We start from the raw sequence: 69465 nt of genomic DNA on the forward strand, positions 1-69465 counted from the left end.
TGAAAGTTGGGCACACCCCCTAATCATGCCCAATGTGTTTTAGTATGCTTGATTAAGGAAATTGAACAACAAATGCTTCCCACATCCCCATTCAAGATTTTTCTACAATTCCGGAAAATTGAACTCTCAGCCATTTCACAGTTTAATGCTTTTTCATGTCAACATTATAACATTGTGCAAAAAACATGAGATGACAAAAAGTTAATGGAGAGTCCTACTTTTGAGTTAGTATTTCTCGTTTCTCTTTTACATGCTACTCAGAGTTTTATATGTGAGCGTAAACTTTCTTTTTGAATGTTTTAATAAAGGTTTTTTTAGTCAAAATGGTCCATGAGATTTGCATAACACATCACTTTGGTCCCTGAGATTGAAAATCAAAATGGTCCCTGAGATTGTCCACCATCCATTATTTTGGTCATTCCGTCAAAAACTCCGTTAAGTGTCCCGGAGCTTTTGACATAAAGTTTGGGCAATTTTCAAAGCATTGTAACTCAATCGTTTCTTAACCAAATTCGACCCATAATATAACAAAATGAAGATAAGAAATTGTAGAATAATATTATACCTATTTGGAAGCCCAATGGTTGCCGGAGATAGCTAGAAAATAGCTTGAAAGGTGACTGATCAGAGGGAAAACTGGAAAACTCGTCAGAAACTGGGTAAACTTTAAACGTTCATAACTTCTTCAATACTCAACGAAATCTAGTGATTCAAAAATTAAAATCATACTTCTCGATGAGAAAAAAAGAATGGTACCTTTCTTGACAGCTAAATCTCCGTGGTTTGGCTCGAAAGTGGTTGTCTTGGTCTCAAGTTAGCCACTTTCGAGCCGTTTTCGAGTCAAACCACGGTGAATTAGCCATCAAGAAAGGTACCATTCTCTTCGTATAGTTGAGAAGTATGATTTTCGTTTTTGAATCACTCGATATCGTTGAGTATTGAAGAAGTTATGAACGTTTAAAGTTTACCCAGTTTCCGGCGAGTTTTCTAGTTTTCCCGCGGACCAGTCACCTTTCAGGCTATTTTCCGGCCATCTCCGGCAACCATTGGGCTTCCAAATAGGTATAATCTTGTTTTACACTTTCCTATCTTCATTTTGGTATCTTATGGGTCGAATTTTGTTAAAAACGATTGAGTTACAAAGCTTTGAAAATTGCCCAAATTTTTGGCCAAGAGCTCCCCGGACACTTAATGGAGTTTTTAACGGAATGACCAAAATAATGGATGGTGAAAAATCTCAGGAACCATTTCTATTGATTTTCAATCTCAATGACCAAAATGATGTATTATGTAAATCTCAATGCTCATTTTGGCTAAAAAGCCTTTAATAAATTTACTCTTAAATGTGTTGTGATTTGTAAGTAAATGGTCAATCAATGTTCGCTTTCAACTGTCATTAGGCAATAAGAGGCAAATGGCCAAAATAGACAAGGAAGCAAGTGGATCCAGGCCAACTTCTTTATCACAATGATTGAAGCAGAAGCAAGTGAATATTCAAACAAAATAAGGGAGAGTGAAATCAAAAGCTAAAAAGCATATCTTCAAGGAAGCAACAAAAATGATTTGAGGATCCATACATATATGTCTGCCCATTTTTACATAAAACAAAATTTCCAACACAAGTCGGCAAAAGTTGATGAACCCTAAAACTCAAAGGCCACCCATCTCTTACCCTCAGTAATTTGCAGTAAATAATTACACGCCTTTGTTAATTGTTTGTCATTTATCTTCTTCAATTCATTCGTTTCGACAGTCGGAAATTGAGAGGGTACGTGACAAGTAAAAATGGGTGTGTGGATAACACTATTCTAATATTAAAATACTTGTCTTAATTGAAAAGCACTAATTCAATCTTCAATGGTAATCTCCATGCTTCCCACCATGTTTCTTCTTCATGAGTTGCTTAACAAACATCAAACAAACAACTAGAAACCCAAAAGCTGCCAACCCTCCCACTGCAATTGCCACTGTCCTCTGTGTATGGTGCCTAGACCCTGCAAGTTCATACACCAATTAAGCACATCATTCGTTTTAAAGCACTTTTATTCATAAGCGTTTTTACTAAAAATCATTCTATCAAACTTACGTCGAAACAGACCCTAAATGTCAAAAAAGAAAAAGATAAGGAAAGTGATGGCGTTACTCACAATAGAAGGAAACTTCATAAACAAGTCTAAAACACCATACAACCGTCTCTCTCTGTCTCTCTCTCATCCATCGTCATACCGATGTATTATCATCCCAACAGAAATTAAATAATTCAAAGATATCCCACATCAAATTTTGACTTGCATCACCAAAAAAATTAAATTAAGAAAAACCCCACCTATAAAAATCAAAGTGTGTCCGGCCAAAGACAACTTGGTATTAAATACTCGAACATATAAATCAAAGGTCCTAAAGTATAGCCCTTCTAGAGAATGACAAAGAAAAATTTAAAGGACAGTGATTTTCAATTTTTCACACCCTGTTTTTACTTCCGGCACTTATTTATTTGTTTTCGTCATTTTAATTTGTTCAATTCAATGGTTAGAAGAAAATAAAAACACATGAGAAAAAATGAGTAGTGCTGGAATCACTTTTCAAAATTTATACTTCAAAGAAAAGAAAAAGATATTTTTTGGTCTCAGACGTTACCTGATGAAGAAGTTATGCTTGTCACACCATTGGGGTAAAAGTTGTAGCTGATGTAGCACTTCTGAAGATAAATCTGCCCAGAAAATGAACCGTTGCAGTCACTTTTAGCTCTCTGATCAGCAATTTTCACACAATCCCCACAATCCCCACTTCCCAGATCCCCCTCGCACTGCCCCAAAATATACAGAGACTGATAAGTTCCAGTATAAAACCCAGCACTCCCATTTTTCACCCCATTTTCCACCATCCCAAAAGCCTTGTCCCTCTTGTCTGCAAACCCAGCACTCACCCCACTTGCCTGATTTTTCCTACAAATTTTAAACAAAAACTGTGTCCCTGGAACCTGTTGAAACCCAGCAACCTCATACCTCAGGTAACACCCATCCAGCTGGACTCTGGCTGCTACTACCTCCCCACATAGTTTATTGGCCAAAGCTGGAATCTTTTTCACGCAGAGGTTGCAATCGGATGTGCTGAGGTCTCCCCTGCATTGGTACGTCCCCACGATTGCGGTTTGGCCGTCGCCAAAGGTGGTGGAAAAGTAAGTCTTTTGCGACGATTGGGAGACCAGAGAATCGAACAAAGATTTGAGGTTTTTTTTGTAAGTTCCATTTGGGTCTTGGAAGTTTTGGTTTGCACAGCCTTTGTAGATCAAGTTTGTGAGATCAGTAGAAATGGTGGAAAATGGAAAGGAGGCGAGGAGGGTGAAGAAAAACAGAGCAGAGAAAATGGAAGGAGAGGGATTGGAAGTGTGAAAAACCATTTTTGGGATGTAGGGTTTGAAATTTGATCACACCTTGGAAGGTTTAAGAAGGGGTTTGGAGTTTTTTGGAGGGGAGATTTCGGCGATTTCTGGAGATTTGGGTTTAGTTGAAAACAAATAAGGAGCTTGGTTCTGCAATAAAGAGTCGCTGGATGTGTTTTTCGTTGGGTTTTTGGACTTTTCGGGCCGGTTGTGTGTTTTGTAGCCTTGCTAGCTTTTGTTACTCTTTGGAGAACAAAAGTTATACATGCTCCTTTGAACAATTTTTTTTTTTTAATTTCTAAAGAATGAAAGAGTAAGGGAGATCAAAGTCTAAAATATCGATATTATCCCGATATTTTCATTGAAATTTCTGTATTTTTAGATTACCGATATTTCTGATATCATCGATATTTTAGACCTTGATAGGAACTCTATGTGGTACTAAGTCACTCATGTATCTTACTATATAATGTATAAAGTGTAAAATATTGTAATACTTCATTATATATAAATGATTACGGTGTGTTTAAACTTATTTAATTAATTACTACATATTTTCTACACTCACAATGTTTGCTAGCTCGCTATATAATCAACTTAAATCAGTTAAATCCATCATGCAATGCATTTTCTTCTAATTTTTTGTGATAAATTAATAGATAATTAACTAAATAAACATCCTGCAAAGTTTCAATAAAAAATTTCAAGTTTTTCTTACAATTTCCATGGTTTTTATTCAATTTTTATCGATATCGAAAATATTTCGATATTTTTATCAAAATTTTCGTGTTTTTAAACTACCGATATTTTCGATATCCCTGATATTTTAGACCTTGGGAGAGATTAGTTATTCGGAAAGAGTAGAGTTCAAAGTGTTGAGTACCTTGTTTTTGACCGAAGTTCGATATCTCGTTAGTACGCATAGAGTAAGAGTAGACTTATTTAGGCATGCTTTTCTTGTTTTTTACCGGTCTTACCATGTTCGGACCTCTCTTAAGTATAAAAGACGTCTTGTCATGAACTTCGTTTGGTTAACATCGGTAACCTTAGCTCTTAATAATTCCTTGCTCATGCAGATTATCTCCTTTCGTCCCTCTTATATGCTAAAACTACATCCAACGTTTTAGTGGGTATTTGTGTCTTTCTCTTTTAGTTGTGAGTCACTTGCCAAATAATTCGTTTTGGTTCCATAATTGTGTTAGTAGTTAACAAGAAACGGTGGTACTAGCACTATAATACAATGATATTTTTTTATTTGTATGTCTCAAGTTCGATTTACATGATTTACGGATGACGAATTCGATAACTAATTATCAAGTATGACGCAATTTATGACTCAAGAAAGTTGAGATTTTTAAACCTAATCTAAACTATTTGATTGAGTTATAAACTTCCAAGCATTGACCTTCATCTCAACCTTCCTTCAAACTTATATATTTTCCCTTCTCTTGTTATGTCCGCCATGGTAAGTCATATTTTATCTTTTAAAATCCCAACTTACCATTTTGCTCTTCGTCGACCGAAAAATAAAATTTTCCATCTTGGACTTTTTCCGAAATAAAGGTTTTTTTTTTTGTTTGTTTGAACAAAGAAATAAAGTTGACCCTAAATAAAAAAACAAACACATCAGATCACATGGTTCTCACGTGTGATCCCTTCTCCCAAAACCTATATATAAGCACGACTTGAAGAAAGAAGAGGTGTTCAAGTAGAACCCAAAAGCTCGAGGTTGAAAACTAACCCAGTACAAGAAACCAAGAAGCACAAACTTACCACTCTCTCTACTTTCTCTCTCAAATTTTACATCAAGTTCAACAAGTCGCTAGAGGTACTGGTTTCCGAGCATATTGTGTTACTATTTGTCAATAAAGATTTGATTGTTCTTTACCAGAAGCAGTTTTTTTTTTTTTTTTTTTTGTTCTAGTTACATTGGCGGGAATTGAACCCTAGTCTTAATCTTAACTCAATACCTTGTTCTCTCTCGCCTGGCTTTGGTCAGAACAAGTTTCTGATTAAGTTATATGTTTGCATATGATTTGATCATTTAGACTAGGGTTTTTATACCCTTTTGTGTTTGTGCCCCATGAATTCTTTGAATTTTTATCTTTTCTTCCAATGATTGATGTTTGTTTTTGGTACTAGAACCCGAATGTTGTTGTTTGTTAATGGTAACTTGTTGGTGAAGATATTGACCTTTACTTGATTTTTTTGCCCTCTAGTTGCAGAACCTGTTGGTTTTTTTTTCCGTGGCTTGACGTCTTCCCTTCAATCCAAGATGCAAAATATGGTATGACAGCTCTCAATTTTAATTATTATATGTGCTTCTGTATTTATCAAGAAGTTGAAAGATTTAGTAACTCTGGACTCTCGAGTGTTGATATGTTTTGTTGTATGATGGCCTGCTATTTCACAGAAATATAACTGTGATGCTCAAGGACAACCTTATTTAGTTATCTCCTCGGATCCGGATGAGTCTTCTTCCGATGAAGAGATCGATGAGAAATCGGATAATGGGTTCCTACAACTACAAGAGGCAAATAACATCTGCCTTGCAGCTTACAGAGAGGTTATGACATTGGCTATCAACGCAAAAGCTTGGAAGATGGGCCTTCCACCACTCGGTTCAATCGAGGATATACAACAAATGTTCAAGACTCCGCCTTCACCCAGAATGAAAGTAGAATCCTCCGTTGAGCGCATCATTCTTCCTCTTTCTCCAAGGTTTTTGATAACTACTATGATTGACGTGGTGAGATTTTCTTAAACCTGTCATGTCATTAAAGTCCTATTTGAGATTGCTTCTAAAAGGGCTTAAAACGCTTTCTTCTAAGTTTGGCAAGAAAACTTAAATGTGCTTCTAGGTCATAGAAGCACTTTCTGATGTTAGGCACAAAAGCACTTATGAAGTAGTCCCAAACGGGAACTAATAATCCATCTATTAATCCATATGTATATATATAAAAAAGGTCGTACCCAGTGCACAAGGCTCCCGCTTTACGCAGTGTCTGGGAGAGATGAATGTCGGCTAGCCTTACCCCCATTTATGGAGAGGCTGCTCCCAAGTCTCGAACCCGAGCCTTACCTCCATATGTGTGTATATATATATATATATATATATATATATATTTGTTGGAGTATGTGGCCAAGTGGCCAAATAAGTCATTCACTTTCGGCTATTATAAAATTATAAAGGAAAGGAAAAAGGTGGACAACATCCTTCCTTGTTTTGGGGAGGAAAAAAGGGAAAAGGCAACTTTCTCTTCTACACCCGTGGGTTTTGGTCCTTTATGTTTTGGTGGTTGCCTTTGCAGCCTAATAATAGAGAAGAGAAAGAGATAGAAAGCTACGGAGGGTGAGTAGAAAGTGTGGAGCTCATTTTATGTTTTGAGCTGAATACAGAGAGAAGTGAGCAGCAGAAAAAGAGAGTTGCAGCTCCTCTATTTGGTTAGTAATCATCCATCAAAGTAGTTGTTGTTGTAATAGCTTTGAGTTATATGTGTAGAGAAGAAATTATTCATTATATTTCTTTCTCTATTTGTTTCTTTGGTGTGTGAGAGCTATTGGGTGTATTGGGCTTATGGGTTATGAGATTGTCAACACTTTGTAAACTCCCATTTGGTTGATAGTGGATTATTGGGTGAGCTCCTACTGCTCCGAGGACGTACTCCAGTTACACTGACTGTAGAGGAACCTCGTTAAAATCTTGGTGTTATTTTCTCTATATTGTTCTTGCATTTCATTTGATATATTTTCTGTGGGTTAGCTTAATTTGGTTCCGCGTGGTTTGGTGCTATCCTAGCACAACATATATGTTGCTTATGAAGTACAAAAATTTTGGTCCCTTTTTCATCACCTCCATTAATCCATATGTGTGTGTGTGTGTGTATATATATGTATGTTGCTTATGTTGTTTGCCCCTCTTTTTTTTCAGGACAAATGGGCTTCAACCTTTTCCCAAATTGTTCATCAAGGATCTGTACAAGACTCAACTAGTGTTTTTGGACGTCTATCGGCAATGCACAGAGGACAAGAATCTGGCAACTGTATCGATATGACAATTGTAATTATCCCGTTCCCTCGGCAAAAAACATGCCTATTCCTTCCATATAGGTTGAATGTGCTAATCTAATGCAAGAATTTAAATTATGCAGGTCAATGCTGAATTTCACTTGCCTACACCATTTGTGCAAAAACAAAAATACCGTTTTGTCAGATTTGTACGGAGTGTCATGGAAGATACATGGGCTGTAGTTGATCTATCAACTGATTATTTTCAGCAGCATTCATTTGATTCTGCTGCATCGAAAGTGAACTGTCTTCGGAGGCCATCTGGGGTCATTGTTAAGCGCCTCGGGTCGTATGAAAATTTATCCGAGGTTAGTACTAAATCAACTGCAACAAGATCTCTATCTAATTATTTTTCCACATATGGCATATGTAAGGTGATATATAAGAGAATGTAAAATGTAGGGGTTATGACAATTTATCTGTGTTCATGCAATGCAGGTTATATGGATTGAAAATATGGAAGTGAAAGATTGCAAAGTGGATGATGATGAGGACGACGACGATATGCAGTCAGGAACAATGAATTCAAACCTAGCATTCGACGCAAAGCACTGGGTTAATATTTTGTCATCGAATCACAGAAGAAGATGTGCCAACCCTAAAATTTCATCTATATCTGATCAAGGTAATAGATTTTCTTAATCTCAGGTTAAATGTCTAAACATGGCATTACTATTTTGTTAGTGTTTGATAGAGTTAATTCGAAGGAAGAAGAGAAGATGAAATTTCAGAAAAGGAAAAACAGGGAGAGAAGAACGTGGTTGTTTTCTTTCTTCTACTGAGACACAGAGGAATAATTTGTTTTCATTAATTGCCTCTCTCACTCGCACACAACGTGCAAAGAGAGATATATAGCTTTACAAAACTGAGCTGGATCAATACAATCAAAACAGATCTCAGCCACTCATTTAGCTAATAGCTAAGATCATCACACATGACACTCATGGCCTTTACATCTTTATATCTTCTCACTTAGTATTTAACATAAGTGCATACACATATTAACATCACAACTTATTTCTAATCAGTTATAGACTTATAATTCAACACTCCTAAGTCTAAAGCTGATATGACTCCTAGCTTGTCTTTGAGATAGTTAAACCTCTCTTTTGGTAAAGCTTTGGTAAAGATGTCTGCCACTTGCTCTTTGGTAGGACAATAGACCAAATCGACTATTCCTTGCTGCAGAGCATCTTTGATGAAATGGTACCTCTTATCGATGTGTTTTGTCCGCTGATGGAACACTTGATTCTTAGTGATTGAAATTGTAGATGTATTGTCACACTGCAAATGAGTTGCTTCTGTTTGTAGCTCTCCAAAATCCTCCAAGACAAATCTGAGCCAAATAGCCTGAGCTGTGGCTTCAGAGGCACTTATGTACTCTGCTTCTGCAGTGGAAAGAGCAACATAGCTTTGCTTCACAGAAGCCCATGAGAACACTCCACTTCCCAAAGAAAAAGCATAGCCTGAGGTGCTTTTGCTGTCTTCAATTGATCCTCCCCAATCACTATCACAAAATCCAACCAAAACTTCCTTTTTGCCTTTCTCATACTTCAAACCATAATCCAGTGTCCCTTTGACATATCTGAGCACTCTCTTAGCTGTTCCATAGTGCTTTTTTGTAGGATAATGCATATATCTAGCTAGTAAACTAGCTGCATACATCATATCCGGCCTTGTAGCAGTAAGATACAACAAACTCCCCACAATCTTCCTATATTGCTCTTCATTTGCTGCACCACTTCCATCATCTTTGCTTAACTTTTCAGTAGTAACAAGAGGCATGGAAACAAATTTGCACTCCTTCAAGCCAAATTTATCCAACAAAGAAGAAGCATACTTCCTTTGATGAATGAAAATGCTTGTATCAGCTTGTATCACTCCCATTCCTAGAAAATGGTGGAAGAGCCCGAGGTCTGTCATTTCATATTTCACCTTCATGTCTTCTTTGAATTCATTCAACATTTCCTTATTGCTTCCAGTATATATTATGTCATCAACATAGATAGAAACAATTAAGATATCTTCATCTCCCCTTATCTTATTATAAAGAGTTGTTTCACTCAAACTTTTTGTAAATCCACACTTAGTGAAGTAGTTGTCAATTTCCCAATACCAAGCTCTAGGTGCCTGCTTTAACCCATAAAGAGCCTTATGCAATTTGTAAACTTTGTCCTCCTTGCCATCAATTACAAATCCCTCAGGTTGTTCAACATATACTTCTTCCTGCAATTTTCCATTCATAAATGCAGATTTAACATCTAGTTGATATAACTTCCAGCTTCTTTGTGCAGCAAGAGCAATCAAAGTTTTGATTGTGTCGAATCTAGCAACTGGAGCAAAAGTTTCATTGTAATCGATTCCTGGTTTCTGCACATACCCCTTGGCAACCAGTCTTGCCTTGTTCTTTTGTACTGAGCCATCCAGATTCAACTTGGTTTTGAACACCCATTTCACTCCAATGACATGTTTATCACCTGGTTTATCTACAAGCTCCCAAGTTCTATTCTTCTCAATCATTGACAATTCTTCTTCCATTGCTTTTACCCAAGCTTTGTCTTGTGCAACTTCTTCATATTTCTCAGGTTCCACAATACAAAGGTTGCACTATGCTATAATGTCATTTATGCTTCTCCATTTCACTGGAGTATGATCATAAGACTGAGAGATTTTTACAGATTCATAATGTTGCTTTCTTGTTCTTCAATATGAGGTGGAATAAAGGAACTGGAGGCACTACCTTCAATCTCAACCAACTCATGTGAATTCTGAATGTAGGTCACAATAACAGAATTCTCTGAGTTTACCTTCCAATTCCAGGTCATAGTTTCATCAAACAACACATCTCTTCACAAAATTAACTTCTTAGTGCATGGATCAAACACTCTGTATCCCTTCTCACATGTAGCATATCCAACAAACACACATTTGACACTTTTAGCATCTAGCTTCTGTCTTATCTCAGATGGTATATGCACATAACAGATTGATCCAAACACTTTTAGATGACAAATTCCTGGTTTTTTGCCACTGTAGGCCTTAAATGGTGTTAGATTATCAAGTGCTTTTGTAGGTGATTTGTTTAGAATATACACTGTTGTGTGTACTGCCTCTGCCCACAGAAAGTATGACATGCTTTTATCATGAAGCATTGCCTTGGCCATTTCTACAACTGTCCTATTCTTCCTCTCCACTACTCCATTTTGTTGTGGAGTATAAGTCATAGACATTTGTCTTTGTATTCCTTCAGTTTCTAAAATTGGTACATTTGATACAAACTCACCTCCTTTGTCACTTCTTAAGCACTTTACTTTGAAACCACTTTGTAATTCTACCATTGCTCTAAACTTCTTGAAACAAGTTAGAGCCTCATATTTCTGTCTTAGGAAATAAACCTATGACATTCTTGTACAATCATCAACTAGAAGCATGAAGTACTTATTCCCAACAATTAATTCATTTTACATAGGACCACACAAATCAGTGTGTATAAGCTCCAGAGGACTACTTGCTCTCCAAGCTTTCTCTTTTGGAAACCAATCATGATGTTGTTTCCCAAACTAGCATCCGTCACATACACCATTAATCAAGATGTGGAAGACCATGCACCATTTCATTCTCTCTGAGTTGTTTAAGGCTCCTGAGATTTAGATGTCCTAATCTCTTGTGCCAAATCCAGGTAGAACTTGAATCAATGCTAGCTTTCTAAAAACAAGTTGATTGTTTTTCCACAGAGAAAGAGGATAACATATATTTTTCTTCTTCTTAACTTTGATAACAAGATTATCAAGGGAGGGTCCATCAAATATACTACATATGCCTTCTCCAAACAAAAGATAGTATCCATGCTCATCCGTTTGTCCCACACTGAGCAAATTTTCTTTCAATCCTGGCAAGTACATGACCTTCCTAATGTACTTCTTCCCTTTGTTAGTGTCAATTTCCAAAGAACCCATTCCAGCAACAATTACTAATGCACCAGTGGGCATTTGTACCTTTCCAGCAACATTTGTCCTTATATCAACAAGAAGATCAGCATTCCCTGTCATATGATTGTTACACCCACTGTCTATGTACCAGTTACCATTGACATTTGTCTCTGAAATTGCACTATCAGCATAGAACAAATTCCCTGTCACTTCCACCTGATTTACAGAATTTGCCTTTTACACAATCTTTCCTGTAGTGGATTCTCTAGCCCAATGACCAAACTTATCACAATTATAGCATTTGGGCTTCCCCTTATATCTACACTCACCAAAATGAAACTTAGAACATACTCTACACTGTGGTTTGGTACTCTCTTGACCCATTGACTGTGACTGGTATGAATTTGATGCAGGACTATTGAAAGGTTTCTGTTGAAACCGAGGCTTTGAATCCCATTTCTTCTCCTTAGAACTCCAATTCTTCTTGAATTTCGATGGACCAGATTGAGTCTCACCCCTATTTTATCCTTTTGGACTCACTGAGAATGATGTAAATGCCTTCTCAGTGGTATCAACATTATGTAAATCAAACCATTGTTTTTGACTCTTCAAGATTGCAACTACTTCCTGCAATTCTACAGTCTCTAGACACTTTGTGTTTTCTATAACCAAACAAATAGAATCATACGGTTTACTTAGACTAATTAGAACCTTCTGCACAAGTCTCTCATTAGAAAGAGATTCACCAAATGTTCTCATCTGATTAATTAGTTCATTCAGTCTTGTAAGATAACTAGATAGGGACTCATCATCTCGCATTCTAGCATACTCAAATTCTCATCTAAGATTCTGAAGTTTTACATATCTAACCTAATCACCACCATGATATTCGCCATACAAGTAATCTCATGCCTTCTTAGCTGAATCAGCATTAACAATCCGAGGGAAGATATGATCAGATACTGCATTTTGAATGATTCCTAGAGCCTTCGCATCCTTCATAAACACATTAGTCATTTCTTCATTGACTGCATCGTTCGATGACCATTCAGCTTCCTTCTTCTTCTTCGAGTCAGGGGTTGTAATCCCTTTCTCCACCAGATTCCAAAACCCAAGTGATTTGAAGATCGTTACCATCTTAATCCTCAAGAACTCGTAGTTCTCATCGGAGCAAATTGGAGTTCTCACCTTCGAGCTTCCAGATCCAGACATCTTGGTCCGACTGTTGATTTCTCTCCTTAAATGGAACTCCGGTGACCCTCACCGAGCTTTGACTTAACTCAGTGACTTCACAGCTTCACGCCCAGACTTAGTTGATCGTAACCGGCTCTGAGGCCATGTTATTGTTTGATAGAGTTAATTCGAAGGAAGAAGAGAAGATGAAATTTCAGAAAAGGAAAAACAGGGAGAGAAGAACGTGGTTGTTTTCTTTCTTCTACTGAGACACAGAGGAATAATTTGTTTTCATTAATTGCCTCTCGCACTAGCACACAACGTCCAAAAAAAGATATATATTACAAAACTGAGCTGGATCAATACAATCAAAACAGATCTCAGCCACTCATTTAGCTAATAGCTAAGATCATCACACATGACACTCATGGCCTTTACATCTATATATCTTCTCACTTAGTATTTAACATAAGTGCATACACATATTAACATCACAACTTATTTCTAATCAGCTATAGACTTATAATTCAACATATTTGGCCACAAATGCAATTTTGTGTGTTATTTTTAGAATTTGAAATGCAATTTTGGTTCTTATGAATTATTTTCTTCTTATCTTTCTACAGTGACTCAAAGGGATAAGAATGAACTGTCAATGGAAACCCTAATAAAAATTGACTAATTTTGGAATGAAGCTGATCATATATTCTGCAGTGAAAGTGCATGATACATGGCTGGTTTGATGCGAGGTTCCGACCAAAACACATACCGGAATGAACCGTACGCAGCCCTAGTTATGGACTTTCCCGTTTGTGGTTTTAAAGTTTTGAAGCTACAGTGGTGGTAGAACAAATATAGCTTATCAAGCAATAGTTGCTTCCTAGTTGCTTTGCAAGAGTGATCACTACTCTAGACCTGTATAATTGTTGTTTTCTTTTGTTGGAGCTATTGTTATGCCTGATTAAGGTTTTAAAAAGCGCTAGGAGCTAGTTGGGCGGTAGGTAAGAGCCTAGCGTCAAGGGACTTAGGTGGGTCCTACGTGGGTTTTCAAATTTTAATTAGGGTTTTTATCACAAATGGTCCTTGAAATTGACTCAGATCATCAAGATGGTCCCTGAAATTGAAAATCAATTAATGTAGTCCCTGAAATTGGGTGTCATAAATCAATGTGGTCCTTCCGTCATCATTCCGTCAAAAACTTTGTTAAGTGTTGACGTGGCACTTAAATGGGTTCCACAAATTTAATAAAATATTATTTTGTGAATTAAAAATATTTAAATAATAAAAATTATTATTTTTTATAATAAAAAACTTGAAAAAAAAACAAGAAGATGCTTCTTCTGTAACAACCATGGCGTCTCCTCATCTTCCCCCGCTTCTTTCAAGCCCAACCCCCGCTTCTTTCAAGCCCAACAAATCACTCACTTTCAAGTTCAGCACTTCCCGATGGGGTTGTGTTTGGCTGAGATTACATTCGTTGTTAGCTGGAATTTTATCTTGCCCTCCTCGTCCATCTTGGCCTACAGCCACACCCTGGGCCGTGTAGCCCATAACCCGTTTCGAATCAACCCGACTGAATCATCAACCATGACTCGTCACCGTCGCAAATGTAATTGTAGCTAAACACAACCCCATCATGAAGTGCTGAACTTGAAAGTGAGTGACTTGTTGGGCTTGAAAGAAGCGGGGGAGGAAGAGATGCCATGGTTGTTGCAGAGGAAGCATCTTTTTTTTTTTTTTTTTTGAAGTTTTTTATTATTTAAATAATTTTAATTCACAAAATAATATTTTATTAAATTTGTGGGACCCATTTAAGTGCCACATCAACACTTAACAAAGTTTTGACGGAATGGTGACGGAATGACCACATTGATTTATGACATCCAATTTCAGGGACTACATTAATCGATTTTCAATTTTAGGGACCATCTTGATGGGCTGAGTCAATTTCAGGGATCATTTGTGATAAAAACCCTTTTAATTAAGTTAAATTATAACAAAAAAAAACACAAAAAACATACAAATAAGTAGCTACAATATATTGAATACATAAAATGACACGTGTATTTAGAGTTACTTTACAAGAAAGAAAGTCCATCGTTATTTTATAAGAAAATTATTGTCCAACCCTTAACCTAAAAAAGTAAAAAATAAAAAAATTGAATTACCTAGAGCCCGCCTACACCACCTAATTGCCATTTAGAGGCTTCACCGATTTTCTAAACGCCTAAGCCTTAATCGAGATGTCGGCTTCCTCTTAGCGCCTAGATCACTTTTTAGAACAATGTGCTTAATAAGATGATTTCTAAAGTACTACAATCTAAATAAAATGGAATTCAAACTCGACTGCAAAGAGAGCAATAACACAACCTTGGTTTGCTGATAAAATGAACATATTTTCAATTAGAAAAAACGGACAAACATATATTTCCTTTAATTGCATTTCTTAATGTAACGAAGGCGGAAAATTGCATTATAAAGTGGGGATCATAGTTAACTTAAAAGATTAAAACGACTATATAGCACATAAATTTAGTGGCCATTTAAAAAAGGCTTTACACGTTCTTCTTTTGTGCTTCATCATGAGATGCAAATGAAATTGTAATCACACTAATGCAATCATCGACAAAACTCCCATTTGGAAAAATATTATTTCTAATAGGGCTAAAATATTTGATTTAGTTACCAAGTAATTACAAGTTTAACTTAATAGTTACCATCTAGCTTCTTGTTATGTGTGAATCAACCATCTAAGAAAGAGTTGCGACTTGTGTTTTGAAATTTTACCAAAGCCAAGTTACTATATAAATTATCAATTAAATATCTCAGACGTTAGTGTACTCGCCCTCAGGACATGACAAGTGTTCTTACAGTTACGCATCCGTTGAGAGCAAACCCAAGTAAATATGGGGTAAAACGGATCAAATTTGTAAAACCCTAATTCTAAACACTCTCACTCTCTCACTCCTCCCAATTTCTTCAAAAAATGCTGGTAAGCTCGCTACCCATATTTCAAATTTTTGTTTTTCGAAAACAATTTCGGTCCTCGGACCTCTCCGTTTTCCAATTTTGCGTTTGTTTTTGGGGTTTTTCGAAATGTTTTTCCTCTTCTGTACAGTGCGTTTGGGAAACGTTTTCAAGTTCTGGGTTCTTGGTTTTCATTTCCATGAATTTCTGGGTACATTGGTTTGGGGTTGTTTTTGTTTTTGGTTTTGAGAATATATTTCTGGAAATTCTGTTTGGTTACTGAGAAAATGTAGGTGAAAGAAAATATCGTGTGGTTTCTTACTCTTGTTTTTGGGTTGTTTTCAGGTTTTGGTAGCCTGAATCAAGCTCCAAAGAGGTTTTCTTGGTAAGCTTCTTGTTAGTGCTCTTTTTTGCATGCATGTAGATTTTATTGGTTCAAGTTTTGTTTTTGGGAGCTCTCTCTCTCTCTCTCTCTCTTCCCTGTGTGTGAGAGAGAGGAGGATAAAGGATAGAGGAGAGAGGAGAGAGAGGTTTCTGTGTTCATATAATATATCTGAACTAATGTTAGTCGTTTGGAACTTCTGATTGATGTGTATTTATGATTCGGTTTCATATCGTGTTGCTCTGATGCTTTTCTAGTATATACATGCTATTATTTTTGAAATCCGAAAGGGGCTGTTTCGTTTATGCTGGGCAGGCTGGGAAGTAAAAATGAAATTTGCATATATGCAAATAGGAAACTATCAGTTAAATCTGTTATCTTTCGTTAGGATTTTAACAACTGTTGTTTGTGTAGCTTTAAGGATATTGGAACATCCGACTGTTGAGTGATATGGTGAAACCTCTAATAATCTTACATCGATTGTATTTTAGTTACAAGGGTGAAGGGTTTGATGGTGGTAGCCTTTTGATTGTGTAATGAACTTGCATATCTATTTCTTTCAACTCCTATTTGGGCATTTTTCTCAGAAATGTTGGAAAATGTAGGTACATTTTGCATTGGGCGGCTCGTTGAAATAAGTGTGAGCGGACAGTGATGGCGCCAAATCCAAGGGTAAACGCAGCCTTTAAAGCAATGGCAGAGCTTGGTATTAATGAAAAACAGGTCAAGCCAGTTTTGAAAAATCTCTTGAGATTATTTGACAAAAACTGGGAACTGATTGAAGAAGAGAATTATAGAGTTCTTGTAGATGCTATATTTGATGCGGAGGATACTCAGGTGTATTTCTTTCCCTTTTGTCAGGCATTCTGTATTCCACTTCCATTCTCTCTCTCTCTCCTTACTTATGTCCGTTTGATTTTGATTTATTCTGTTAGGGGGTGGAAGAGAAGAAGGAGAAGAAGAAAAGCAAGAACTATGATGTATGTAATTGAAGTTACCTGGTATTTTGATTTTATTTCTTGTTTTTCTCATCCTTGTGGCTATAGTTTCTGACATATCTATGGTTACAATCCTGACATATTATGGCCTGTTACCTATCAGGAGGAAGATATGGAAGAAGAGCCTCAGCTGCGTCGTGAACCTGCTCGTCCCTCGAAAAGGATACATTCAAGTGGTGATGAGGGTTCATCACAGAAGAAGAAATCTACAAATACTGATGTATGTACACTTGGCTCCCTTGCTTGTGTCTCACATTCTCACCTGTTTACCTATATCTGCTAACTTGCCTTGTGGTCTATTATCTAGCCGGAGGATAATATTGGGGAAGAATTGCCACTGCCTCATCAACCTGAACGTCCCCTGAAAAGGTTGCGAAAAACCCATGGGGGTCAACTTTCACCATCCCCAAGTACCTGCAACCCTATGTTAGGTGGGCCTTTATTGATAAGGCCAAAAGTGGAGAAAGATGAGTTACTTACACGGTCACCTGACTCAAGGGCTGAATTGCATCAACCAGTTTCACCCCATCGTAGTAACAAAAATAAGGGCAAGCAACCTGTTGTGTCTAATCCCATACCACAGCATGGAAAGCGAATTATTGAGTCAGGCATTGTTCTTTTGCCGAAACATAGGGTTGACAATCATCAATTAATGAAGCCTAAAGATGAGCCCTTCACTGATGACATGGCACAAGATGAGGTTCCTATAGCAGTCATCCTTCCAGGTACTTTGTTCGCCTTATAGTATGCCATCATTGATATCTCATCTGATGGATAGTTGGAACCAGGAACCAAAATAAACTACTCTAACCATGAAATAAATATATCTGACTGCCAATTTAACATAAAAAATAATACATAGTGGAACAAACTTTTTTGGGTATTATAACACCGGCATAAAACTTCAATAATCTTCTTGTACAAAATTTTTTGTTTTGTTCTTTTGCAGATCCCTCAAGTAAAGAAAAACCTCCACTCCAAAATGGTGCAACTGGGGAACAAAATGATCAAGAACCTGTGGCATCCCAGGAGAGAGAAAGTTCAAGAAGTGATATTGTAGCTTCATCTAATGAGAGGAATACGAACTTTGAACTTGCAACCTTAGAAGAGGAATCTTCTAATTTAGAAGTTGCGTCTTCACCCTTAGGAGAGGTAAAGCTTTCATTCAATTGCAATTCAGCTATTAGACAACCAGATTTTCATATGCCTAATCTAGATGCTGTCATAAAATTGACGGAGGAAAAATATCTGCATTCATACAAAATCATTGACCCCTACTTTTCTCTAAAGAATCTGTTGGGGCATATGTGTGAGAGCTTCTTGGAACTGGGAACTAATTCCAATGGTGAATCGCAGGATGGATCTATAAGTGTATCACCAAATCTTGATGCATTGAAAAAAACTACTGCTTGGGATTCTGTGCATGGAACTAAGGAAACATTATGCATGCAGCCATGTTCTTTGAATGGGCCCGTTGCTGTTACTGCTCATGAAATTCCCAGACTACCCCTGTCTCTGAATAGTGTTGCTGAATGCAGACAAGCAGGTGAGAGGGCTGATTCTAATGGTTTTGCTGATGTTGATAAGGAAGGTGAACTGGAAGCCTCTCGTGGCCTGGTTGTTGTACAACATTGTGATCTACCTCCTGATGATTTAAGGAGTTATCATGACATTGATGACATAACCAAAGGGGAAGAAAGAGTCAAAATACCATGGGTAAATGAAAAAAACAATGAATATCCACCATCCTTCTTCTATATCTCCCGAAGCCTTGTTTTCCAAGATGCTGCTATTAACCTCCGTCTTTCTGGTATTGGGGATGCAAATTGCTGCCCAACTTGCTTTGGTGATTGCCTATCGGCGTCTGTACCTTGTGCTTGTGCATCTCAGACTGAGGGGGATTTTGCTTACACGCGAGAAGGCCTTCTAAAGGATGATTTCCTGGAAGAGTGTATCTCTATGATTCGCAACCCTCAACAGCACCGTCCTTTCTATTGTAAAAGCTGCCCACTTGAAAGAGTTAAGAATGATGATTGTTTAGAACCATGCAAGGGCCACTTAAGGAGGCAATTTATTAAAGAATGCTGGAGCAAGTGTGGCTGCCATAGACAGTGTGGAAATCGAGTGGTCCAGAGAGGCTTAAATTGCAAATTGCAGGTTGGAATCTGTTCAAAGCGATCTTTCTGTTTAACGTTAGTTGATGGAGTGGGGTACTTGTTTTCTTACTGATGTAAATCTTGTGGATAAATTGTTCATGAGTATTAGTAGTTATATTCTCAAAGATAAATGTCAATACAAAATTTTCTTGTATAATACTTTTTGTCGGAACACTTTGTTTGATTTGTGCTGTATTCCAGGTGTTTTTCACTTCTGAAGGAAAAGGATGGGGTCTCCGAACCTTGGAGGACCTGCCAAAAGGTGCCTTTGTGTGTGAGTATGTTGGAGAAGTTTTAACCAGCAAAGAGTTACATGAGAGGAACATTAAAAGCTCCAGAAGTGGCAAACGTCCCTATCCTGTGCGACTGGATGCAAATTGGGCTTCCAAAGCAGATTTGAGGGATAAAGAAGCTCTCTGTTTGGATGCTACAAACTACGGAAATGTTGCTAGGTTTATTAATCACAGGTAATGGCACTTCATTGTTTGCCTGTACTCTCAGTTTAGTCATGTCTTCCATTCATATGATACGTTATGCTTCTTTTACCAAGATATTTACTACTGTGGTGTCTGTTTTGCATATTATGCTAGATGTCTGGATGCAAACTTGGTTGAAATCCCAGTTGAAGTGGAGACCCCAGATCATTGCTACTATCATGTATGGAACCTTTGATCCTTAATTTATGTAGTTATAGCCATCTACTTTGTTGATGATTGCAGACATTATTCTTCAAGGTACCAAGTATAAATATTGTTATGTCGTCTTGTGCAGCTTGCCTTTTTCACAACAAGAAAAGTAGATGCCTTGGAAGAGCTAACCTGGGTAAGAAATTTTATCTTTATGAATCATTCTTTTGTCAACGTAAGCCCACTGTAATTCCATTTTAATCAAATGTTTTCATTTTAATTTCACCAAATTGATGAGTTGTACAAGTATTTTTCTGATTTTAGTTTCATAACTAATTTTGGTGATGGTGCTCGATTGGTTATGGGAATATGTACGTACAATGCTATATCTATAAGTGATCTTCATTACTACTTTTTAGTTCAATTGACTGCTCTAGTTCTTAGAAGTTGTACGGTTAATTGACTTTCGGCAGAACTGTTTATCTATTGACTGTCAAAGGCCTCATTCTCATTAAATTAAAAATGCATAAACGGGAACGGTTGATTGATATGATTTAGTTAAACATGCCTGATGCACGAGTACCTACTTCGAACCTACCACACAACAGATAGATATATCTGAATATGGTATGCTGACTTGTGCTTATCCCGAACACAACACTTAACTTCATCCTTTAAAAATGTTCAAGCACAAAATGATACCTTAATTCATGCAGATCAATTTCCTACTTAGACTGCATTATGTGATGTTATTGTATAATTTTGGTGACAGGGCCCTGGATATAGATATAGTATGTATACATGACTCTTTGGATTTATGTGCCCCTCTTAACTGCATTATTCGGGATGTTTTTGCAGGATTATGGCATTGACTTCGACGACCATGATCATCCTGTGAAGGTGTTCCAGTGCCAATGTGGCAGCAAATTCTGCAGGAACATGAAACGTTCAAATAGTAAGTGTATTTTCCATTTGTGTCCCTTGCACCAATATTTGCACCATCCCTTGTTTGTTGGTGACGATCATTTTCTTGCCTGGCTTATCTGTGTACATGTTTGATATGTATTAGTCCGAGTTGAAAGCTTCATCTGGTTTATTAGTCATTGGGGTACTCTTTGATTGTTCTTGTAATCACATGTTGCTTCTGATGCTAACCTTCATTTTCACTTCTACATGCAACAGGGTCTAGATCTGGATCAATTGCAAGGTGAACACCGGGAATGCTCGTTAAGTACTTTGTGTCAGGGATCAGCGTGTTGATGGTTGTTGTCTTTGGTCGAACATAAAGGATAGGTGCAAAATCAAGCCCAGGATAGATCTTTTGGATGTTTTTTGTACAGGGTTTTATACAGATATGGCCAATTTGGTGCCTTATTCCATTGATGATTTGATGGTACATTTTGGGTCAGACGCTGCCTGCGTGCTGTGTTTGCAGAGGCTAGTGGTACTGCTTAAATAACTGAAGTTCTATATGGCCGCTGATACGGCGATGCTATATAATGCGTTTTTCTTGGTTCTGTTTTGCTTTGCGTGAATACAAAATACACATCTGAACTGACTTGTATAGCTTAAGAAACATAAAGCGCCGTCGCACTTCTGTCAGCGAATCCCTGTTTTGAGGTCTCAGGAGGACTTCATGCTCGGACCCAGCAGGCATGACGGGTTGAATGCTGCCGGGATTTAGCGGACAAATGGTTTTGTAGTACCCTTCCATAATAGCTGTAAAATTGCAAGTTTCCGCAACCTCCGGAATCTGTAGAAAAACACCAATCTCTCTTCAGTAGCATGAAGGTTGGGATACTCGAGCAGCTTCTTCTTCGTGCATCTGAACAACACATTGTAGACGAGATTGAATCGGGTTAACGTGGTGAACAAGCAAACATCTGCATGTGTGAGTTCATCTCCACACAAGTATCTCCAACAGCTTAAATGATCTTCGATCGTGTCCAGTGTGTCGAACAACTCGTTCACCGCTGTATCGTATGCTTTTTGAGACTGAGCAAACCCACATCTGCAAAATGGGCAGAAAATATAGGATCAAAATTGGAATTATTGCTTAACGAAAAAGGATGCAATCACAAATAAATCTAGCTTCAAATTTCTAATAAAAAATAAAACTTAACCACACTAAACCTCTTATGACCGGTTCAATTCGTGCATATTCCCCTACTCATGGTTGAAATTAAATGCAGACTTGAATTAAGTGAATTTGTTAGATTAGAGGTTAGAGGAGTTTATAATATTGTATTGTGGAAACAACAAAGAATTAGAGGATTAATTAGTAACTAATTACCTATAAACTCCATTGTTGACATTGGGGTAGATTATGCTATTCCACTTCTCAATCTACACAAATCTTAAATCTAAAGAGGAAGCACTTACGTGTACAAGGGTACAGTATTTAATACTTACATGTGATGATATGAATCTCACATGACATCGTAAACTGGTTTAGTTTTATGGAGTTTTTAACGCTTGTTTCAAGTGTATGTCTTTCAGTTGCAGCACGCAATACTTGTACTGCAGGTCACCCTTGTTCAGACTTTACTTGAACGAAATTCAGATTCAATTTCGAGGAGATTTTTCGAAAATGAGGTTTTCGATTTTAACTCCTCTTCCTAGTGATAATATTTGCCAAGACGTCTAATTTTCCCGAGAAAATAATTCTGTTACAGTCAGAAATTCACATACATTTTGTTCTGCAGATGCTGCGACTGCGCTAATGATAAGAAGGAGCACAATGACTGCACTCCCCTTCCCCTTTTCTGTTAAAATTTAATGCTTACAAGGAAGTTTTAGAATTAACTCGTAACTTAATTCCAGGTGAACTTGCCGAGAGAATTGGGTGCCTTTACATTTTTCATATATACGGCTCTCATGTAGCCTGAAGTCGCCGATGGAGCTTGAACTGTTCTGAAACATTTGGTAAGTCATCTGTAAGAATATTTATCCTCCATGCAAATCTGAATAACTGCTACTTCGTTAGCCACTTATTGCTCTTTATATGAAGTGTTAGACAAATTAAGTCGAAGTAGGCTTAGATTTTATGGAACTAAATATATGTAAATCGAAATCTTATAAATCGGTTGAAGTTGGAACAAAAGAAAGTCTGAAAATGCATTAGTGTAGGTATATTTTGTTCAGATATATGCTTCGTAATCACAGTTGTGCTTAATTATTTTTTTCTTAAACGTATTGGTATCGAAGATCTACACGACACAATTTTGGGTGATCTTTGTGGGGCCTTTTATGATCAACCATGTGATGAAAACGACGTATGAAGTTCAAAGAAATTGATTACTCAGTTTACATTGTTCTTGTAGGTATGGTCGGTGTAAAACTTTAGGCACAAGAGTCGACCTCATTCCACTTATATGCTTCCAGGAAAGTTCGTCATCAAGCTTCCTTTGATTGAAACAGAAGCAAAAAAACAACAGATAAGAACAATCAACTTTTTTCAAAAGTGCTTTTCTCCCTTCGACTGACACAGCACTTGACGCAAGTTATCAATTCCTTCTCAAATCTGGGACCTATATGACCTGGAATAGTATCAAAGAAAAGTTTAATTGACTGTTGATTGTAACGTTTATCTGCGTCGACCAATGGCAATGTGACACGTCGTTGGTGATGCCTGCTAGTGGAAGTTGTTCCTTGAAAGTTTATCCGCGTCGACCAATGACAATGTGACATGACGATGATGATGCCTGCTAGTGGAATTGTTACTTGAAAGCTTAATCTGTGGCTCTGCCTGTTTTCTAGTTACACCATTCTTGCTGCTGCTTTTTGCTTTCACCCATACGATCTCTCTCTATAAAACAGCACAGCCAAAGCTGGAGGGGGAACCACAAATCAGTTTCTAGCATCTCTGGCTGTTGGAAAATCCAGTGTTCGAAGTCATTGAAGAGAATCGCAAGCGCCGGGTCTGAGGTCAAGCTTGTTGGCACTCAAAGAAGCACATCGTTGATGGGTTGTTGCCGCGGTTCATATCTTTTGAGGCAGTTGTTTTGGAAGTTGAAGTCACAATTGAAACAAGGTTTGGGACGGAAAAAGTGCTACAACCGGTTCAGCTATGATCTTCAGAGCTACTCTCTGAACTTCGACGACGGTTTTGATGACCATCGCTCATAGTTTCCGTCTTCTCGAAGGAGTAAATTTTACAGAAACCATTTGAGTATATGGACACTTTTGTCCTTTTAAGATATGTATTTACTCGAGTTTATATATTCATGCACTTAGATTTGCTATGAGAGTTGGCAAATAATAGCATGATTTTTGTTTCATTTTCGACCAATTTTGCTTCCGTGCAGCGAAATTAGTGTTGAGAAATGATTTTCGTACACTATAAAAATTGCTATTACCTTTTTTTTTATGAGTGGAGCAAATAGTATTCGTGTTGCCAACATCTTCTACTTTTGATTGTCAAAAAAGATAAAGTGGGATTCCACAAAGATGATTTTTGGGGTCCATTGTTCATTGCCATGTCCTTTTGTCTCGGATTCCGATGTTGCTACCATTAAAAAACTTGACCTAATTTGTTTTTGGATGTGATATTCACGTACCATTTTTTACTTCTCTCACATTTTTTTAATTTTCGGCTGTCGGATCAGATGAATTGAAGAAGATCAAATGACAGAAATTAACGAGAGGTGTGGGAGAAGTAAAAAATGTATGTGGATAGCATACCCCTTTATTTTTCCATTTGCAAGGATAAGTGACCTAAAATTGTGAGGTTCATTATTTCTTGAGAAATGCTAAAAAGAACTTTTTCAGAAGTACAACTTGTTATAGAATTGTTGTTACCACATTTTTTAGCATAATATTTTATAATGTTGACACGATAATTGACATTAAATTGCAGGATGATAGAGAGTTCCTGGAGAGTTGTAGTTTTAAGAGTGTCTACCATTTCTCTTATTTGTTTATCTACATTTTATTTTGCTAGATGTCTATCTATCAACAGTCCATGCTTTTAGCATCCGTTGATTTTATAGATGTCGAGTAACTAAGGGTGAGACATTAGGCCATCTACAACCGAAGGGTTTAGAGGGCCAGATAGCCGAAAATAGCTCGAAAACCGTCTCCAACCGAGGATTAGGCCAAATGGCTCGTGGGCCCCACGAGACAAAAAAGGACCAAAGGGCCGATCGGCTGGCCCAACCCAGCCAGCCAGCCACCCCCGAGCAGGGCCACAAATTTGAATGCAACGGTTAGCTGATGTCAGCTAGCCGTTATATTTGAATATTTGTTTTTTTTACCTTTTTTTTTTTTACAATTTTTTTTCCTATAACTTCCTAAGCCATTAAATAACATGGAACAACATTAAACAATATTAAACAACATTAAATAACATTAAACAACATAAAAATTATACAACATAAAAAAACATTCACCAACATGACACTTAAACAATATTTTTAAAAACATTTAACAACATAAAACTTAAACACCTACTCCATGCTTCTTTTGGCCCAAAGATGTGCAACAAGATCTTGTTGTAGGTACTTGTTTGTGGCACGGGAACATATCATCCTATAGCACCTCATGTACTCATTTAAAGAGATACTACCAGCTCTTGGATTCAAAGGCAAATTAGGCCCGTCAATTTAAAAAATATATATTAAAAATTCTCATTTTTTCCTATAAATTTAAGTTGTTATAGTTTTTAAATTTAATTTGTAGTTTTTAAATTTAAGTTGTAGTTTTTAAATTTAAATAATAAATTATGTTTGACCCTATGACATCTCCAACCGAAGGCTGGCCAGATGACTCGTTTTAGCCATCTGGTCCTCCAAGATATTAATATTTTAATGAATAGCACATGACCATATTTATCTCCATCTCCAACCAAGTCCCAAAGGGTAAAGGGGCCATAGGGCTCGTTTTAGCCCTGTGACAAAAAACTGCCTCCAACCTAGGGCTAAAGGGCCATAGGGCCAAACATAATTTATTATTTAACTTTAAAAACTACAACAACATAAATTTAAAAAGGGTGAAAATTATGTGAAAATGGTGTAGGAATGACTTAGGTATTTATAGAAAAAAGGGGAATTTAAAAAAAAATTAAAAATTTGGCCCAAAATAAAAAAAGAGAACAATATTGTTGGATATATCTGACATAAAATGTATTAATAATGAAAAATCCAGCCCAGCCCAGGGCTAGCTGGCTGGCTGGATTGGGCTAGCCGGTTGGCCCTTTGGCCCTTTGGCCTGGGGCTAGCTGGCTGACTCTCTAAACCATTTGGTTAGAGATGGCCTAAGAAGTATGGCCTTGCACTATTAAGTAAAATATTAATTTCTTAGAAGGCTATAGGGCTCAAACGAGCCCTCTGGCCCTCTTATAGGCCATCTCCAACCGATCCAGGGCCAGATGGTCGAAAATAACTCGAAATGACACGAAAAACGTCTCTAACTGAGGGTTAGGCCAAATGGCTCGTGGGCCCCACTGGACCAAAAAAGAAAAAACAGGCCAACTGGCTGGCCCAAATATTTGAAACCAATAGCTACCTGGCGTCAGCATGACCGTTGGATTTGAATTTTTTTTTTTTGGACAAATATTTTTTTTTTAAAATTCCCGTTTTTGCCTTATAAATACCTAAGCCATTCCTACACAATTTCTCACATAATTTTCACCCTTCCATACTATCTTACTTCATTCTATTTCAATTCTTCACATTCTATTTTCTTACCTCTTCCAATAATCTTTCCTTCAAAATTTTCAATAATTTTCAAATGACCACATCTGCAATGAAAGGTAGGGCTTGGACCCGAAAAGAAGAAGAAGCTCTTTGCAAAGCTTATAGATGGGTCTCAGAAGATAGTGTGAGGGAGAGTTCTCAAACAAGTAAAGGTGTTTGGACTCGTATGTCCAAAAAATACTATGAGTTCTACGAAGGCACCACTCCACTGAATACTCGAAACCAAGAGAGTTGTTCTTCAAGATGGAAGAAATATCTTCATCTAAGTTTGAATAAATGGCATCAAGCACTGTTAAAGGCCACAAGTATATTACTACGATGAAGTAAGTGTTTTCACAATTTATTTTAAATATTTAATTTCATAAACTAATTTCCTTTAATTTTTGTAATTATATTTTCTAGGTACGCCATTGGAGGAATTGTTTTTGGAGGACAACTCAAAACCCTTTAATCATCACGGTTGTTGGGAAATTTGTAAAGGGTAGGTGTTATTTGAAGATCCACCTGAACAAAGAGTAGGTCCTACGCCAGTGTTCGGAAATGCATCCTCAACTACAGATGGAGGTGAAGATGGATCTCCTCGCATTCAAGAAACAAGGGTAAAAAATCCGTCTCCGGGTGAAGGTTCCATACCTAGGGCTATGAGACGAAACAAGGCCAAAAAATTGAAGGAAAAAGGGAAAGCAAAGGATGATTACGCCTTTCAACAGGAAATGGCAGCCTCTTTGAGATTAATGGCTGAGAAAAATGCCATTGCCGTGGAAGAAGGGAACCGTAGGCATGAAGAATGGGCCAAACAAATACAAGAAGAGATGGATGATAGGAATATGCAAAGGAACAATTTGGATTACACTCCAATGAGTAAGCCTATTTTGATAGGAAAAAGAGGGATATTATGGCCCGACGAAAGTTGTTTACCTTCGACTATAATCCTACAATGGTGGATGATGATGCTGATGATTATAAACTTTAAATTTAAGTTATTGTAGTTTTTTAATTAAAATAATAAATTATGTTTGGCCCGATGACCCTTTGGTCCCCTTGGTTGAAGATGATTTTTTGTCACAAGGCTATGTTTGGCCTATGACCCTCTGGTCCCTCGGTTGAAGATGGTAAGAAATATGATCTAACTGTATTCATTAAAATATTAATTTCTTGGAAGGCTATATGGCTAAAACGAGCCCTCTGGTCCTCCTTTGGTTGGAGATGGCCTCAGCATTCGATCAAAATCTCAAAGCGACATTGGGAGAGATTCTACCCTACTATGCATGATTAGTAAGACACTCATATAGAAATATATCAATGAGAACTGAGCCATTGGATGTTTTGTTTTCCTTTTACATGGTCCCAAATTTGTAACTTTACCCTGGAGATTCATGAACTATGAGCCTCCTAACAAAGCCCATATATCAGTTAAATCGATGGCGGAGATTCGTTGATCAAACTAGAACTATGACGGGCATGCGTGAAATACTAATTTAGCCAAATTACTCGAACTAGTATTTATTTATTTTTATTATCCAAGTGGTATTATACTATTATGGGAGCTAGAAATTAAATTCGAGAGTTCACATCCAGCTATAAATGTTTTTAACCAACTGAATTACCTGTTTCTCTGCAAATTAGTAGATCACTGGGAACAAATTACATGAGTTGTAAAGCATAAATTTGCCTTTTTGTCCAGTTGTCTATTACGCGCATTCATAAATCTACAAATCATTTCAAACTTACTTGATTACACCATGTGATCTTGGAGTAAAAGGCCATGACAAATTGACAGCCAATGTCCCACACCCCATCCCATCCCACCCTAAATCATGTGCCCTTAATTCTTCACTTACCCTCCTCCCTGTCTGTTGCCCATCCATTCTTTCTCCATTTCCAACCCCTTGTCATCACACTGAAATGGCAAAACTCGTAGGATTTCTGGTTTTCTTCACAGCCTTCGTGGTTGCAGCAGCAGATTGGAACATTTTGAAAACCCGACAAACCGATAACGTTGAATTGGGAGATGAGTTGAAGAAGTACTGTGAGAGTTGGAGGATCAATGTTGAAGTGAACAACATTAGAGGGTTTGAGGTTGTACCCCAAGAATGTGTTTGGTACGTTAAGAAATATATGACATCGTCTCAGTACAAGGCTGACTCGCAGAAAGCCTTGGAGGAGGTCACTCTCTACTTGAGCAGCTGCTGCAAACTGGAGGGTGATGGCAAAGATGCTTGGATTTTTGACGTTGATGATACACTTCTCTCCACCATCCCTTACTTCAAGAAACACGGGTTCGGGTAAGTGATATTTTAACAACTATCGTTCTTGGGATTTGAACTTTGAGAACTCTTTTAACGAAGTGGAGACTGGAAACTGAATGTCACTAAACTCAAACTAGGGGAGAAAAGCTGAATGGGACTTGTTTGGAGGCATGGATGAGAGAAGGCAAGGCACCAGCTCTTGAGCACACACTGAAGCTCTTCCATGAGATTAAAGATAGAGGGATCAAGATCTTTTTAATCTCTTCAAGAAGGGAAGATTTGAGATCATCAAGTGTGGATAATCTCATTAGGGTTGGATACCATGGATGGACTGGTTTTATATTAAGGTATGGAATATCATCAAGGTTTCAAATCCATATTTTTCTTAGTTATTTTATTCTTATAGCTGGTTTCAATGGTGCAAAAGATCGATTCCAAAAGAGAAAAAAAGGGTGAATCCATAAGCACTTTTGCTCATAAGCGTTTATGTCAGAAGTGCATTTGTTATAATTAAATAGGTAGATCTGTGTAAAAGTGATTTTTAAAGAAGTACATAACAAATGCTTAGGTAAAAAAACGTTTTACGACCCAAAAGCGCTTTTACACCAAACATAGTTAGGAGCACTTTTGGTTGTCAAAAAACACTATTTGGAGCTTTAATAAGTAGTGCCTGACTTGAAAAGAAAGATTTGATTTCAATTTTCATATACTTAATTATGTGCAATGAAGGGGTCTTGAAGATGAGTTCAAGGAAGTGCAGAAATACAAGTCCGATGCAAGGCGTAGACTGATTGATGAAGGTTACCGCATTTGGGGAATTATTGGAGACCAGTGGAGCAGTTTTGAGGGGCTTCCCATGGCAAAAAGGACATTCAAATTACCCAATTCCATGTACTATATCTAGCATGAAAAATTTCAGTCCACAGATGCAGACCTAAATAAGCACTCCTAGTCCTAAGTCATTTCGGAACACCCATTTTCTCGTTCTAGAAACCTCTTTTATTTTCTGTTTTTTGAATTGCTTTTGATTTATTCAATCCGAAAAGTCAAAAAAAAAAAAAAAATGATGAAAGAGAAAAATGATGTGCGGAATAACAATTTCTTTATTGGCCAAAGCATATGCTTCTCTGTCCTATTCATAAAAGACTAGTAATTTCAATGAAATCTGTCACTCTACACAAGTAGTTCTCCGGTACTTGTGGCTTGAGTGCTTAAGAACAATTGGAAATCTACGTTCGAATCCTCCTCTCTCAATATTATTTGAATGGAAAATAAAGACATATTCTTCCTTTGGGAATCATTGTTAATTTATTCTGTAACTACGTGTGTTGGGTTTCATTATTATTTGCATATGGTCTAATATCCTAGTGGACAGAGTATTAGGTTTTTTTTTCATGCGTCTTGGGTTCGAAACTCCTCATCCCCTAAATTATGGTAATAGTTACTCCCTCCTCAGCCTTAAATTATTGTAATAGTTTCAAACTATTTCCCCTCCTCATCATAATAATAAATTTAAAAAAAAAAGTGTGCTAAAGCTCTCTTTTTTATTCCCAAAACAAAATAAGTTTTCCTTAGCATTATGGTATTATTACTTGTTGGAAATGGACTCATGGAGTGGGATCAAGTGAGGCTTGAATATCTATGCTTTTGTAAGAGGCGTTTTATGAATTTCAGACGTAGTTGGACATTGATATTCAATTTTTTTCTTGAGAAAAGCACCCTGAGTACAAAAACACAATAATCGTCTCTATATTTTGCTCAAAATTATATTTTGGTCTGTGTGTTTCAAATTTGATCTATTTAGTCTTTGTATTTTGTCCCTTTAGCAGTCCATTTGACGTTAGTCTGCTTCAATGTTGCAAGAGCTACGTGTACACATTAATGTTTAAACTAAACATGAATACCAAATGATTATAAGGTGAAAACACATGAATCAAATTAATCAACTTGCAAATTTGAGTCAATTGGTAGTGAGCCCCTTCTCTATTACACCCAAGTTTGAATTCTACTGTCCCGTAAATCACAGTTGATTAAAATTACTTTGTCAAATCAATCAAGTGGAGAACAAAAATAAATGAAAATTTGGAGCATGACTAAGGTGCATTGAAGTATTGAATATAATCGCAGATATCACTTTACCATAACGACGAAAAACAATTACGCTTATGTATTTTGATGTGAGTTCGATCTCTCATCCTCCTAACAACTAACAATTAAACCCATTTACTTAAATGTCGTCTCTTTTTTGCCATATTTGGGCTTTTGGGCAACTCCAAAGAACATTTTTTCTTTTCCAAACCTCATTACACAATATCCCTACGCTGAAAGAGTTGCTCATTTGCAGCTCACCAGATATTTTCACCAATCGCAGTCCTCCCTAACGTGGGCCCCGCAAATATGCCCTGGAGCCGTCCCTAAACGCACCACTGAGGCGCGTGGAGTAATCGTACTGTTCCTCGAAACGCAGAGAGCCCCAAAAAATCAAGGGAGAAAAAAGGGGGCACATAAACAAAGCGCACTCGCGTGACTCGTCACCGTTCACTTCCCTTTCCCCTTCGTTCTTTCGCTCGCAGAGCCGGTGACTGAATTTTAAAACACCCGCCTGTTGTTTTAGACTTGTCTCCGTCATCATCCTCCAAATTCCTCTTTCGATTCGATTCTGCGTGAATTGGGGCTCGCTATCGAGGTTTAGGTGCGTATTCGATATACCCTTTTAATAATTTTGTTCAATTTTGGGGTTTTGGGTTGGAATACGGGGATTTATTGCTCTTTGTGGATGCCCATTTGGAGGTTTGATTCAATTTTTGCGTATGTTTTTCGAATTGTTATTGTTGGGTGGAAATTGAATTGGGGTTTCGATGGATATTGTGGTTTGCTGTTCTTCAATTTTGGTGCATCTGTCGGTTTGGATAATTGGATGTATGGCAATTTTTCTTTTTTGCATGGTGGGGGTGTAATGTTGTAGCTGTGGTTTTTTTTTTTTAATTTTTTTTAATTTTTTATAATTATTTTTACTTCAATGAATTGCATGTTTTGATGAAATTTGATTGCTTGAGCTTGTAATCATTTGCTTTGTGATTTTGTTTTCGCGGTTTTGCGTGGAGGGGATTTGGTAGAATATAGGAATATAGTTGAAGAATGGTTCTAAGATGTAAAAAATTAAGTGTGAAGTTTTAATCGGTAACTTAAGGATGTTCGTAGATTTTTGTTTGGTTGACATAAGTTGGATTATTCTCCGGGCCGGTTCAAAGTCAGACAAATGAGTGTTTAGTGCTGTCCAAATGTGAACTTTTGATTGTGTTATGTAGCATTACAACCACCTGATCAACTGCCTCTTTGAAAATGACCATTAGGTAAGCTTTTTGGATAAATTCGTTTGGATAGTAGGGTTCTTCAACTCATAGTTTTAAGGGGCTCATTTAGTCAGGGCTTGGAGTGGCATCCATTCAGCGTACTGTGATGTAATTGCACACTCGTTCCTGCAGGTTCATTTTGTGAAAATATTTTCATGGTTCAGGTAGAGTTTTATCATCTTCATGTTAACAAATGCTTTCGTTTCATGATGGTTGGTTTTAATCGTATCTTGCATTTATTCTTATGTTCACAGGCGAAAATTGATGACCCCTTTCAGTGGTTTTGCTGTCAATAACAAGCAAAAGGTGTGCTGTCAGTAGGATTTTTGGCAAGTATCATCACTATCACAAGCTAAGCTAATAGCTCATGACTAAATTACTGATGCTCCCACTTTTCTGATTTTAGGAATATAGATGGAGGCACGCCCTGCTATGTCCATCCGGACATCAGCTGCAAAGCAGCTTACTCATATGGGGGTCTCTGCAGCAATGTCTTCATCCTTACCAGTCCTTCCAACCTCTTTGGAAGAGACATATCCCAAGTTGCCAGACTCCCAACAGGTTTCCAGGGAAAGAGAACTTATGACAAGGCCTGTTGGGCATGCTGGTCACTTAACCTCCAACAGTGGAGTAGTCGGTCACATATTTTCATCATCATCAGGATTCTCAACAGATCTTCACTACTCAGCTCTTTCACCTCATGAAAAACAGTCAAAAAACTCTCCTTTCATTTCTCAGAGTTCTGCAGCTTTGCCATTACCTCATTCTCCTCATTCAGGATTTCTTCAGTCAACAGAATCTTGCCCTTATCCCAAAGAAAACAGTGGTTCCTGGTGTACAGATTCACTGCCAGGTTTCCTTCATTTTCCTGTCAATAGCCATGTCGAGAATAGTCAAATAGAGAGCAGTAGTTGCAGTGGGATAATGGCTGCTGATGAATTTGTTAAGCGACATGATTGGCAGGATTGGGCAGATCAGCTGATTACTGATGATGATGCTTTAACTTCTAACTGGAATGAGCTTCTTGATGACAATAGCGTAACAGATCTGGAACAAAAGGTTGAGATATTTTCATATAGTTGGTCCATGATATACATTTACAAGTTTGATGAAAATTATCCGTCATTATTATCAAAATAGAAAAACCAATTGGGTTCTTATTATGTTGTTTCAGATGAAATACCAGGCTCCCCAACCGTCTTCAACTTTTTCGGCTGAGCAGTCCCAAGTTCATCAGCAACAACCTGCTTCATCTGGGGAAATCATTCCTGCTCCATCTAGGGAAATCATTTCTGTTCCTGCTACTTCCTCAGCTAATAGTGCCCCTGCCAAGGCGCGCATGCGTTGGACTCCTGAACTTCATGAGGCCTTTGTGGAGGCTGTTAACCAACTTGGTGGTAGTGAAAGTGTGTAACTCGGAATTCCTCTGGCTTTACTGAATTCTTTGCCTAAGATTCAAACTTCTAACTCAATTAAACTTTTACTTCTCACAGGAGCAACTCCTAAGGGTGTGCTAAAGCTCATGAAAGTTGAAGGGTTGACTATCTATCATGTGAAAAGTCACTTGCAGGTACACAAGTTCCTTTCACCAATAAATAGTTTCCCATAGAAACTCTGTGTGAGAGAGAGAGAGAATTTTCTTTTGATTGGAGATCATTTTGAATTGCAGAAATATAGGACTGCTAGATACAGACCAGAGTCATCCGAAGGTATATAACTAATGCTTCCATGTATATACATGCGTACCTGTATATGTGTATGCAACTATGTATTAACAACATAATTTTCTGTTCTTCGGTGCTGGAGGTAGTGTTATGAGAAAATAATTGTGATTTTTGGTGGTGTTACTCTTTTTTTTTTTTTTTTAATTTTTTAATTTATAAATTCTGCGTTTCTTGTTTTTGATGCTGTCAAATGAGAATTATTCCTTCTTCTTTTTATAGTTTATACCCAGCTGCGACTCGCACTATTTCAAAATTTCCACTATATATAAACTGATTTTCCAAGTCTCAACTTTTTACCTAGCATTTGTGAAGGCTATGTTTTGGTGAATATTTGAATTTCTCATTATTCTTTTATGTTTTCATACTAGTTATCTAAGTATTTTTATTAGTCTATTCATTAGTACCGTACATATCATCCTATGAGGTATTTTTGTGCTGAAATGCTTGTTTTAATCTCCTTGAGTTTCATGCTCTATCCTTGAGACTTTGAAGTTGGCATGGATATGCTTACCTCATTTGTTTTTTATACCTTAAGTAATTAGTTAATGTGATGTATTAATGCACATTCTTTTGTAGGTGCCTCGGAGAAGAAATTGACTTCAATTGAAGAAATGACGTCTCTTGACTTGAAAACGTAGGTCAATTATTCTTTATACCTATTGGTCCGATGCTTGTAAAGTAGCATTAATCATGTGGTACTTGTTTTACATAATCATTGCAAGGTTGCAACATCTGATGATACACCTTGCGGTTATCCAGTTACTGCTGATAACTTATGATATTTCCATAGATAGGGTCATTAGACTCTGTACTTTGTGGATTTTGAAAGAATGCTGCTTGATGTGGATAGGAGGATAACAACTCTTTCTCAGAAAAATAAAAAAACATATGAGACTTTACTGGAATTTGGTTGACCCCAAAGTTTCTTACACCTTGCTGCTCTGATGGGCATTTGGAACTCAAATGTGCTGTTGTAGCATCAATAGCTTTGCCGCGGATGCTCCAATGTATACTAGCCACTAGCCAGTCATTGCTGTTTAGCGGTCTTAGGTTCACATAAACAGAATGTCTACTCGTATTCTACTGCAACTTTAGTGTTTATTGCTGGAGTTAACTTGAGAGTTCCAAGTTGAAGATTATTGCCATTTAAGTGCCTTCCTGTCCACTTCTCAACAAGTTTCATAAGGTTGTTTCTCTGTTTAACCTCATGGAGGTGGGATGATCAAATAAAACAAAGAACCTTAATTGCTTAACTTTTATCATATGGAAGACGTAAACTATTGTTTATTTTTTTTCAATATTTGATAGGACCTACATACTGTTAACTATTTGTCCTTTTGATAGGACCAAGGTTATGATAACATTAGCACTTGGAAGATACCTGTTAACTCGTTAACTAGTTGAATGCGATAAGCCCAGAGTGGGTCTAACAGATTGCCCAAGGGTCAAATGAGTCAACCTTCTATTTATAGATGTGTTCACTATTATCTCATTGTGTATTGTGTTACCATTTTATATTTTTCTGAACCTTTCTGCTCTTTTGATTTGGGAAACAGCGGTATCGAGATCACTGAAGCTCTGCGACTGCAGATGGAAGTTCAGAAGCGACTGCACGAACAGCTTGAGGTATGAATTTGTCCATTGGAAAAGGATTTTTTTTCTTTCTAATTGATCAATGGGTTGAGTAATCCTCGTAAAATCTCTTCTGAAGGTTTTGTTTAACTTTACCTGTCACCACTGTGAAGTTTGTGAACACACATTTATAGCACTGCACTTTTTTGGCTGTGGTCAAATTTCGAACCTCAAATTTGTGTTTTTGAATACATGCCCGGGTTCTATTCATCTGTTTTTTCTTATGTTGGTTTAATCCTCTTGGGTTTCTCTTTTGCAATTTTCTGTGTAACACATGCGACTTTCCTCTATGTGCAGATCCAAAGAAATCTGCAGTTACGAATAGAAGAACAAGGGAAGTATCTTCAAATGATGTTTGAGAAGCAATGCAAGTCGGGTATTGACACGCTGAAGCGATCATCATCCAATTTGGACGACCCCTCCGCTCAGCCTTCAGATGAAATGCAAGTTTGTCCCGACAAAAGTGAACTGGATTCCTCCAAGTTGGACCAAGGCGAGACTGAAACTGATCCGGTTAAAGCCAACCCCACATCATCAGGTGGTTCACAGGAACCGGAAGGGAAGCAGAAGTCGCCTGAAGCGGAAGCACTTCCTGAGAATCTGGAGCCAGATGGTGGTGTCTCCAGTCCCCAACCTCCAAAGCGTGCCAAAATCAAAGAATAGGTCACGTATCATCTGTTAAATCTCCATTAGACCTTTTGAAAGAGCTTCTGTGATTATAAGATTGGGCACTGAATATTGTGAATGCAGTTTTTTTTTTTTTTTTTTAGTGTAGTTGATAATTTGTAGCTAATTATTAGCCAAGTTTTGATACTAATTATTCTCAAAACTTCAATCTCAACTTTTAAATTTGCTGTTAATAATAATAATTTCTTATTCGGACAAATTTCCGAGCCTTTAGAAAAGTGCTTTTTTTCCCCCCCGAAATTTCTCAATAATATTACTGTAGGTGCCCATTTTTGAAGAAGAAAATTCCACGACTCAATTGTTGTTGTACTCGACTATAATTTCACTACAATGAAGTTATTGTGATGGCACTCTAACCCGACAGAGTTCCATCATGGTTTGCATAAAAAACGTAAAAACCTGGAGTAATATGAATAAGGAATACCATCATGGAATAATGAATTGTTTGTAACTTTAGCAAGGAATTTTATTTTTTATTTTTTAGTGTTTTTATTTGAAAAAAAGGATATATATTATCCCTTTCTAACGGCCCAATTACGTTTTTCATCTTCAAGTTTAGGGTGACTTAAGATGGGCAATAGAGTTTTAATATTTCCTTTTGCACCATAAGGTATTGAAACTGTATCAATTTATGTCTTTTCTCGGATTGATTGTGCAACCCTTGTACAAGAACGTTTAAGTCACATTTGCACCATATTGACATAAAAACTCAACAATTTGAAAAAGAGTTGGACGTTCAAAGAACCTCATGACCCATTTTGAAAACCACCTCAAACCTGAATTGTGTAAAATATAATTTACCTTGTTCTAAACCACTCTAACCTACAAGACTACAAATGCGAACTTCGTGATGTGAAGAGGCTGACACATTGCCTTAACTCACATCCATCTCCTTGAATTTAGTTAGAACTTAGTTAGCTTGATGAGTTTTAAGAGGGGGTGGGTACGTGCAATTTTTGTTGTCTATAAATGAAAAATGTTTTGAGTTGAAGCATTTTCCATACGAAGAAAAAAAGCAGAAGCCAAACATTTTCTCCTCAAAAACACTACAGACTCAAACATACGACTTCACAACCCACAGTAGGTACTCAACAAACTCTCATACTTCCTCTTTACACCCCAACATTTCATTATAATACCCCTCCTTCCCTCCTCTCCCTCTCACCATCTTTGGCATCCCAAACATCTCCACTGTCATGGCCTCGAACACCATGGCCATGGCCGCCAGCTTGTTCAATGGTTCTCACACCATAGTTGTGCATGGCACTCAAGAGGTATGGATAATGTACAGTTTTTTATATCTTTTTTCTTATACTGCAACTTTGGTCCATGAGATTTGACCTCACTCTTGTACTGCCACTAAGACCATATGGTCGGTCATTGACAATGTATAACTTAATTAAAATGTTGATGACTTGTTACAATTAGTATTAGGTTAAGTAGTTAAGTAAGCAATGTGGAAACTGGTAGTACTACCTGCCTCCGAGAAGGCAGTCAGTGTCTCCAACAAGTGTCTAGTGTAAGAGAACGATAGGTTTCATATTTCAAAAGTGACTGATATTGGTGAGTTTGTTTTTGCAGGACAATGGAGATCGTGAAAGGCAATGGCATCACAAGGATCAAACCTTCTCTGTTGGAGGAAGTGGTAAGGATCTAATTCAATTCGTTTTATATTATTACAGGGAAAAGGAACTCGTTTCTTTTTAGGAATTACATGTATTAATTTATTTCTCTTTGGTTTCTATAGTTGGCGGTAACGATTTCGAAGGCGATAAAAATGTTTTGAGTAATGTAGAGTGGAAAGAAAGAGTGTACAAATGTAAATTCAGGCAAGAAAAGAGCGATTTGGTGAGAAAAGACGGTGGAAATGATGATCAACGCTTGGAAGATGATTTGCTGTAAGTTGGTTTTGAGCTTAATCTGTTTTTTTTTCCTTCTCAAATGATGAAGCAATGTCACACTTCATTCGAATCTGGACTTTTCGCAGTTTTGTCGAATCCCAGGAACCACTGGCGAAATGTACCCATCTCATAAGCAAACTCATCCCTTACCGCTTGGTCATTGTCCTCTGGCTTGTATTTCTAGCCTTCTTCTTCCGTTTTAGAATCCTAACTCCGGCGTATGATGCTTATGTCTTGTGGATAACATCTGTAATTTGTGAGGTATGGTTTGCGTTTTCTTGGATGCTTGAACAGTTCGCCAAATGGAACCCCATTAACCGCGAAACCTACTTGGAACGCCTGTCCATAAGGTTCGACCGCGAGGGTGAACCTAACATGCTGTCCCCGGTTGATGTCTATGTGACGACAGTGGACACTGTCAAGGAGCCTCCACTCATTACAGAAAACACAGTTCTCTCTATCTTAGCTGTTGACTACCCTGTTGACAAGATTTGCTGTTATGTCTCGGATGATGGTGCTTCAATGCTCCTTTTCGATGTGCTGTCAGAGACTGCCGAGTTTGCAAGAAGATGGGTGCCATTTTGCAAAAAGAAAAACATTGAGCCTAGGGCCCCGGAGTTCTATTTCTCCAAGAAGATTGATTACTTGAAGGACAAGGTACATCCGAACTTCGTAAAGGAGCGCAGCGGAATGAAGGTAAGCTCAAAGATAATACGATAAATTTGCATTAATTTATGGCTTCTTTAAATTCTGATGCAAACACTCTGAAAACAATGATCCAGGTTTAGCGTTAATATTATCCCTCCCTATTCGCCTTCTAACTGAGTTTTAGGCTCTATTAGTTTCTGAAAGATAAAAGAGGGTAAGTCACTGTTTGCACGGTCTGCTGTGACATTTTGGTTGATTTGGGAAGTGGTACTGGTGCACGAGATGTTGACTGCGAGGAGCTGCCTCGTCTTGTGTATGTCTCGCGTGAGAAACGTCCTGGCTATGAACATCAAAAGAAAGCTGGTGCGATGAATACTTTGGTGAGCAAATGTTGATTTAATTTGTGTTCTTAAGTCGAAGATAAATTCTCGCATTCAGCAGTGTTTATTACTTACAAATGTTGGTATGGGATCAACAGGTTCGAGTGTCTGCGGTGCTTACTAATGCACCTTTCATGTTGAATCTGGATTGTGAGCACTACATCAACAACAGCAAGGCTGTAAGAGAAGCTATGTGCTTCCTAATGGATCCGCAGCTTGGAAAAGAGCTCTGCTATGTCCAATTTCCTCAAAGTTTCGATGGCATTGATCATCACGATAGATATGCTAATCGAAATTTTGTGTTCTTTGATGTAAGTTCAACTATATCTTTAACTTTGTATACTCTTAAAACGCCGCTGGGCTTAGCCTAGTAGTGAGGGTGGGCAGGGTGATGGGAAGGAGTAGGTTAGGTCCAGGTTCGAAACGCTTCAATGTAACAAACAAAAAAAATAGCACGCTCTCGAAAATACAGAATTCTATGCCTGTAAAACTTTTGCTCAATTTCTAGCATTATTATTTTTTTGTTATAGATCAACATGAGAGGCCTAGATGGAATCCAAGGACCTTTATATGTTGGAACCGGATGTGTCTTCAATAGGCAAGCAGTATATGGATACGATCCTCCAGGGTCTGAGAAGCGCCTTAAGATGACATGCGACTGCTGGCCTTCCTGGCGCTTCTGTGGCTGTCGTCATGGTTCGAAGAAGTCTAAGAAGCATGGGGTGAGAAGTCTTCTCGGGGAACTTTACCCCAAGAAGAAGAAAATGATGGAAAGGAACCACATAAGGAACGGAAGCACACCGATGTCTGATTTTTCAGAAGTTGAAGAAGGGTTTGAATGCTATGATGAGCTGGAGAAATCATCATTCAAGTCACAGAAAAATTTCGAGAAACGTTTTGGACAATCTCTATTTTTTATGGCTTCCACTCTCTTGGAATATGGTGGGCTTCCTGAAGGGACTAACAGCCAAAAGCTCGTTAGGGAGGCCATAGATGTTATTAGCTGTGTCTATGGAGAAAAAACTGAATGGGGAAAGGACGTGAGTACGTAGCATTATGATGAACTACTGCATATATGATGATTTAAGGTTCATAAATCCAGCGTAACTATTTGATTTGTAGGAAATATGCACAAATGAAACCGGTTATAAACTTTCAAATAAAAATAGAACTGGCCACACTAAACAGGTTATAATTAGTGGTATATAAACCACGATGCGTGCTATTTGTGCATATAACCTTGATCCTTTTGGATATGTTAGGTCTTGATATCAAGATGACCAAATCCGAAGGTGCTGAAATGGTTGGTTTTTGCATTGCAGATTGGGTGGATTTATGGATCAGTTACAGAAGATACTCTGACTGGCTTGAAAATGCATTCTAGAGGATGGAAGTCGGTGTATTGTATGCCAGAGAAGCCTGCTTTCAAGGGGTTTGCTCCTATAAATTTGTCCGATCGGTTGCACCAAGTTCTGAGGTGGGCTCTTGGCTCTGTCGAAATCTTCCTTAGCCGTCACTGCCCGTTGTGGTATGCCTATGGAGGAAAATTGAAATGGATGGAGAGGCTTGCTTACATAAACACCATTGTCTACCCTTCCACTTCAATCCCCTAGGTTGCCTACTGCACTGTGCCAACTGTGTGTCCTTTAACTGGGAAATTCATCGTCCCCACTGTAAGTACTTTTTAACTTTTGTAAATATGCAGGAACATGACTGGTTACCAACTTTAATAAAAACTTATAACCGGAGACTGGTTTTGTACTCCATGTACGACTTATTGTATGTTTAGTGTCCTGTCAGTCTATTTTTCGATTAAAAGTTTGTTTCGTTTAGTGTTTAATGACCTAATAATAATTTCATATCCTGTGCAGCTGAATACCTATGCTAGCATTTGGGTCATGGGTCTTTTCCTCTCCATCATTACAACCGCCATTGTCGAGCTCAGATGGAGCAATGTCAACATCAAGGATTGGTGGCGAAACGAGCAGTTTTGGGTAATTGGCGGAGTGTCAGCACATCTTTTCGCTGTATTCCAAGGCCTCCTCAAAGTCCTGGCCGGAGTTGACACCACCTTCAGAGTGACATCAAAAGCGGCAAAGGATGCCGAGTTTCGCGAACTCTACCTCTTCAAATGGACTTCTCTTCTCATACCACCAACCACCCTCATTATCTTGAACATGGTGGGAGTTGTGGCTGGAGTCTCTGGTGCCATTTAAGCTGGTTACCACTCTTGGGGTCCTTTGAGTGGCAAGCTGTTTTTCTCCTGGGTCATTGTTCATCTGTACCCTTTCCTCAAGGGTTTGATGGGAAAGTTATGCAAATTTCTTTTGAAACAAGTACGATATTCATTAACATAACGCTTAATTCGTACAAACTGAGGGTAGTGTGCTAAGTGGGCCTCGATAAAAACTTTGCCGGGGCTTTTAACCTGGTCTAAGGAAAAGAGCGTCCCACACAAACAAAGAGCTACCCTCAAAAGTACAATAGAAATTGAAATTACATGCCTTCCTCAAACAAAAGATCGTGGATCAAATCCGAAGGTTCCTCAAACCACATTACATCATGGAAACAATTGGTGCCCATCCGTGTAAGGCGATGCGCAACTGAATTTCCTTCCCTCTGAATATAACCACACTCCACATAAGGCAGCTTCAAAAAGAAATACCTCAAGTCATTTATAATCGTTCCCAAACCGGAATCATCGTCCTCTTTTCCTGCCATAGCAGCAACCACAACTGATGAATCCCCTTCAAATATGACCTTGACTGCAGGTGACCAAAACCTCTTAAAGTACTCCACTGCATGACGAGTAGCAATTAGCTCTGAATGCAGAGCCGACGTCGACCCTTAACAGGTCCCGCGGTAGCTCCCAAGAATCCTCCCATATGATCTCTAACCACTACACCATAACACCCCCCCCCAAGAACCACCTTTACTCCATGCACCATCAAAATTACATTTGATCCATCCCATCCTAGGTTTCTTCTAATTTTGAAACACCCGAGCCGCCCCCAGGGTAAGGGGTTTGTGCCATCTATGAAATTCTTACAACCAACCTTCAGTCCTCAAAACTATTTCCTGCGTGGCAAACTAGTCCCCGTCCACAACACCTCATTTCTATGCTTCCAAATTGCCTAAATCAGCATCAACCAAAGCTCAAAACCCACCACGGAAAGGTTTTATGCACAAAACTCCATCCACTGCATGAAAGGCATTCGGTCCCACCTACTATCCACCCTCAACCCCAAACTTCGAAACCACACAGCTCTCGCCAAGTTACAATTACAAAGAACATGCTCAACTGATTCTACTGTTACCCCACAGACCACACACGCCACTTCCCCTAGTACTTTCCTTTTACTCAGATTCAGACGTGTGGGTAATGAATCCAAGCAAGCACACCAAACACAAATTTTCACTTTCCCTGGGACATTGGCATTCCAAATCTTCTTCCAGGACTTCTCCCCCAAACCACCAAAAGAAGATGAAGTACCCACAACACTAGGGCCATTATTATCAATTATACTCCGAGCCACCTGATAGGCACTTCTTACTGAGAACTTCCCATTCCTTTCGTAATGCCATATACGCCTGTCTTCAACATCCTGAACGCTAAGTGGAATACTTCGGATTAGTTTCGCTTCCTCTGATGACAAAAGACCACTCAACAACTAGATATTCCATTGCTTCGGTGCTCCACACAATTGTTCTTCCACCTCGGCCTCCATGTCCCAGTGCCTCGGTGGTGGTGTTAAAATTCGGAAAAAGGAGTCCCGTGGGATCCAATTGTCCTTCCAAATTCTGATGTTTTACTCGTTGCCCACTCGCCATCAATGACCTTTATCAATGATCTGTCTCGACGCTGCGATACTCTTCCACACATACGAACTATTAGGAGTCACAGTTGCATCCATAAATGCGGACCTAGGAAAGTATCGAGCTTTAAAGACCTTAAAAACAAGAGCCTCCGGTTGTTGAAGAAACCTCCAAGCTTGTTTAGCCAACAATGCCAAATTAAAAGCATAGAGATCTCGAAAGCCTAATCCCCCTCAAATTAAAAGCAAAAATTAGATTAACAAAATTCAAAGAAATTAGATCTCAAATTTTATTGCTCGCTGGTCTACGAACCAAAAAAAGTATAAGAAGCGAGTACATTTTATAAACCTTATGATGCAGAGCATATGTATGTTGGTGTTAGGCCTACTTGGGATCCTACCTAAGTGGGTTCATAGTGGGTACGTTGTTATGGGCTAATACAAGTCTATAAGTATTTATGTTCTGGATTAATGTGTTCGCTTGATTCTTGAATCTTATGATAATTAATGTTGGTGTGTCTTGGATTTATAAGGTTTGTAATCTTTACGATAAACGTTTCTCTTGACTCTCACAAAGTGGAGATCCTTGTTGATTTGGTGTCTTTGTAATATTTATGATTGAGACATGAACGAATGTATAAAGAATTTTTAGCGAGCTTTTACTTCTTTTTAGGTTCGTGTGATGCAACCTAACCCTAGATGTGGTGCCTTATTGGTCAAAACCCCTACATGCTAACTATCTATGGCTAGGCTAGTTAATCATTTAAAAATTCCATTAGGTTCAACGTAAATCAATAAGCACATCTCACAAAACCTAATTACATATGGATAAAAACTTGAAAATAACATGAAGGAAAGGTCTTAAGTAAGTCTCTTCATTTATATAATGATATATGAAGGAGGTGTCCGTATTCTCAATACACTAAAAAATTTAAAATCCTCTCATTTAATTCATACAATTTCCACACAACTTTCAATATATAACACGTATAAAATTTAGGTATTTTTAACATACTATTTGAAAGAAAGAAAAAACTAAATAAACAAATAAATTTTAAAATTTTAATTAAGTTTGAATCTCAGGTGAATTCGATACCAAATTATTATTATTATTATTATTTTTAAAGGAGGACAATTGGTGGCTAACCATGGTTGTCTACCCATTCTGGGGACCGGGAAGACTCACAAAGACATTTCAGTCTCCTCATAGCCACAAGTGCTTCCACACCAGCAATGGGTTTCGAATATGAGACCTCCAATTTTAAGTTTTAAGGAAGTCTTGTAATCCGTCCTTTACCATTGGACCATCAGCTCGTGGTTGAATTTGATACCAAATTAAATTGTCTATTGTGTGATTTAATCCAACTTCCTCACCAGTAAAATATAACTTCGCACTAATATATATTTTTTCAGCATTATTTTACTATAACTATTATATATATATATCTAGAGGAATCCTTTAACAAGAGAGATTATCATTTTTCTAAAAAAATAGAGACACTTTCTTGACCGTTAGATTTCGTTTTAATGAAATTGTGTGGCCTGTGATTTAATCTCAACTACACAATTTCTTTAAAGCCAATCCAACGGTCAAGAAGGTGTCCTCATTTTTTTTTGAAAAATGAAGATCCCCTTGTTAAAGATATATATATATATATATATATATATATATATGTACGTGACACCTGGAAAAAGAATGCAATTGTGTTGTTTATTTATAAAATAAGTTTGGCGTCAGCCACATAGAGTGCCTTTGAGTTGAAGCAAGCCATTAAACATTTGCCAGACCAAGCAAAAACCAAACTCTTTCTTCTCCTACCTATCGCTCGGTCAAGTAACGTCTCTTCGACTCTAACCTACGACTTCCCAACTCATAGTAGGTACACACCAACCCTCTGATCCATCACACTTTCTCTTTACACCCCGACATTTCATTATAATACCCCCCTTTTCCCCTCCTCTTCCCTCTCATCATCTTTGGCATCCCAAACATCTCACTGCCATGGCCTCCAACACCATGGCCGGCTTTTTCACTGGTTCTCACGCCCGCGACGAACTCAATGTTGTGCATGCCTCTGAAGAGGTACGCATAATGCATAGCTTATATCTTCTTCGTTTTTTGAATCCCACAATTGTCGTCCATGATATTGAACTCATTCTCGAGTGCCACCAAACCAAAATGGTCACTTGCAATGTGTACCTTAATTGAAATGTTGATTATTTGTTGCACTTAGTGTTAATTAATTAACTGATTAGTGTGGTAATTGGATGCAGGACCGGCCTCCTACGAGGCAGTCAGCGTCTTCAACAAAAGTGTGTAGGGTTTGTGGAGATGAGATTGGATACAAAGAAGATGGGGAGTTGTTTGTGGCATGTCATGTGTGCGGCTTCCCAGTTTGCCGGCCTTGCTATGACTACGAAAGGAGTGAAGGCAACCAGTGCTGCCCTCAGTGCAACACTCGTTACAAGCGTCACAAAGGTGACATTTTCGATCAGTTGTATGATCTCACTAATTAATGTGGCATATGCATATGTTCTATGTGGAATAAGCCTTAAATATATATGTGACGCGTTACATTTTTGTAACCTGTAGGTTGTCCTAGAGTCGCTGGAGACGAAGATGACTTCGATGCAGATGATTTTGATGATGAGTTTCAGATCAAGATTGATCACCATGATGATCCTGCAGAACAAAATCATGTCATTGCTCGTTCGGTACTAACTTCGTCTAGTTTGTTTAAGATTATATGTTGTTCTTGATCTGAGAATCGTAGTAACCTTAAGGCACTCAAGTAGTAAAGTGATTGATATTGGTGAGTCTTTTGCAGGAAAATGGAGACCACAATCAACAGCAATGGCATCGAAACGATCAACCTTTCTCTGTTGGAGGAAGTGGTGAGGATTTAATTTAATTTAATTTAATTTAATTCAATTTATATTACTAAATGTAAAGGGAACTTGTTTATTAAACACGCACGCTTTGTCCGTGATATCGGCAAGTGTCAGACCACAAAGGGAACCTTTTTATTTTTCAGAATTGCATTTATTTGATTTACGCTATATTTGGTTTCTGTAGTTGCTGGTAAGGATTTTGAAGGGGAGAAAGATGTATTGAGCACTGCAGAGTGGAAAGACAGAGTAGAGAAATGGAAAGTGAGGCAAGAAAAGAAAGGTTTGGTGAGCAAAGACGGCGGAAATGATGAACAAGGCTTGGAAGATGACTTCCTGTAAGTTGGATTTATGCTTAATCTGTTTACCAAATTTAGTTTTTGTCAAGTGATGCCACGGTGTTTCATTATTCGAATCTTTTTGCAGTTTGGCTGAAGCCCGCCAACCACTGTGGCGAAAAGTACCCATCTCATCAAGCAAAATCAGCCCTTACCGCATAGTCATTGTCCTCCGGCTTGTGATTCTAGCCTTTTTCTTCCGTTTCCGCATCTTAACTCCAGCGTACGATGCTTATCCCTTGTGGCTCATATCTGTAATTTGTGAGATATGGTTTGCATTTTCTTGGATACTTGATCAGTTCCCCAAATGGAACCCCATCAACCGCGAAACTTACTTAGACCGCCTGTCCATAAGGTTCGAGCGTGAGGGTGAGCCTAACACATTATCCCCAGTTGATGTCTATGTGAGTACAGTGGACCCTCTCAAGGAGCCTCCAATCATTACAGCAAACACAGTTCTCTCGATCTTGGCTGTTGACTACCCTGTTGACAAGATCTGCTGCTATGTATCGGATGACGGTGCTTCAATGCTCCTTTTCGACGCGCTATCAGAGACTGCAGAGTTTGCAAGAAGATGGGTTCCATTTTGCAAAAAACATACCATTGAGCCTAGGGCCCCCGAGTTCTATTTCTCTCAGAAGATCGATTACTTGAAGGACAAGGTACATCCGAACTTTGTGAAGGAGCGCAGAGCCATGAAGGTAAGTGAAAACAAATTAGTTTATATTGCAGACACTTCGACAACAATGAAATGATGTTTAAAGGATTTTTTTGTGTGGTACTGCAGAGAGAGTACGAAGAATTCAAGGTGAGGATTAACGCATTGGTGTCGAAGGCTCTGAAGAAACCAGAAGAAGGATGGGTGATGCAGGATGGCACTCCATGGCCCGGTAACAATACTCGTGATCATCCCGGAATGATCCAGGTTAACATTAATTTTATCTTATATTCCTCTATTAATTGAGTTTTGGCTTTATTAGATTCTCAAATATAAAGAGATTAAAAAGTAACGAAAATGGATACGAGATGGCTTCTTTTCACTTGATTTGCAGGTTTATTTGGGAAGTGAGGGTGCACTAGATGTAGATGGTAAGGAACTGCCGCGTCTTGTATATGTTTCCCGTGAGAAACGTCCTGGCTATCAACATCATAAGAAAGCTGGAGCCATGAATGCTTTGGTGAGCAAATGTTGATTTAATTTGTGTACTTAAGTCAAAGATAGATTCGCGCATTCAGCAATGTTTGTAACTTGGACATGTTGTGTGATCAATAGGTTCGAGTTTCTGCGGTGCTTACTAATGCACCATTCATGTTGAATCTGGATTGTGACCACTACATCAACAACAGCAAGGCTGTAAGAGAAGCTATGTGCTTCCTAATGGATCCACAGCTCGGTAAAAAGCTGTGCTATGTCCAATTCCCTCAAAGGTTCGATGGAATTGATCGTCACGACAGATATGCTAATCGAAATGTTGTCTTCTTTGATGTAAGTGCCACGCGATCTTTAAACTACTCCATCTCTTGCAGTACAAAATTCTTTGCCTCTAAAACTTGGCTCAATGTCTTGGGCTGTTTTTTGTTATAGATCAACATGAGAGGCCTAGACGGGATCCAAGGACCGGTATATGTTGGGACTGGATGTGTCTTCAATAGGCAAGCATTGTATGGTTATGATCCGCCGGTTTCTGAAAAGCGACCTAAGATGACATGTGACTGCTGGCCTTCATGGTGCTTCTGTGGCTGTTGTCGCGGTAAGAAGAAATCTAAATCTAAGAAGCATGGGGTGAAAAGTCTTCTCGGGGGACTTTATTCCAAGAAGAAGAAAATGATGGGGAAGAACTACGTTAGAAAAGGGAGTGCGACAATGTTTGAACTTGAAGAGATTGAAGAAGGGTTTGAAGGTTATGATGAGTTGGAGAAATCATCACTCATGTCACAGAAAAATTTTGAGAAACGATTTGGACAATCTCCTGTTTTCATTGCTTCCACGCTTATGGAAAATGGTGGCCTTCCCGAAGGGACTAATAGCCAAACACTCGTTAAGGAGGCCATTCATGTGATAAGCATTGGCTATGAAGAAAAAACTGAATGGGGCAAAGAGGTGAGTAGCATTATGATGAACTTCCGCTCTATCTATATAAAGATTTAAGATTCTTAATTTCGGTTGAACTATTTGATCTCTAGGATATATGCACAAATTGCACCAGTTACAAACTTATAATAAAAATTAGGTGTGATGGAGACTAGACCGATGCTAAGCCGTATATAAATTCAATGATGTAGGTCTAGTTATGCATATTAACCTATATCTTTGGATATGTTAGGCTTTGATAGGAAGTTAATAAAACCCAAAAGTAATGAAATATTTGGTTTTTTTCGTTGCAGATTGGGTGGATTTATGGTTCAGTTACAGAAGATATTTTGACAGGCTTCAAGATGCATTGTAGAGGATGGAGGTCAGTGTACTGCATGCCAAAGAGGCCAGCTTTCAAGGGATCTGCTCCAATAAATTTGTCCGATCGTTTGCACCAGGTTCTGAGGTGGGCTCTTGGCTCTGTTGAAATCTTCCTTAGTCGTCATTGCCCGTTGTGGTACGCCTATGGAGGAAAACTAAAATGGCTGGAGAGGCTTGCTTATACCAACACCATTGTCTATCCTTTCACTTCCATCCCCTTACTTGCCTACTGTATCGTTCCAGCCGTCTGTCTTTTGACTGGAAAATTCATCATCCCCACCGTAAGTACTTACTTCAGGAGATAAGAACTGATTACAAACTTTTGATAAAACAAATAACTGGAGTGACAATAACCGTGGTTTATTCATTATATACGGCTTCTATGTTCCGTGTCCCCTCAATTCCGTTTTATATCATAGGACATGTGCCAATGAAGTTTTTGATTTTCAAAGCACTATCATTTTTTCATGAATCATATTATCTAATAAGAATCTCAAATTTCGTGTAGTTGAATAACTTTGCTAGCATATGGTTCATGGCTCTTTTCCTCTCCATCATTGTAACCGGCATCTTAGAGCTCCGATGGAGCAATGTGAGCATTGAGGACTGGTGGCGTAATGAGCAGTTTTGGGTGATTGGTGGAGTGTCTGCACATCTTTTTGCCGTCTTCCAAGGCCTCCTCAAAGTCTTGTTCGGAGTTGACACCAATTTCACGGTCACTTCAAAAGCGGCAGACGATGCTGAGTTTGGAGAACTCTACCTCTTCAAATGGACTACTCTTCTCATACCACCAACCACACTCATTATCTTAAACATGGTGGGAGTTGTAGCTGGAGTTTCTGATGCCATTAACAATGGCTATGGTTCATGGGGTCCGTTGTTTGGCAAGCTGTTCTTCTCCTTTTGGGTCATTGTTCATCTCTACCCCTTCCTCAAAGGTTTGATGGGAAGGCAAAACAGGACTCCTACCATTGTGGTACTTTGGTCAGTTCTTCTTGCTTCCATATTCTCATTGATTTGGGTGCGAATCGATCCCTTCCTGCCCAAGCAAACTGGACCAATTCTTAAACAATGTGGTGTGGAATGCTAGACTTGTTTCTCTAGAAAAACTCGGGTGTATATTGGGATTCACGTGATGTGAGAGATACAGAATAGGGGATAAATCCTCGGTTACACGCTAGAATCCCCCATGCTTCAGGGATCTTTTGCCTTTTCTTCCCTTCATTGATTGTCTTTATAGTTATACAACTTTTGCTTGTTTGTCTTCAAATTTTCTCAAGTTTCCAGATAGGGTGATTTGTATACACACTATACATATATCCATTAAAAGAGATATTGACAGTAAGGTCCCAAACCCACTAGTGTTTCTCACTTTGTCCTTAAATTTGTTTTTTCAGGAAATGATTTTCCTACATCTTTTTCTTCCACAATAATTTTATTTTTCTAATATTTGAATTGAATAATTCAAAATAATAAGAGGATATAAAAAGGGAATGAGTGCAAAAAGAAAGTGTGAAAAATGGACAAATGATTTAATTGACTGATATTTTGCAAAATTAACCATAAAGCAATGAATTTGTAGCTCAAGTGCTTAAAAGCGTTTATGTGTATACACGAGGTCATGTTTGAATCCTCCTGGAAAAACGCGGTGTTGCAGAAAATGTTGACGCATATATTTTTGGCAGGTGAAATTTGGAAACATTGAAAACTTTGGCTTGCATGTAAAGCTCTGGTATATAGTACAAGTACACCTCTTGTGTGTTCAAGACTGCCCGTACAGGTCTCGTACCCTATCGGTTATGAGAAAAACTCCGGGATATATTGCGGTTACATGTAAGAATCTACCGAGCATCTAGAAACAAGGCTTATTGACTATAGGCACAATGCATATACATACAAAATACAACTACACCAAGAAATGGCTATATCCATTATTTTTTATGCCTGGTTAATTTATTGATGGTTAATGCACCAAATGGTTTGGAGAGGTAAGGCAGGGTCTAAGCCGATAGCTCTTGTGCCACATAACGCATTGTGGGTCGCAACTCAGGACGTGGACGAGCGCAGGCCAAAGCTAAGGTGACAACAAACGCCACTGCCTCCGCCAATTCACCGGTTGGAGGCTCCAGCCTTTGGTCTAACACATCTTTTAAAAGCAGCTCTGCATTTCCCTTCAATGTTTTTGATGCTTCTAATAAGGACTCGAGCATTTCCCCCGGGTGTCTTCCCATCACGATTTCCAGTGCCACCATTCCAAAGCTAAACACATCGCTCTTATCCGTGACGCGCATAGTGAATGCAAGCTCTGCACATCAAGAACAACAAAAATGAACGACCTTAAACATACCTTAGTCACTAAAAGGATCAGCCAAAAATGAACACATTATAATGTTAGGTTACCTGGTGCCATGTAGCCATAAGAACCAGCAACATTGGTCCAACTGGTTGAATCCGAGCTCAAGAGTTTTGCTGTTCCGAAATCTGATAGCTGAGGCTCAAAATCCGACTCGAGCAATACATTGTTGACAGAAATATCCCGGTGCACAACGGGTGGAGAACAATCATTGTGCAAGTAAGAAATTGCATGAGCTAGTCCTTGCACAATTTTCACCCTTGTACCCCAGTCAAGCTCACCACCTCTGTCCTCGCCATACAAGGCTTTTCCGAGGCTGCCTCTATCTAAATACTCATAAACCAAGAACATGGAACCCCGCCTTAAACAGAACCCGAAAAGCCTAATGATGTTGCGGTGCCTGACATGAGTCAAAGTTTTGATTTCGTTCTCAAAGCTCTGCCGATTTATTGCTGGAATGTCGCTAGAATCAGATATGTTAAGCCTCTTAACTGCAACAATTTGGCCCGATAGCAACTCTGCCTTGTACACCCTTCCGTATCCTCCTTTTCCAATGCAGTATTTCTCGGCAAAGTCCTCCGTGGCCTTCACGATTTCTCCAAATGTAAATTTCACTTCTCTTCCCCATATGTTAGACTCAAAGCTTTCAGATTCGGAACTTTTGGTTTCCACATAAAGCAGCTTAGGCTTCTTTCGGAATACGAGAATCAGAGCAACGGCAGCTGCAATCAATAATAAACCACAAACAGGTACAAAGACACCAATCAGAATTTTGTTGGTGTTCATGTTGGACTTTTTGCCCGAACTGCATGCAGTTAGTCCTTCTGAAGCTCCACACATGCCAGAGTTTCCGGCAAAGGCATTTGCTGGTGCCTTTCGGAAAATGCCTCTGGTTGGGACTGCACCTGTCAAGTTGTTGTGAGAAAAATCATAGCTGATTAGACTACCCATGTCGGAAAATGCAGATGGGATCGCCCCCGAGAGATGGTTGTTTGAGACATTGAGAACCTCCAACTGTGTGAGCTTGGCCAAGTCTGAAGGTATTTGTCCTGAGAGAGAATTGCTGCTAATATCCAATAAGAACTTCAACTTTAAGTTGCCAATTTCCTCTGGGATATTACCTGATAACTTGTTGTGGCTCAAGTTCAAGGTCGTTAATTTGTCGAATGTGCCAGGATCAATAGGTATTTCTCCCATGAAACTGTTATCGGACAAATCAAGATGCTCGAGCTTACTCAATGTGCCTAGACTCTTGGGAATTGATCCCGTCAAGTGGTTCCTGCTAAGATTGAGCATGAATAGCAAGCTTAGATTTCCTATTCCGTTAGGAAACTGCCCAGTGAATTCATTAGACTCTAAGCTCAGATATTGCAGCTGTGTCAACTGCGCAAGCTCAGGCGGGATTTGACCCGAAATTTTATTTCTACCCATACGCATATCCTTGATGTTTATGCATTTTCCCCACTGTGGTGAGAGTGTACCAACAAACTGGTTGTCGGTAAGAGCAATGAATTCAAGACTGGGATGAACACCAAATGCATTTGTAATGTTCCCGGTAAATTGGTTCCCATCAAACCGGACTCTGGACAATGCCGAACAATTCCTCAAGCACTCGGGCAAAGACCCTGTGAGATTGTTAATGTTCACTGTGAGAGCTTGCAAAGCGAATCCGCTGCACAACGCTGGTGGCAACTCTCCAGAGAAGCTGTTGTTTGAAAAGCTAACATTTGTAAGACCAGGACTGTACTTCCCAAAATTGCTTGGAATGCCACCCGATAACTTATTTGTGAAAACAGAAAAGCTCTGCAGGCTTGTGAGGAGAGAGATGTTCTTCGGCAACTCCCCCTCCAGTTCGTTCGTGTTGATGTCGAAGGTAGCCAGTGACACCATGTTACCAATCTCCTCGGGGATTGTTCCGCTAAGATTGTTGGAGAAAAGTTGCAAGCTTTGAAGATTGGTGAGACTCCACATTGTCATAGGAATTGGCCCGGATAGCTGGTTCTCGGAAAGATCAAAATCCACCATGTCTTTCAAGTTTCCAATCTCCGAGGGAATTAAGGAAGTGAACTTGTTTTGGTATAAGTACAGGACATGGAGTTTCGTCAACAGCCCCATTTCCGGTGGAATGTTGCCACTGAAGCTATTGTTTTGGAGTTGCAAAGAGACCATCTCAGTCCAACTGGAGAGCAGAGAAGGCGGGATTGGACCGGATAACAAATTCCCGGATAAACCCAATTCAACAATGTTAGTCAGACCAGACAAGGATAGAGGCAGTTCCCCAGTGAGGAAATTGGAAGCCAATGCCAAGTATGTGAGATTAGTACAAAAACCGAGCTTGAAAGGGATCGAAGAGTTCAATGAATTGTTTCTAAGATCAAGGTATTGGAGCTCTCTAAGTTGTCCTATGGAAGATGGGACTTCTCCTTCAAGTGAATTAGTAAGCAAATCAATTCTCTGCAGCCCAGAAACCAACCCAATACCCTTAGGAATGGGACCGTTGAACCGGTTCTGGGCCAAACGAAGATGCTTAAGCTTTAGAAAGCTTGTTGGCAATGGCCCTTGGAATTGGTTATTAGAAAGATTGAGATACTGAAGCTTGCCCAGATTGGTAAAGGCACTTTCTGGGATTTCACCAGTCAATGAATTTTGAGATAAATCCAGAAAAGTTAAGTTTTTGCAACCAGATACAAATTTATGTGGGAATTCAGAATCTAGACTGTTGAGAAAAATGTCAAGGTATTGCAAAAGGGGCATGCTTTTAAATTTAGACCAGTCAGGGGTTTTTAAATAATTTCCACCCAGAAGCAAAAACTGTACCTTTTGGAGGTTGGTAAGCTGGTAAGGGATTGCACCAGAGAGGCTGTTGTTGAAGAAGCTGAGATAGTCAACGTTGGTCAACTTCCCTATTTCCTCAGGGATTTCTTGGGCGAAAAGGTTGTTTCCCAGGTCCAAAGTTTTGAGCTTTGAGAGGGTTCCAATGGCGGATGGGATCGGCCCACTGAAATTGTTGGCATTGAGGTTGAAGTGGGTGAGGTTGGAAAATGGGGTGTAGTTGAACTGTGTTAGGGTTGCTGAGATGTTGAGGTTCGAGAGGTCAATTTGGGAAACTGTTTTGGTAATGGGGTTGCAAGAAATGGCTGTCCAGTTGCAGAGGTTTTTGAGGTTTGTGTGTGCCCATGAATCCAGAGAAGGTGGTGGTCGGGAGGAAAAGCTGTTTTTCCAGGCTATAAGTGCTTCTGCTTGTGCTGCTGGTGAAGTGGTTGCCTTCAATGGAAGAAAGGAGAGGAAAAGAATGTGGAGGAGCAGGGGGAGGAGAAAAGGAGGAGAAAGCTTGGGAAGTGCTTTCATGGTGTTTAACGAACTTGACATTGTTGTTTGATTCTAAGGTTTTGGTTGTAAGTTTATATAGAGGAAGAGGGGGTCCGCTTTCGGACTTGATTAACAGGAAACTTATGAATGCATAGTGGTTACTAGGTTAAAGTCGGATAACCACCGAACCTTTTTCAATTCAAAAGATACTGTTTAAGGTTAGGACTTAGGGCGCTTATGTATATTTCAATTCAAAATTATTATTCAGCCATATGCTTACTCTTTAATGTTGAATACTTGGCTTAATTAGATTTAAACACCTAAAATTAAAATAAAAATAAAAATTTATCATACTTCTGTGCCTTTTAAGATTTTGATTAAGGCGCTTAAGTACAATAGGCTACATCAACATTTCCCTATTTATCAAATTAAAAATTGTTATTGTAATTTTTGAAATTAAAATTTTATATGTTAATTTCTTAATTTGTCCTTTAAATAGTTGAACGATTTTTTTTAAAAGTATTTTAGAAGTTGCGGACTCTTGCCATTCAATACTACGGTCTGGTGATATTCCTCTTCACTTGTAAGTGAAATGTCTTAGGTTAAAATCTCGTAGATGGCAAATTCTATACCAAATTAGGTTGCTCATTGTATGGCTTAACCGAACTTCCACTCCCCTTAGTGTAACAAAAATGGTGGATGTTTATATTTTTTTGAAATTATTATGTATACATTTTATTGAGATAATTGTTTTGTATACATTACTGATACATTTATTATTGGTTTTCATACGTTGATTTTGTACATGTTATCAATTGCTATGTTTATTTTAATTTTTGGTACATTCTATCTTGTACATATCATTGATTATTACGTTTAGTTTTAGTGTTTGATATGTTTAATTTTAGTTTTTGGTACGTTGATTTTAGTTTTTAGTTTTGGTATGTTTAATTTTAATTTGTGGCACATAACATTACTAAGGAGCTCCCAATTTCTCCATGAACCTTAATTTTAGCTGATACCTCTGAACTTTTATAATTGGTCAACTTACTGCTTGGCCTTAGATTTTGAAAATTTTCTAAAAATTTCTATCCACATCTTGGTAGCTACATTGCACATAAGGATAATTGGTTAAAATTAAAATTTAGAAGAAAATTTGTCAATTATAAATGTTCAGGAGGGTAAAGGATGCTTCAACAGTTCAACTCCTTTAGGTCCTTTGAAACAACTGGAAATGTTGGACATCTACTTTTTGATTCCTAGGCAATTTAAAGAACGCATTAATTAAGGTAGACTAGCAGCAGAAGACCACAGCTTCAAAGGTGGATTGCCGACAGAAGGCCTTCATATTCTCAAGTTGGAAGAAGACCACAGCTTCAAAGGTGGAATGCAAACAGAAGACCTCCATAGTCTCAAGTTGGAAATCTTATGCATGACACACAATGATGCATGTAACAACCCGTCCCGATTTTATCAGAACGAAAGGGGTATTTTCGTGAAATTGTACCTTGGGCTAGATCTTTTTCTTTTAAAATTATTTTTGGGTCTTAATGGGTGTGCCAAGGGGTCCACCGCTGAATTTTGTCCCCCAGGCCCAAGTTGCTCTCTCCCTCACCTCTCTCGTGTGTGTCTCTCTCTCTCTTAGCTACCTCTTTTCTTTTCTTCGAACAAAGATTGTGGCATCACCCTCGACACATAGGCTGGTTATGAAACACTACCTAACCTCATCTCTCTCACTTTGGACCTCCTCATTTCTCCCTTCCTCCTTAGCAAGAAGCAAGATGGTGCAGTGGTGAAATCCGGCAATTCTCCACCATTTCTGTTTGGGTGAGTCTCGAAGCCCCTTCATCTTGGTCTCAAATGAGTGTTGTTTCGATTTCTAAGGTTGTATACTTGTTTTTAGGGAAGATTCGACTTGAAAACACCTCTGGGATACTTCCCAGATTCTGACGAGGACCCGACGGCTTGTAGGCCATTTTGCAGCCACGACTGGCCCTGTGATAGGTATATTATTCTTCCCCTCCTCTGTAGCTTCATTTTGGTACATTGGTTGATGAGTTTAGTTAAGTTGTGGGTTGACCGGAGCTTGGAGGCTTCGACTTTCTTCTTCGGCGAGACCGTCATACCCGATTTCCGTAAATCGGCCTTGGAACCTAGCCCATTTTGGCAGCCCAACCCAATGACCCTCTAGACCAAAAACCCAGATGAGAACCTGGGCCTAGGCCAGTTACCTAAATCCTTGGACTATGTTTTCGACCCAATCCATTATCAATAACCAAAAACCCTAATAACCCAGGCTTAAACCTTTAGGTCTGACAGCCCATTAGCTTAGGCTCTAACCTCTACCCAAGCCCAGAACCCAAATGATAGGACCGGCCCTTGACCCAAGCCTAACCCGATGGAATATTCTGATGAATATTCTTTGGAATATTCTCATGTTGACTTTTTGTTGACTTTTTTGAAATTTACCCAAGACCATTCTTAGGGTAATTCAACATCCTGAATCCGTTATTGACGTCCATTTTTCCAAATTCAATCGTTTGAATAGAGTTTTATTAATTGGACTCTTTATGTGCTTAGGTACATTTATTTTGGCGTTTCCATCTACGCTAGTTTGCATGGCTTTTCAACGGCGGAGTATCTGTGAGTGGACCCCTTCTAAAATGCATGTTTTAATAGTAAAATGCATACATGAAAAGCATGATTTAATGGTTATGTTATATGAAACGTTCTATGAGTATATATCATGCTTTACTGTGAATATTTTGAAATACCATATTTTATCAAACTTATGTTCTTTGTAGTATATATGATAGATGACTATATACTACTTATGAACATGTTTTCTTTACATTTCTTTATAGTATATAGGATGGATGACTATATGCTATGAAGATGTTTTTTAGATATATGTACCTATGTTTGGAAAAAGTATATTCAATGTTTTGTGCTCATCTGGTGGTTACTATTCTGCCTACGGGCGAGAGATATGGTTGTTGGCTTTGGGTCGGAAGAAATAATCTTTGGCTTCGAGCCGAGAGACATAGTTGTTGGCTTCGGGCCGGGAGAAATAATTATTGAACACCACGGGTGACTAGGATACCACTATTTAGCACCTTATACGATATATGTTTCATGAAAGGTTTTATCGCATGCTAGGGTTTTCGGAAAAACCTACTACATATTATACTATTGAGTTTTCATAAAACTTTGGAGGTTAGTATGTTGATAACTGTTTTAGTATTATTTATATATCAACTTGGTGCACTCACCTTTTTTGTTTTGCTCCCTCTCAAGACATAGAATTGAGGCGTACAATCTCAGCGTCAAGGCACTCCTACATCGGCATATTCGAGTCCTCTCAGTGTAGGACCTATTCTTTTTCTCATTCAATTTTTATAATATTCCTTTTTAGTGTCCTAGTTTAGTTGTATGCTCTGAACACGTTCCTCAATTGCATAAACATTGTATTTAAATTTATAACTTTTAATTATGTTCGTTACTTCTCTTGCATGTTAGTATGGCTCCATCACCTTCGGGTGTCGGCCAGCACGTGCCTACCCGGGTATTCAATGGATATCGGGGTCAGGCATGTCAGTTTGGTATTAGAGTGTGGTTTGTTCAGAGCATACTTAAGATCTTTTGTTACTGTAGTAGTTTGTTGGTCATGACATCATTTGGATGTCACGACTTCTGAATTTGTTGTCTTTCGACACGTTATGCAATCATCATCCTGCTTTGTAGAGCTACATCCTATTGAAAAATAAGAAATTTTGTGTTGGGATTGTGCCTCACTAGTGACGTGATGGATTGTTGGACGGCTTTCAACATTGGACCGATACTTTGCAACATGCGTTCCCTAGGAATTACGGGCAGAGCCGGTTTTACATTGAAGTGACGTGAATTAGAAACCTTAGTTTAAGGAAGCCTGGTTAAAACCAACTAAAGATCCGAAATGGCGATGCCACTCTGCTACATGCGTTCCTTAGGAATTGTGGGTTGAGTCGGATCTACATAGGAGTTTTGGGAAACGGAAAAATCTTAATGGTATAAGTTGGTTAAGACCAACTGGAGACCCAAGACGGTGATGTTACTATGCGATATGCGTTCCCTAGGAATGGCGGGCATAGTCGTATCTTTCTGAAAATTACTCGAAACTTTTGAAGTGCATGTTGGAGAAAGCGAGTAAGGGCTAGTGTTTATGAAGTTTAGTAAGTGGCAGTTTGGTGGGATCGAATCAATGTCCTCAGACTCATTCTTGCTGAGGAAATTCGTGGTGGATTTTTAGAACTAGTCCTCGATGATTGTTCTATCAATTACCTTCTTGCTTACTCCAACAACGAAGTCAAGTTCCCTAACCATTGACCGTCAGCTTCACATCAAATTCTTCGAGCGTTGACTTCGTCTACATTAAATACTTTCTTGGGAGACTCTTCGGTAACAGACGCTATTCTCATCAATTTCCAAAAAGGTTGCAACCGTTGGAAATTGAAAATCTTCACAAGGTGTTATGAAATGCGAAGTATCCTTGGTCTTGTACTCTAGTTTTGATGGACTTGTTTTGACCCTCAAATTCTTAAGTGTTCTTATAGCCTTCTCGACATGGGTTTTAGCTCAACCGGTAAGGAATTCACGATCGATTGATTCGGCGGAAGTATGCGCCCAATTCATATCGATTTTGACAGGAATGTTAGGTGCATAACCTTTTCACAAGCTTACCAGTTTTATCAGGAAGAGTCCCACGTGGGTGTGAGGTTTGAGCCGTCTTTGAGTAAAAGTTGATGAAGGTTGTGATGCGAATTTTACTTAACACACAAATTAAACCCTCTTGTATCAATTGTAGTAAAGAATGTAAGTAAGGATTGTTCTGGACCGAGGATTAGGAGGGCTTGCTAATAACCTCTAAATTGACTCAAAAACATAAAATTAAGTTTAAAACACCAAACTAGACTCAAAGGATGCAATACAAACTAAAAAAACTCAAAACTAGTTTAAAAGACTCAAAACAACTTAAAACAATGAATTAGACACTAAATTGACTCTAGGGATGGTTTTGGACGAAATTAGGTTCTAACTTGACTCAAGACACTTAAAAACACAAATCAAAACAGATTTTGACTAATAAAACACTTTAAAGTAAAGGGGGATTTGATTTTGACGAATTTGAAAACAAAACAAACAAATTGTAAACTAAAACAGATTTTGGACGAATTTGGGTAAACTATGGATGATGGGCTAGCTAGAGGGTTCTTCTCCACACATGACACACTTGCACATAAACCAATTTTCAATTGTTCTTTCGATAAATCATGAAACTCAACACCCCAGGTTAATTAAGTCCGCTTAAATTAACCTTCAAGTTCTCCTTAAATTATTGAATTGGATGGGAAAACGCATACAATAATTCAAGCATTCTTCAAAAGTTCTTTACGTGAACAGCACAATAAAGATACAATCAAAGATCATTAAGCATTATGAAAACTATAAGTATTGACGAGGCATTCGTTACTATGATGAGCATGAAACTCCTGCCAAGAATTCATTTAACGCGATCGTTTATAAGCGACCTCCACTACTTATGAATATAAGTTTGTAACTATTAGGTGAAACTCCCTTATACTCTAGCATCATATTCATGCATGCAAACTAAGTGTGCACTCTTAATAAACATACACGAATAAGTTATTAATCAAGCAGTTAAACAAATTGAATTCATAACTTATGAAATCACAACTGAAGGTAATCAATTCATATTGCAAGTATGTTCATGGCTTTGAATTCCCCCTAGCTAAGGGGGGTTTAGTTCCTCATACTCACAAAGCAAAGATAAACAAATTTAGACATTGAAAACAAAAGAATGAAAACACCTAAAAACGTTCCAACAATCCAACTTGAATGGCAAGCACGTCCAAGGGTCCTCATTCTTCTCTTTGTTGCGGCACAAGGTGTGGTTTGATGGATGCATATGGATATATGGAAGGGAATGGCTAAATGTGTTTAGGTTGGATGGAGGTCACGGCAAGGAAAGGAAATGAAGGTGCATGGAATTGTGTTTTTGTTGTGGGAATGTGTAGAATGGTTAAGAAGAAAAGACTCTGCTTTGCAGCAGAATGTGTCTTCCTCCCTTCTCCCTAAACTATCCCCTTGAATGTGTCTTTGGATGGATATATTTATAGGCTAGGGAGAGGATGTAGTGGGTGGTGGTAATGAGTGGATGTAGTGGTAGGTGAATGTGTTGGGTGGTTGAAATGAGTGGATGTGTTGGGTGAAATGAGTGGATGTAGTGGTAGGTGAATGGATGTGTTGGGTGAAATGAGTGGATGTAGTGGTAGGTGAATGTGTTGGGTGGTTGTAATGAGTGGATATGTTGGGTGAAATGAGTGGATGTAGTGGTAGGTGAATGTGTTGGATGGTTGTAATGAGTGGATGTGTTGGGTGAAATGAGTGTGCTAAAATGGTTATTTATAGGGAGAGGATGATGCACAAACTTCAAATTTCGTCAATTCCTTTTGCTCCAAGCATATGCTATCCATTCCATGCCAAAAAATGCTCCAAAATGCTCCAAAATGCACTTCTTTGCCACATTAACCCTTTGGACCTACAAACACACGAAAATAGCTTAAAATACTAAAATAAATACGAACTAACAACATAAATGCCAAGAAACAAGCTAACTAAGTCGCATAAATATGCTCCTATCAAATTCCCCCATACTTAGCTTTTGCTAGTCCGCGAGCAAAACAAAACAAAACACAACCTAGACCTTCCAACAATTGCCTCAGGGATTTTTAATGAAACATGACGTGTTAAAAATCATCATTCCCACAGATTTTGGTCATCCTTACACTTGAGCACATACTTAATCACAATCACCACTTACTAGTTCACAATTAACCAATTAAAACGATGTTTCTAATGTAGTAACATGCCTTAGAGAATTTGCTCAATTCCTTACAAGATACTCTCTATTTTCACACACATTTTCTGACGACACACCCTACACTAGTATATGTGAGAAGATTGATGTAAACACGAAAGATTAGGACTCACATATGTTATAACAAAGAAAGCAATTTTCTGGAGTTATTAAGCATGTTTAGATATGATTTCATGAATGGAATGCTACTACTTAGATGCGAGAACCAGTGACACCATATGCTCATACCAATTTCGAACTCCATAAATTGAAACACACAACACTCAAGATTGAAGTCAAGGGTTGTAACAGGGCTTGGGGGTAATGGCTAACAAAGAAAGGATAGGGATAACAAACGTTCTTAAAGCGATAGCAAGCAAAGCAATGAAATAGACACTTGGAAATCACTTTAGAATGCATAATCAACTTTTAATTACAAAGGGAAGATTTATGCAACACTTAGGGCCGAATTCAATGTTTTGAACCCTTTCTTTAACAAACAACACTTTAGAGCTCTTTTTCATTCTTTTTTTTTTCAATTCTTTTTTTTTTCTACCCGTGCCTTATTAAGGACTTTGGCACACACACACACACACACACAAAAGAATCACTTCCCCCATACTTGCTTTCTGCAATACATTGATAAACAAGGAGATCATTTTAAGTCATGCTTTACTACGCTTCAAGAACAAGGGTATGGATGGTCCTAACACTAGGCTAGGTAAGGATAGTGGGGGTTAACAAAGAACATAGGCTTAACAAGGCTCAACGGGGTTAAACTTAAACACAAAATGAAATAGGGGCACGACAATTTGGCTTTGGTGGTCACTACACAACTTCATCTTGAATATGTGTTATGCAAATCAATAGCATGCTTTGAATGAAATAGGCATGAGTTCTAGCATTTGGAACTAAATGATGAAACGCCTTCTAAGTAGCAACCAAGCAAAGAATAATAAGATCATGCAAGGACTTTAGAAAACAATGATGCACAGATTATTAACTTTCCAAATAAACATTTAGGCTCAAGTCTCACAAGGTGGTAGCATTCATTTGAGTTCCTTCTTTCAAGCATGTTACAAAAACTGATTTTTCCTTTATAATTGCATGTGAATTCATAAATTATAACCACAACCAAGCATACACCAAAGAGTAAATCAAATTTTCATCCATGTTTATAACTCTCTTTAACAGTTATGTAATTAAAAGCCAAATCCTCATCATTGTGTTGGAAGGGACCCTAAGACACAAACAAACACACAAAAACAACTATTTTTAAGTTTTTCAAAACAATATTTCAAATTTTTATTAGATTTTCATATTTTTATGTTAAAACACACTAAAACACTCCAAAACAGCATAAAAACACTTAAAAACAGCAAGGAACAACACTAGAAGTAATGGGTGATAAACTCCCACGAATTTCATGCAAAACAACTTGGTTACCCTCCCTCACACTTAAATCAAACATTGTCCTCAATGTTTCAGGCATAAACTCACACAAAACAAGCAAACAAACAAACAACGAATAAACATGAGAAGTATGGCAAAGTAAAAACCAGGCAGAGTAGAGTTTAAGAATGCAAATCTGGTTATGGAGAGAAGATCTTGTTGACTTTCCACAGCTTTGATCTCAAACTGGTTTGAAATTCTGAGTGAGGAATATGAGAGTTCCATGGTTTCAAATCAGACTCCTTCTGCTGGGTTGATTTGATTGTGCAGTCTGCATTATTCTCTGCTAGTTTCTTCTGCACGGCAGGCAAGCATGAGGTATAGGTGATGGTCTGTTTCTTTTTTCAATCTTTCCAAGTGCCCACCATTTTCTTTCTTTCTCCTTGTCCCTAGCTGAGGATGAATTATCACATTGTCTCCATATGCTTTGAGGTATCATTTTCACTTCCCTTATCTGTTCCCCAAACAGATGTGGTAGACGAAGAGGAAGCATAAGATGTTGAAACATGAGTACCTCGAAAGCAAAGCTAGGTAAGCAATTATGAAGGGGTTCCAGGCAGTCGGTTCTAGATCAGAAGATTGATATCAAGTGCTGGCTGATTGCCCTCTTTCTCATTGTCCAGCAGGTGAAAACAACGATAAGGAGAAGGACAGGGAGAAAGCATGATATGAGATACTCTTGCTTTAAACCTTCATGATATGAAATACTTTTTCTTTTGATGAGTTGTTTACAGAGGTAGCCCAAGGAATAATGAACACTGAGTGACTCGAGAGGCTTCGTTGGGAAGGCATTCTCGGAGATGAAGAAAGGTTATGTATGTCTGCCTTCCATGGAGGGTGAAGGTCGACATTTATAGGAATTAATAACCGATATTATTCTTTCACTCTTGTCGGCAACCGTTGGATGATTGAACAGTAAACTTCACGTGCTTTCTACTTCACCAAAAATCTTCGACAGATTGCCCGTGAAATCTTCGACAGATTGCCCGTAATTTTTGCAAGGCTGAGTGTGTATGTGACAGATGCTGACACGTCTGGAAAAGCAGATGCCTCTTCGATATCTGGAATCGGCGCTTCGACAAACTGCCCGTGATTTCTACAAAGCTGAGTGTGCGTGTGACAGATGCTGACACGTCTAGAAAAACAGATGCCTCTTCGATATCTGGAATCGATGCTTCGACAAACTGCCCGTGATTTCCGCAAAGTTAAGTGTGCATGTGACAGATGCTGACACGTTTGGAAAAGTAGATGCCTCTCTGATTTCTGAGCTTGCCTCTTCGAGTTCTGAGCTCCGTCGAGTGCAGAGGTTGCATGTGACAAGTGCGGACAAATCTGGAAATGAAGATTGGCCCGTGGTTTCTGAGCAAGCCCAGCTTTTGAGAAAGCTAGCACCTCTTCGATTTTTGAATTGGCCTATTCGAATTCTGAGCTCGCCTCTTCAATCTCTGAAATCCCGTTGAATGCTGATTTTTATAGAGGCACGCAGTTTGTTTCAAAGCACACTTGAATTTTCGCTTGTAGAAACTCCCTTCTTGCACTTCTAAGATCTTGATTTGTCCGACCTCTTCTTTCTTCAACACCTTTGAAAATGTCTGGCCCCTTCGACCGTTGTTTTAACTTGAACCTTGGTGAAGAGGCAGCCATGCCTTCTCCAAACAACATATGGCGCCCATCCTTCATATCCCCTACTGGTCCTCTTACCGTTGGAGATTCGGTGATGAAGAATGATATAACCGCTGCGGTGGTGGCCCGGAACCTTATCACTCCCAAAAATAACAAACTACTTTCTAAACGGTTTGATGAGTTGGCTGTTAAGGATTCTCTGGCTCTCAGTGTGCAGTGTGCAGGTTCAGTGTCTAATATGGCCCAACGCCTATTTGCTCGAACCCGTCAAGTTGGATCATTGGCTGCTGAAGTGATGAGTCTCAAACAGGAGATTAAAGGGCTCAAGCATGAGAATAAACAGTTGCATAGCCTCGCACATAACTATGCTACAAACATGAAGAGGAAGATTGACCAGATGCAGGAATCTGATGGTCAGAATTTACTTGATCATTAGAGGTTTGTGGGTTTGTTCCAACAGCATTTGCCTTCGTCTTCTGGGGCTGTACCGCGTAATGAAGCTCTAAATGATCAACCTCCGATGCCTACTCCTTCTGGGGCTCCGCCGACTGTTGAGGCTTCGCCGACTACTGAGACTTCTCCTAAGCAGCCTTTGTGAAGGCTCTCTTTTGTATTTTTCTGCTTAATGTTCCTTTTTTTTTTATGAAAATGAATGTAAAATACCTTGCATATCTGTCAATGTTTCAAAAATAAACCCACACAAAAAACAATTAAAAAAGCAACAAATAAAAATGACAATCATGGCAAAATAAAATTGCAGAAAAAAGAAGGTTTTTAGGAACGCAAAACCAATCGTGGAGCAATTAAAAAATCTTCCTTATTTGAATACATGGGTTGCCTCCCAAGAAGCGCTTGCTTTAACGTCTTCCAGCCGGACGAAACTTCCTTCTAAACTTGGATAGGGCCCATAGCATGGAATTGATCCTTGAATGGAAGGTGATACTTGACATGATCCGGCAATGGTTTAAATTCTAGTGTAGGTGCCTGAATCATCAAAATCAGCAAGTTAGTATATAATAAAATCGAAGTTGGAGACGATGGCTTACTTGCTTGCTCCAACACAAACTCAATTACGAACACCACATCAGGGATATGAGACTTGGCCAGATTTGGTGTTTTGAGAGTTATGACTTTTCCCGTGTCATAAAATCCAACTTCTTTGGGAATTTTCGTCTCAAGTGTATCTTCTTTGATGAATTCTAGACATTCCCCATCCACTTCTTGCTCTTGATTCTTTGGAAAGGTTTTGAAGATGCCTTTCTCACCCTCTTCTTCCTTGGATTGCATGATCCTACAAGGAATAAGGACATTTGGTGAAACGGGGTCAAGACAAATTGAATTTAGGCTTACCTTAGTTGTAGTGGATGGCATAGAGGGCATATGGGGCTGCGACAAGGGTGGTTTTTCCCTTGCCGTGGCCTTGTTATTCTCATTTTCTTCGAGCAGCAGCTGTTCATCCATGTTTTGGCTTGGTTTAGATGTCTTGGGTTCACCTCCAAGCTCCATAGCACTTCCCAAAGTGATAGCATCATGGATTTCAAAATCTTCCTTCAAATTTTCAATAGTTGAGTTGGAGAGTTCACTTTGCTCTTGAATTTATGCCATGAACTTCATAATCTGCCCAATTTGCTTCTCCAATTCACCCGTTTTCTTGGCTTAATTTTGCATCTCTTTGTTTCGATTTTCTACTTCCTGGTTCAAAGAGGTGAGTAACTTATTAAACATATCATTATCCAAAGACGTACCTGAATTGAATTGGGCAGATTGTTGTGGTGGCTGTGATGGTTCATATGGCCAGTGATAGAACTCATCTGATGGCGGCAAATATTCTTCTTGTTGTAAGCCCTGCGTCAACGAGGTTAGTACATCAGGAATTTCATCATAACTCATAGGCATACTTGAATTTGATTGGAATTGTTGTGAAGGAGGTTATGGTGGCTGCATAGGTCTTGAATAGAACTCTTCTTCTTGCTGCCAATATCCATCTTGTTGGAATTGTTGAGGTTCTCCCCACATGTAATCTGAATAATCTCTCCAATCCGAATTGTAAGCGTTGGAAAACATGTTGTCCCATGATTGGCTATGGCCTTCATAACCCCAAGCATCTTCATTCGTAGCGAATTGAGAACATTGATGAGTTGGATATCCTTGCCCATAGGACACACGATATGTAGGGACATTTTGCATTATGGTCCTTTCGGGATATTGTGATAATTGAGAAGTAAGTTTTGCCAATTGAGCTTGAATGGTAGCAAAATCCATGTCTTACTTCTCTAGTACCTAAAATCAAGGAAACAAAACTAAATCAAATATCAAAAGTATAAAAAAAAAAAAAAACACAAACAGAAACAAAGTCAGTAACTAAAAACAAAAGACACAAAAATATACGAAAAGAAATAACAAGGGATTAGCAAAGTTGCTAATCCCCGGCAACGGTGCCAAAAATTTGATGCGAATTTTACTTAACACACAAATTAAACCCTCTTGTATCAATTCTAGTAAAGAATGTAAGTAGGAATCGTTCTGGACCGGGGATTAAGAAGGCTTGCTAATAACCTCTAAACTGACTTAAAAACTTAAAATTAAGTTTAAAACACCAAACTAGACTCAAAGGATGCAATACAAACTAAAAAGACTCAAAACTAGTTTAAAAGACTCAAAACAGCTTAAAACAATGAATTAGACACTAAACTGACTCTAGGGATGATTTTGGACGAAATTAAGTTCTAACTTGACTCAAAACACTTAAAAACACAAATCAAAACAGATTTTGACTAATAAAACACTTTAAAGTAAAGGGGGATTTGATTTTGATGAATTTGAAAACAAAACAAACAGATTGTAAACTAAAACAGATTTTGGATGAATTTGGGTAAACTATGGATGATGGGCTAGCTAGAGGGTTCTTCTCCACACATGACACACTTGCACATAAACCAATTTTCAGTTGTTCTTTCGATAAATCATGAAACTCAACACCCTAGGTTAATTAAGTCCGCTTAAATTAACCTTCAAGTTCTCCTTAAGTTATTGAATTGGATGGGAAAGCGCATACAACAATTCAAGCATTCTTCAAAAGTCCTTTTCATGAACAGCACAATAAAGATATAATCAAAGATCATTAAGCATTATGAAAACTATACGTATTGACTAGGCATTCGTTACTATGATGAGCATGAAACTCCTGCCAATAATTCATTTAACGCGATCGTTTATAAGCGATCTCCACTACTTGTGAATATAAGTTTGTAACTATTAGGTGAAACTCCCTTATACTCTAGTATCATATTCATGCATGCAAACTAAGTGTGTACTCTTAATAAACATACACGAATAAGTTATTAATCAAGCAGTTAAACAAATTGAATTCACAACTTATGAAATCACAACTGAAGGTAATCAATTCATATTGCAAGTATGTTCATGGCTTTGAATTCCCCCTAGCTAAGGGGGGTTTAGTTCCTCATACTCACAAATCAAAGATAAACAAATTTAGACATTGAAAACAAAAGAATGAAAACACCTAAAAACGCTTCAACAATCCAACTTGAATGGCAAGCACGTCCAAGGGTCCTCATTCTTCTCTTTGTTGCGGCACAAGGTGTGGTTTTATAGATGCATATGGATATATGGAAGGGAATGGCTGAATGTGTTTAGGTTGGATGGAGGTCACGACAAGGAAAGGGAAATGAAGGTGCATGGAATTGTGTTTTTGTTGTGGGAATGTGTAGAATGGTTAAGAAGAAAAGACTCTGCCTTGCAGCAGAATGTGTCTTCCTCCCTTCTCCCTAAACTATCCCTTTGAATGTGTCTTTGGATGGATATATTTATAGGCTAGGGAAAGGATGTAGTGGGTGGTGGTAATGAGTGGATGTAGTGGTAAGTGAATGTGTTGGGTGGTTGAAATGAGTGGATGTGTTGGGTGAAATGAGTGGATGTAGTGGTAGGTGAATGGATGTGTTGGGTGAAATGAGTGGATGTAGTGGTAGGTGAATGTGTTGGGTGGTTGTAATGAGTGGATATGTTGGGTGAAATGAGTGGATGTAGTGGTAGGTGAATATGTTGGATGGTTGTAATGAGTGGATGTGTTGGGTGAAATGAGTGTGCTAAAATGGTTATTTATAGGGAGAGGATGATGCACAAACTTCAAATTTTGTCCATTCCTTTTGCTCCAAGCATATGCTATCCATTCCATGCCCAAAAATGCTCCAAAATGCTCCAAAATGCACTTCTTTGCCACATTAACCCTTTGGACCTACAAACACACGAAAATAGCTAAAAAAATACTAAAATAACTACGAACTAACAACATAAATGCCAAGAAACAAGCTAACTAAGTTGCATAAATATGCTCCTATCAGGTTGTAGTGTAGGTGGTCAGTGGATTGCATCACCAATCACTATCTTCATGCATAAATGAATAGTCATCTCTTATTATTTTGCTACAATTCATAAACATTTTATTGTACTCTAGTGGTTCTTTTCCAACGATACATGTTCGTCTTAATGCATCTTTCCACTACTTCACTCCAGGACCTTATTGTTCGTAAGTACGTGGATGTTGAAACACTTCTAGCAGATCTATTTGGTGCACTCTGGAAAGGTACAACAATGCGGTTGAGGCGAGAATATGACGATCTTTGCACACTCTCACGTTGTGGGGCAGAATGATATTTTGGCACCCTTAGGAAAGTACTGTTTGCTTATCGAAACAACAATGTATGGTTGATATCGCGGGCGGTCGATTGTGATATCGGTGGCTTATTCGTTGGATTCGTTGAGAAAATGAGCAGGTAGACTTGTCTACGATAGATGTTACTGAGTAGTTATTGTTGGGGGTCGACCCAAAGACCCACTTGTTTTCGAAATACGTGACGCTAAATATGCGTAGGCGAGGCCTATTTTCATTTTCGGTTTTGGTTTTCAATACAAGTATCTTTACTTACCGTATCATAGTTATACGTGTTTCTGACATTACAAATGTTTTAGGGGAAGTATTTCCGTTTTCAATTTTAAGTTCAATACAAGACATGTTGGTATATACTTCGGCACTAGGGGCATGACAGGACCTTTACGATGAGCAATTCTATCAGCAATCGTACTAGCCATTCTCGACATGGCAGGCGCCACAGGCTTAGATCTAGCAACCTTATTTTTTCTTCTTATTAGAAGAAGTTATGTCAATCACAAGCATCTGACAACAGGCAGGCCCTCATGAGCAGCAGAGGAAGTCTTTAGTCTTTCTCAACCGGCATCTCTTGAGCAGGTGGGGAAGGTCTCTTATTTCCACCTTCATTCATAGTAGGGTCCACAACAGCGATCAGACGAGCTAATGCATCCGCCTTGATCCTCTTTACCTCATTTT

At 38.5% G+C, this 69465-nt stretch overlaps 7 protein-coding genes and 2 pseudogenes across 16 annotated transcripts; 7 read left to right on the top strand and 2 right to left on the bottom strand.

Annotated features, from left to right (window-relative positions):
- Positions 1–1514: 1514 nt before the first annotated feature.
- LOC126588036 (plasmodesmata-located protein 1-like) lies at positions 1515–3626 on the bottom strand. The gene is made up of 2 exons (XM_050253169.1): positions 2638–3626; positions 1515–1994 (listed from the first exon to the last, which is right to left on the bottom strand). The coding sequence occupies exons 1-2, from the start codon at positions 3398–3400 to the stop codon at positions 1855–1857; spliced, it is 903 nt and encodes a 300-aa protein (XP_050109126.1). The 5' UTR covers positions 3401–3626; the 3' UTR covers positions 1515–1854.
- A 1477-nt stretch (positions 3627–5103) lies between these two features.
- On the top strand, positions 5104–13475 carry LOC126586913 (homeobox-leucine zipper protein ROC1-like). Its single transcript, XM_050251875.1, has 7 exons — positions 5104–5210; positions 5602–5669; positions 5796–6131; positions 7314–7442; positions 7534–7758; positions 7889–8075; positions 13179–13475. The coding sequence occupies exons 2-7, from the start codon at positions 5658–5660 to the stop codon at positions 13232–13234; spliced, it is 945 nt and encodes a 314-aa protein (XP_050107832.1). The 5' UTR covers positions 5104–5210; positions 5602–5657; the 3' UTR covers positions 13235–13475.
- Positions 13476–15419: 1944 nt separating this feature from the next.
- Positions 15420–21198, top strand: LOC126587455 (probable inactive histone-lysine N-methyltransferase SUVR2). Its single transcript, XM_050252530.1, has 13 exons — positions 15420–15544; positions 15865–15904; positions 16507–16738; positions 16837–16881; positions 17003–17119; positions 17207–17624; positions 17849–18051; positions 18256–19056; positions 19257–19522; positions 19646–19712; positions 19827–19877; positions 20540–20636; positions 20864–21198. The coding sequence occupies exons 3-13, from the start codon at positions 16556–16558 to the stop codon at positions 20890–20892; spliced, it is 2277 nt and encodes a 758-aa protein (XP_050108487.1). The 5' UTR covers positions 15420–15544; positions 15865–15904; positions 16507–16555; the 3' UTR covers positions 20893–21198.
- A 5454-nt stretch (positions 21199–26652) lies between these two features.
- On the top strand, positions 26653–27349 carry LOC126584431 (uncharacterized; annotated as a pseudogene).
- Positions 27350–28142: 793 nt separating this feature from the next.
- On the top strand, positions 28143–29846 carry LOC126584826 (acid phosphatase 1-like). The gene is made up of 3 exons (XM_050249179.1): positions 28143–28661; positions 28763–28972; positions 29355–29846. The coding sequence occupies exons 1-3, from the start codon at positions 28282–28284 to the stop codon at positions 29527–29529; spliced, it is 765 nt and encodes a 254-aa protein (XP_050105136.1). The 5' UTR covers positions 28143–28281; the 3' UTR covers positions 29530–29846.
- Positions 29847–31105: 1259 nt separating this feature from the next.
- LOC126586824 (protein PHOSPHATE STARVATION RESPONSE 1-like) lies at positions 31106–36220 on the top strand. 10 transcript variants are annotated; one of them, XM_050251783.1, is made up of 10 exons: positions 31106–31317; positions 31979–32142; positions 32233–32307; positions 32385–33037; positions 33165–33384; positions 33472–33548; positions 33648–33687; positions 34279–34336; positions 35259–35328; positions 35632–36220. In XM_050251783.1, exons 4-10 carry the CDS (start codon positions 32393–32395, stop codon positions 35995–35997), a joined length of 1476 nt encoding a protein of 491 aa, XP_050107740.1. In that variant the 5' UTR covers positions 31106–31317; positions 31979–32142; positions 32233–32307; positions 32385–32392; the 3' UTR covers positions 35998–36220. The 10 variants fall into 10 exon arrangements, with proteins under 10 accessions (XP_050107740.1, XP_050107730.1, XP_050107734.1 ...); XM_050251773.1 differs by having other exon boundaries at positions 31110–31317; positions 33153–33384; XM_050251777.1 differs by having other exon boundaries at positions 31110–31317; positions 32393–33037; positions 33153–33384.
- A 984-nt stretch (positions 36221–37204) lies between these two features.
- Positions 37205–41307, top strand: LOC126584432 (cellulose synthase A catalytic subunit 4 [UDP-forming]-like; annotated as a pseudogene).
- A 3382-nt stretch (positions 41308–44689) lies between these two features.
- On the top strand, positions 44690–49801 carry LOC126586940 (cellulose synthase A catalytic subunit 4 [UDP-forming]-like). The gene is made up of 12 exons (XM_050251904.1): positions 44690–44848; positions 45040–45244; positions 45359–45480; positions 45594–45660; positions 45842–45992; positions 46081–46693; positions 46780–46917; positions 47045–47170; positions 47266–47478; positions 47578–48093; positions 48378–48728; positions 48956–49801. Exons 1-12 carry the CDS (start codon positions 44768–44770, stop codon positions 49535–49537), a joined length of 3165 nt encoding a protein of 1054 aa, XP_050107861.1. The 5' UTR covers positions 44690–44767; the 3' UTR covers positions 49538–49801.
- A 337-nt stretch (positions 49802–50138) lies between these two features.
- On the bottom strand, positions 50139–54244 carry LOC126586939 (MDIS1-interacting receptor like kinase 2-like). The gene is made up of 2 exons (XM_050251903.1): positions 50848–54244; positions 50139–50752 (listed from the first exon to the last, which is right to left on the bottom strand). Exons 1-2 carry the CDS (start codon positions 54167–54169, stop codon positions 50448–50450), a joined length of 3627 nt encoding a protein of 1208 aa, XP_050107860.1. The 5' UTR covers positions 54170–54244; the 3' UTR covers positions 50139–50447.
- Positions 54245–69465: the final 15221 nt, after the last annotated feature.

The sequence above is a fragment of the Malus sylvestris genome, chromosome 10 (genome assembly GCF_916048215.2).
Source record: "Malus sylvestris chromosome 10, drMalSylv7.2, whole genome shotgun sequence".
NCBI lineage: Eukaryota > Viridiplantae > Streptophyta > Magnoliopsida > Rosales > Rosaceae > Malus > Malus sylvestris.

Excerpts from the sequence above, each read along its gene's own strand:
- LOC126586913 (XM_050251875.1), top strand. Across the intron at positions 6,132-7,313 it reads TAACTACTATGATTGACGTG|GACAAATGGGCTTCAACCTT; the intron begins GTGAGATTTTCT and ends CTTTTTTTTCAG. Across the intron at positions 8,076-13,178 it reads TTCATCTATATCTGATCAAG|TGACTCAAAGGGATAAGAAT; the intron begins GTAATAGATTTT and ends ATCTTTCTACAG.
- LOC126586824 (XM_050251773.1), top strand. The coding sequence starts at position 32,393 with ATGGAGGCACGCCCTGCTATGTCCATCCGGACATCAGCTGCAAAGCAG. Across the intron at positions 33,038-33,152 it reads TAACAGATCTGGAACAAAAG|ATGAAATACCAGGCTCCCCA; the intron begins GTTGAGATATTT and ends ATGTTGTTTCAG. Across the intron at positions 33,688-34,278 it reads CAGACCAGAGTCATCCGAAG|GTGCCTCGGAGAAGAAATTG; the intron begins GTATATAACTAA and ends ATTCTTTTGTAG.
- LOC126588036 (XM_050253169.1), bottom strand. The coding sequence starts at position 3,400 with ATGGTTTTTCACACTTCCAATCCCTCTCCTTCCATTTTCTCTGCTCTG. Across the intron at positions 1,995-2,637 it reads AAGCATAACTTCTTCATCAG|GGTCTAGGCACCATACACAG; the intron begins GTAACGTCTGAG and ends ATGAACTTGCAG.
- LOC126586939 (XM_050251903.1), bottom strand. The coding sequence starts at position 54,169 with ATGTCAAGTTCGTTAAACACCATGAAAGCACTTCCCAAGCTTTCTCCT. Across the intron at positions 50,753-50,847 it reads TTATGGCTACATGGCACCAG|AGCTTGCATTCACTATGCGC; the intron begins GTAACCTAACAT and ends CTTGATGTGCAG.
- LOC126584826 (XM_050249179.1), top strand. The coding sequence starts at position 28,282 with ATGGCAAAACTCGTAGGATTTCTGGTTTTCTTCACAGCCTTCGTGGTT. Across the intron at positions 28,662-28,762 it reads TTCAAGAAACACGGGTTCGG|GGGAGAAAAGCTGAATGGGA; the intron begins GTAAGTGATATT and ends AACTCAAACTAG. Across the intron at positions 28,973-29,354 it reads TGGACTGGTTTTATATTAAG|GGGTCTTGAAGATGAGTTCA; the intron begins GTATGGAATATC and ends TGTGCAATGAAG.
- LOC126587455 (XM_050252530.1), top strand. The coding sequence starts at position 16,556 with ATGGCGCCAAATCCAAGGGTAAACGCAGCCTTTAAAGCAATGGCAGAG. Across the intron at positions 17,120-17,206 it reads AGAAATCTACAAATACTGAT|CCGGAGGATAATATTGGGGA; the intron begins GTATGTACACTT and ends TCTATTATCTAG. Across the intron at positions 20,637-20,863 it reads GAACATGAAACGTTCAAATA|GGTCTAGATCTGGATCAATT; the intron begins GTAAGTGTATTT and ends TACATGCAACAG.
- LOC126586940 (XM_050251904.1), top strand. The coding sequence starts at position 44,768 with ATGGCCTCCAACACCATGGCCGGCTTTTTCACTGGTTCTCACGCCCGC. Across the intron at positions 45,245-45,358 it reads TCGTTACAAGCGTCACAAAG|GTTGTCCTAGAGTCGCTGGA; the intron begins GTGACATTTTCG and ends TGTAACCTGTAG. Across the intron at positions 46,918-47,044 it reads ATCATCCCGGAATGATCCAG|GTTTATTTGGGAAGTGAGGG; the intron begins GTTAACATTAAT and ends CTTGATTTGCAG.